This window comes from Camellia sinensis, chromosome 3 (assembly GCF_055761805.1).
Source record: "Camellia sinensis isolate YWXY chromosome 3, ASM5576180v1, whole genome shotgun sequence".
Taxonomy (NCBI): domain Eukaryota; kingdom Viridiplantae; phylum Streptophyta; class Magnoliopsida; order Ericales; family Theaceae; genus Camellia; species Camellia sinensis.
The window spans coordinates 191766701-191838789 of NC_138963.1; the positions used below are offsets into that span (position 1 = coordinate 191766701).

The following is a 72089-nucleotide window of genomic DNA, read 5'->3' on the forward strand; positions in this document are numbered from 1 at the left end:
CTGTCCAGGTTTTTGGTGTTTCGCTCGAGCGAGGTGTTGGTCGCTCGAGCGAGATGTCGTTTTGGTTCTTCGCTCGAGCTGGGGTTTGGGTCGCTCGAGCGAGAGTTGGCGTCCTGTATGGACCTGTAGCTTTGCATTCTTGGCTCGAGCGAGCTTTTCTTCGCTCGATCGAGTTAGTTCATCTTTCGCTCGAGCTATAGTTTCTTCGCTCGAGCGTGTGTCTGTTTACAGACCTGAGGGTTTGAGTTCTTCGCTCGATCGAGCTTTCTTTCGCTCGAGCGAGCTTTTGGGTTGTTGGCTCGAGCAAGGCTTCCTTGGCTCGAGCGTAGTTTCTCTGTGTCTGGTCGCTTGAGCGACCAAGTCTTCGCTCGAGCGAGCCTGTCCAGTATTTATTTACAGCAGCGGGTTTTGATCAGTCCTTTTCATCTTCTTTTTTATTCCAAACCCTAGGTCCGACTTCTCTCTCTCCCTACTCACCTTCTCTCTTAGATTTGATCCATTTAGGGAGTGTTTCTACCCTAGATCCTTCATTAAAAAGATAGAGTGAGGCAAGGGCTTCCATTTAATCTGAGCATTTGGCGATTTGGAGCACTTTGGTATTTGGGCACTCATCTCTTTCTGCACCATTTGAGTTGTTTTCTTTGAGGTAGGGATTTCCTACTCCATTTTATAGGTTTTGTTCTAAGTTTTGGTATTTTAACATGTTGGGGATACTTTGGTAAATTTTGGGAAAAACCCTAGTTGTATTATTGAATTAATTTGTATAAGTAATTCAAGGAATTGGGAAAAGAGGGTTAAATTCATGGAATTGGGGAATTCATTGATTAAATGGCGTAACTGGGTAATTGGTATCATTTGTCTATTGAATTGTTGATATAGTTATTTTCAGTTTAGAAATAACTGTTTTGGGCTATCGGTGGAGGATAGTCGTGATTGTTGTAGACATTGCATGTGGATTAGGAATAACTGAAACTAATCATATTGGTTAAGTCATTAATTTTGACTATGGAATTGATACAGAAAATACGTGTATTGATTGAGCATTGCATTTGCATACATTGTTTTGTGTGGGAGGAGATAGGGGATGTACTCCACGGTTTAGGGGAAGATAGGGGATGGACCTCTAAACCGGATTTTGTTTGGGAGGAGATAGGGGATGGACTCCATTAGCATCACTTTTATGTGTGCTTATTTATATAGAAGTGTTTTATTGATACAACACTAAAATGTGTATCAATCTGGAAGTATGAAGTGTTTGATTTGAGCTTGAGTCTCATTTGTTTGTTGATATTGGAAGGATGTGAATATTATATATGTGATTCACTGTTGTAAGTTTGGCCAGGTTCTGAGCCATGTTGATAAAATTGGAAAGTAAAACGTATCTTAGACAATAGTGTCATGAGACTGTAAAATGAAGTAATTGATTATCTTGGTTAACCATCTGTTGAATGCTATTGCTTTATTCATTGCTTATATGTGGTTTAGTATATTTCTACTGGGCTGTGGCTCACCCTTTATGGGAACATCATTTTCAGGTTCAGGTGATAAACTACCTCCAAGGACTTAGTTTGGGAGGGTTTGGCTTCTGGGTTGAAGAAGACTACTTTTAGTTAATTGTCTTTAATTATTAGTACATGTAAACATTCAAGCCTTGGGCTTTTTCTTGTATTGAGTTACCAAGTGTTGGCTTGGAAAGATGTAAGCCTGTAGGGCATTTTATTCGATGATACATGTAATACTTTATTTGGTAATACTCTGATGAATGAATTAATAAATTGTCTTCTTTAATTAATGCATGTCAATGATATATAATGGGTAAATTTTGAGGGCGTTACAACTTGGTATCAAAGCGTACCGGGTTTGAATACTTTGGGTACGTGGGAAGTGATTAGTATCACATTGGGTTCGTCTCGTTTGATAGAGACTTAGTGTAATGTTATATGCTTATGTGATAACATGTGTATGTGATTATGTGAGTTTGGAATGTAGTTTCTAGGATGTTGATTGGACCCTTGAGTTTCTAGTAGTCTTGTTGGAAAGGCACTTGATCACTGCTGCTTCCAACCGGAACTATAGTAACGCATTGGGACTATCATTATCCGGGAATGAAATTCGTAGGTGCTTATGTGATTATGTGCTTACGTGGAATGAATTATTGTTGTCCATTGCATTAGGACGCGAGTGTTTAGCTTCGGCACATTTATTAATGTGCTAATGTCTTTGTTTCCCTTTATTAGGATGTCAGGACGAGGACGAGGACGCGGTAGGCGTGGTAGGCCAGGTAGGCAGGAGGTGCCTGTGCCAGAAGCGATTCCGGCAGTTCAAGAGGGAATTGGCCAGGCCAATGTGGCCGAGCCAGTAGGCCAGCAGGCTATGGGCGCTCTAGCCCGAGAGATAGCAGGGGCATTCAGGGAGTCAGTAGGCATTCTCAGAGCTGAGAATCAAGCTCAGGCTGTTGTTGCGGATGCAGGACCTTCCTTTCTGAAGAGGGAGTTTTTCCGGTCTAATCCGGATGAATTTGTGGGTGATCCTAAAGAGCCGCTTAAGGCAGATGAATGGCTCGAACAAACAACGAAGACGTTTGAGATGCTTGGCATCGAAGACGAGGGGTTGAGAGTGACCTTGGCATCTTTCCAGTTAAAGGGGAATGCAGGTCAGTGGTGGAAGTTTACTAAGGGGCGTATAGGAGGTACATGGGAGGCTTTTGTGAATGCTTTCCAGGAGAAGTTTTTATCTCCGGCAGTCAGGGAGAAGCTGCGAGACCAGTTCTGTCAGCTTAAGCAGTCGAGTTCTTCTGTGGCCGAGTTTGAGGCTGCATTTACTAGTTTGTCCAGGTTTGCACCTGAGTTGGTGGCGTCTGAGGAACGCCGTTGTATTGAGTTTGAGAAGAAGTTGAGGCGTGGCCTCAAGCTGAGAGTTGGGGGAACTATGATTCGGGATTATGGGCGTATGGTTGATGCTGCAGCCCACATGGAAATCATGATGCAGGAGGAGGAGGAAGGGCAGAAGGGCTCCAAGAGGAGTCAGGATGGTCAGAATGATGGTAGGAGACAGAAGGGTTTTAATCCCCAGTAGTCTCAGGGTAGCTTTTCTAGATCGACTTTTCCTGTACCGAGTGCTAGTTCGGGGAAAGGCAGTCAGGGAGATATTACCTGTTTCAAGTGTGGCCAGCTGGGCCACAAGTCTCCAGTTTGTCCTCAGAGGGGAGGAGTTCAGAGAGCAGCATCTTCTTCGGCTCGATCTCAGAGCCAGAGTCAGGGTAGAGGTCAGCCACTCTCGTGTTATCAGTGTGGTCAGCCAGGGCACATGAAGAGGTATTGCCCACAGTTGGGTGGCACACCTGGTGCATCTGGTTTGAGGCCGATTCAGGGTCAGCAGCCAGCTCAGTCGGGTCAGGCCTCGAAGGCTAATCAGGGGGCTTCATCGTCCCAGACAGTGCAGCAATCTTATGCTCCTAGGGGTGAGCAGGTTGATCAGAGGTCGTCTGGGCGCGTGTACGCTGTTACCGCGCAGGATCTTGTACCGGCTCCATCAGTTGTGAGAGGTACCTTCTTGTTTTGCAACTCGGTTGCTAATGTTTTGATTGATACGAGTGCATCTCATTCCTTTGTGTCTGCTGCATTTGCATCTGTTTTGGAATTGGAGTTAGCACAGTTAGCATCTCCTATATGTGTAGTATCACCTCTTGGGGGTGAATTGATTTTGAAACAAGGTGTTAGGGGTTGTGATATAGAGGTTGATTATCATAGAATCCCATTTTCCTTTGTAGTTATGCCTATGAGGGGTTTCGATGTTATTTTGGGTATGGACTGCTTATCGTCATACCGGGCAGTTATTGATTGCTACCGCCAGAGGGTCACTTGTTGTACCGTGAGCGGAGAGTATTTTCATTTTCTGGGGGACCGGGTTGGTGATGTGTTGCCACCGGGGTATGTTCCGCGAGGAAGGAGTGAGCTTAGTGGGCTACTTGCTAACCTTTTGATTAGTGAGGATAATGAGACTCTGATTGTGTTGCCAAGGGTGGTTTGTGAGTACTCGGATGTCTTTCCCGAGGATCTTGTAGGTTTGCCACCGCATCGGGAGATTGAGTTCTCTATTGACCTAGTGCCCGGCACGGCGCCGATTTCCATGACACCTTATCGTTTTGCCCCAGCCGAGTTAGTTGAGTTGAAGATCCAACTCCAGGAGTTACTAGACAAGGGTTTTATACGCCCTAGTGTTTCGCCGTGGGGAGCACCGGCCCTCTTTGTTAAAAAGAAAGGTGGTGCTTTGAGACTTTGTATAGATTATCGGAAATTGAATCGGGCTACGGTCAAGAATAAGTACCCTATGCCCCGTATAGATGATCTGTTTGACCAGTTGAAGGGTTCCCGTTGTTTCTCTAAGATAGACTTGAGATCGGGTTACCACCAGTTGAGGGTCAGGGAAGAGGATATTCCGAAGACGGCATTCCGTACGCGGTATGGCCATTATGAGTTTTTGGTGATGCCATTCGGGCTCACCAACGCACCGGCAGTCTTTATGGACTTGATGAACTGGATCTTCCGGGAATTCTTGGATCGGTTTGTAGTCGTTTTTGTGGACGACATCCTTATCTATTCGCCTTCTGAGGAGGAGCATGAGTCACACTTGAGGGTGGTGCTTGAGTTACTTAGAGTCCATAAGCTGTATGCCAAGTTTGGGAAGTGTGAGTTCTGGCTGAGGGAAGTCAAATTCTTAGGCCACGTGGTATCCGGGGAAGGAGTGTCTGTTGATACATCTAAGGTGGAGGCAGTGCAAGATTGGGCACAGCCTAAGAGTGTATTTGAGATCCGCAGTTTTCTGGGATTAGCTGGGTATTACCGTCGGTTTGTGAAAGACTTCTCCAGGTTAGCATCACCGTTGCCTAGACTGACTCGGAAGGGAGTCAAATTTGTATGGAGTGAGACTTGTGAAAATTCGTTTCAGGAGTTGAAAGTTAGACTGACTACCGCTCCAGTATTGATTATTCCAGAGAGAGGGTTGGGTTATGCAGTCTATTGTGACGCCTCACGAGAGGGTCTGGGTTGTGTATTAATGCAAGAAGGGAAAGTAGTTGCCTATGGTTCACGTCAGTTGAAGATTCATGAGCAGAATTACCCTACGCATGATCTAGAGTTAGCAGCTGTGATATTTGCCTTGAAGATTTGGAGGCATTATCTTTATGGTGAGAAATTCGAGGTATTCTCGGATCATAAGAGTCTGAAATATTTGTTTACATAAAAAGATTTGAACTTGAGGCAGAGGAGGTGGATGGAGTTCATAGAGGATTATGATTTTGAATTGCATTATCATCCGGGAAAGGCCAATGTGGTGGCCGATGCCCTTAGCAGGAAACCTATTGGTGACATAGCTAGTATAGCCATCCGAGAATGGGAGATGTTGGGTGCACTTGGGGAGTTTGATTTACTTCTGGGCGAATTCGTTGAGGCTGCGGCCTTGTTTTCTGTTGTTGCATAGCCTACACTTGTAACTCGAGTGTTAGAGGCTCAGAGAGGTGACCTTGAGGTAGAATCTCTCCGTGAGAAGATTTCCGGTGGGAAAGTTGAGAAGGGTTTGACGGTGTTTTCCGACCTGAGTGTGAGATACCGAGACCGTCCGTTTGTGCCGGAGTCTTGCCGATAGGAGGTACTCTGAGAGTTTCATCATTCACGCCTTGCGGTGCATCCGGGAGGCACTAAGATGTACCGGGATTTGGGTCGTCAGTTCTGGTGGCGGGGTATGAAGAGAGATGTGGCAGCTTTCGTATCTAAGTGCCTTACTTGTCAACAAGTGAAGGCTGAACATCAGAGGCCAGCGGGTTTGTTGCAACCCTTGCCTATTGCTGAGTGGAAGTGGGAACACGTCACTATGGACTTCGTTGTGGGTCTTCCGAGGACTCAGCGGGGTAGTGATGCTATTTGGGTGGTTGTAGACCGGTTGACTAAGTCGGCGCACTTCATTCCTATGCGCGTGAGAGATTCGGTAGATCATCTTGCCGACTTGTACATTCGGGACATAGTGAGGTTACACGGGGTTCCAGTGACGATTGTCTCGGATAGAGATCCTCGTTTTACTGCCAGGTTGTGGCAGAGTTTGCAGGGTGCCTTAGGCACTAAGTTAACCTTTAGCACGGCTTATCATCCTCAGCCTGACGGACAGTCCGAGCGTACTATTCAGATACTTGAGGATATGCTTCGGGGTTGTGTTCTAGACTTTAGTGGATCGTGGGAGAGGCACTTGCCGTTGGTAGAGTTTGCCTACAACAACAGTTTCCAGTCTAGTATCGGTATGGCACCGTTTGAGGCCTTATATGGCCGACCGTGTAGATCTCCTGTTTGTTGGGCTGAGGTGGGTGATGCACCTCTGTTGGGTCCGGAGTTGGTGAGGGAAACGACGGAGAAAGTTGAGCTTATCCGTAAGAGGCTTGTTACAGCACAGAGTCGTCAGAAATCGTATGCCGACCGTAGGAGGAGGCCTTTGGTGTTTAAGGTGGGTGATCATGTCTTTCTGAAGATATCACCTAGACGAGGTTTGATGAGGTTTGGGAAGAGTGGGAAGTTGTCCCCTCGGTTCATTGGTCCGTTTGAGATCCTTGAGAGGATTGGCGAGGCTGCTTATCGTTTAGCTCTGCCGCCGCAGTTGTCCGGAGTACATGACGTGTTTCATGTGAGTATGCTTCGGAAGTATGAGTCGGATCCATCACATGTGTTGGATTGGACCGATTTAGTGGTTGATGAGGATGTCTCGTATGAGGAGAGACCGGTTCGGGTCTTGGATAGGCGGGATCAAGTTTTGCAAGGCAAGACCATCCCTTTGGTAAAAGTTTTGTGGAAACATCATAGAGTGGAGGAAGCCACTTGGGAACGTGAATTGGAAGTCCGTGAAAAATACCCGGACATGTTTATTACTTTGTAATCTTGGATTTAGATTTTGTAATATGGTTGAACTTAAGAGCTTTATATATGTCTTAAGTTGTGAAACATTGAGTATGTTTTGGTAAATGGGTGCATTTTGAAACTTGCTTCATTATAGAAGTTTAGTGTAACATTGCATATGTTGATTGCATTGTTAAATGTGTTGTATATATCGTGCAACTGAATATGATAAGGAATAATGCATAATATTAATACAAGTTGAAATATATGTTATTTTATATATGTTGTGAGATGCCTCTTGATAAAGAGATGAAGTGACCAGCATTGGGTCAAGCTGTCTATTATTGTTTTATAATATCATTGGGAATTGAGAAAAATCTGTTTTCAAAAAACTTAAGCTTAATTTCGGGGACGAAATTCTTTGAAGGGGGGGAGGTTATAGCGACCCCGGTCTTTTCCCATTTGATTATTGTATCCGGACTTAGGTTCCGTAGATTCTGTCATTGTATAATTGGTGTTGTTGTCCTTTATTTTCTCTTTTGGAATTATAGGATGTGTTGGGCAGGTTTGTTTCAGGTTGGTTGGGTTTAGAAACCAAGTGTTGCTGTCCAGGTTTTTGGTGTTTCGCTCGAGCGAGGCGTTGGTCGCTCGAGCGAGATGTCGTTTTGGTTCTTCGCTCGAGCTGGGGTTTGGGTCGCTCGAGCGAGAGTTGGCGTCCTGTATGGACCTGTAGCTTTGCATTCTTGGCTCGAGCGAGCTTTTCTTCGCTCGATCGAGTTAGTTCATCTTTCGCTCGAGCTATAGTTTCTTCGCTCGAGCGTGTGTCTGTTTACAGACCTGAGGGTTTGAGTTCTTCGCTCGATCGAGCTTTCTTTCGCTCGAGCGAGCTTTTGGGTTGTTGGCTCGAGCAAGGCTTCCTTGGCTCGAGCGTAGTTTCTCTGTGTCTGGTCGCTTGAGCGACCAAGTCTTCGCTCGAGCGAGCCTGTCCAGTATTTATTTACAGCAGCGGGTTTTGATCAGTCCTTTTCATCTTCTTTTTGATTCCAAACCCTAGGTCCGACTTCTCTCTCTCCCTACTCACCTTCTCTCTTAGATTTGATCCATTTAGGGAGTGTTTCTACCCTAGATCCTTCATTAAAAAGATAGAGTGAGGCAAGGGCTTCCATTTAATCTGAGCATTTGGCGATTTGGAGCACTTTGGTATTTGGGCACTCATCTCTTTCTGCACCATTTGAGTTGTTTTCTTTGAGGTAGGGATTTCCTACTCCATTTTATAGGTTTTGTTCTAAGTTTTGGTATTTTAACATGTTGGGGATACTTTGGTAAATTTTGGGAAAAACCCTAGTTGTATTATTGAATTAATTTGTATAAGTAATTCAAGGAATTGGGAAAAGAGGGTTAAATTCATGGAATTGGGGAATTCATTGATTAAATGGCGTAACTGGGTAATTGGTATCATTTGTCTATTGAATTGTTGATATAGTTATTTTCAGTTTAGAAATAACTGTTTTGGGCTATCGGTGGAGGATAGTCGTGATTGTTGTAGACATTGCATGTGGATTAGGAATAACTGAAACTAATCATATTGGTTAAGTCATTAATTTTGACTATGGAATTGATACAGAAAATACGTGTATTGATTGAGCATTGCATTTGCATACATTGTTTTGTGTGTGGGAGGAGATAGGGGATGTACTCCACGGTTTAGGGGAAGATAGGGGATGGACCTCTAAACCGGATTTTGTTTGGGAGGAGATAGGGGATGGACTCCATTAGCATCACTTTTATGTGTGCTTATTTATATAGAAGTGTTTTATTGATACAACACTAAAATGTGTATCAATCTGGAAGTATGAAGTGTTTGATTTGAGCTTGAGTCTCATTTGTTTGTTGATATTGGAAGGATGTGAATATTATATATGTGATTCACTGTTGTAAGTTTGGCCAGGTTCTGAGCCATGTTGATAAAATTGGAAAGTAAAACGTATCTTAGACAATAGTGTCATGAGACTGTAAAATGAAGTAATTGATTATCTTGGTTAACCATCTGTTGAATGCTATTGCTTTATTCATTGCTTATATGTGGTTTAGTATATTTCTACTGGGCTGTGGCTCACCCTTTATGGGAACATCATTTTCAGGTTCAGGTGATAAACTACCTCCAAGGACTTAGTTTGGGAGGGTTTGGCTTCTGGGTTGAAGAAGACTACTTTTAGTTAATTGTCTTTAATTATTAGTACATGTAAACATTCAAGCCTTGGGCTTTTTCTTGTATTGAGTTACCAAGTGTTGGCTTGGAAAGATGTAAGCCTGTAGGGCATTTTATTCGATGATACATGTAATACTTTATTTGGTAATACTCTGATGAATGAATTAATAAATTGTCTTCTTTAATTAATGCATGTCAATGATATATAATGGGTAAATTTTGAGGGCGTTACACACGAGTCCAACGTGGTTGGAGTATGTCACCATTTTGCATCTATTGTACTCTCTGTTGCATCCCATCTATTATCTATTGCATCACATCTATTGCATCCATTGCACCATATCTGTTTTATCGCCTGGTCTAAGGAGACCTTAAATCCTGCATCATCATTCACGCTGTTTTACGCATCGTACTTGCATTTCTTCGCACTATCTTGTGCACTCCCAGTCTAGGAGACCTTAAATCCTCTAAAGGTGCAATTCCTTTGGTGTCTGTCGTGCCCGAACGACTTCCAGTGGTTTGATATAGCCACCTGCCTGTGTTAGCAGTGAGTTCCTAGGAGATCAACTGAGACGGTGGAAACTAGAGTTCGAATGGCTCTTGCCTAGAATGCAAAGGTTCAAGATTTTCGAGACTAAAGTCTGGTTTAAATACCCAGGGGTATATCCTCGGCTTGAAATCTGTATGGCAGCCCCATAGATTGAGATAGCATGTGTATGCGCCTCAATTCTGGATACTGAACCAACCTAGTCTGTCACCCTGTTGGAGAATAAGGAAAGCTGCGACCATAGTCCGGGAGGAAAGTAGTACCTGCAGTTCAACCAAGAAGAAGCGAAAGATCCCCAGCAGCATGAGGTAAGTCATTACCAATTGCCCCTGTAAGGTACCTTTACCTCTTAGCTATTACATTGCATTTTAGCCACTACATTACAGTGCATTGCATGAATCCTCGATTTTCAAACCGGCTTCGCGTAGCGTATAAGTCCAATTTTCAAACCGGCTTCGCGTAGCGTATAAGTCCAATTATCAAACCGGCTTCGCGTAGCGTATAAGTCCAATTTTCAAACCGGCTTCGCGTAGCGTATAAGTCCAATTATCAAAATCTTCTCGCATGTCGCTTTGCATTTTGCCCCCCCCCCGGCCTGCGGCCACATTTCTCTGTTACCTAGTATGTTTTTCTAAGTCTTCGGCCTTGTCAAAAATGGGTCGTCTCTGGACTTTGACATTCACTCCCATCACTTATGACTTCCGAGTTCTGTCAAAGAGGGGCAACTGTAGATACCCCATTTTTGACCGACCTTAAGACTCAGACGTCACCAACTGAGCACTCGGTGATGTTGCATATTGTGCCCATTCAGAAGTTTCAGAGTCTCGGCTGCGAGCCTTGCCTCTGGATTTCCGGGCTCTTTCGTGTCTTGCCTCGGTTTGCGAATCAGGTCCCGTTTTCTCTATTTTCTCTTCCCGAAGGGAGGGAGAGGTCTCGTAGATCATCTCTCAATGGCCGTAGGCTATGGTTCATGGTCGTAGGCCATTTTTCTCATTTGGAGCCCGGTTTCTGGTTTTTCGGAGTCGACGGCCGCGTGCCTCGGTTTGGGACCGCTTAACCACCTCCATTTGCTCCGGTTTTTGGTATACACCCCATCACCATCCATTCCAACAACTTGGAGCTGTTTTTCAGAGCTTAGGAGCACCATTTCTCAAACCAAGACCTGCTGGTCCATTAGTCTTCAAGGGTAAGTTTATTTTTCCTCTTTTTTGTTCCTATCTTGCTCTATATCTAAGCCTTGCTTGCAAGAATTTATGGGCTCCGACCCAAACTGTAAATAGTCATATTTTGAGCTCCTTTTCATGTTTGATTAAGGACCTTTTGCTGTTTGAGAACTCCAGCTACCACTTGCTTCTTTAACTCTCTTTTAGGCCTATTTTTGCATGTTATTTTAGGCCTACTTTTGTTTATTTTCTTGGCTTGTCATAAACTACAAAGTGTCTTTTTTTGAGCCCCTCTTCAAATTTGTTGAAGGGCTCTCTTCGGTTTGAGATCTCCTACTATCACTTGCCTCTTTAACTCTCTTTTAGGCCTATTTTGGGGGGAAATTTGAATTTCATTTTCCCCCCTTTTTTCTCCACTTCTCCCTCTATAAAACTAGACCCTCCAGCTCTATTTTGGAGGGTTACAAAAAATTGTTTGAAGCATTATACACACAACCTCCCTCTCCCTCTCTTCCAAGCTCCAAAACCCTTTGTTCTTGGACCATTTTTACACTACAACCCATAGCACCACTCCTCCTTACTCCATACCAGAAGCTCGGAGGCCATTTCCAGAGGCAAAGAGCACCTTTCCTTGGTTCAAGAGTTGTCAAAGATATAGGCTACAAGGGTGAGTCCCATTTTCCCTCTTTTGTGCTTTATTTTGCTCTATATCTAAGCTTTACTTGCTTACATTTTTGGGCTCCGACCCTAACTGAAAATAGTCAATTTTTGAGGTCTTTTTCATGTTTGATTAAGGGTCCTTCCCTGTTTAAGGGCTCCAGCTACCACTTGCTTCTTTACCCCTCTTGTATGCCTCTTTCTTGCATAGTATTTTAGGCCTATTTGTAAACTGTTTCGAGGCATGTTGTAAACTGTAAAGTGGCTTATTTTGAGCCCTTCTTCAAATTTGTTGAAGGGCTCCTCACTGTTTGAGGCTTCCTTTTGTCACGTGCCTCTTTATCCCTCTTTTGGCCTTTTTTTTTTGCATGTTTTGTTAGCCTCTTGTGCTTGTATTTTTGGGCTCTTGTCCGAACTATAAATAGCCTTATTTTGACCCCCTCTTCATGTTTGGTCAAGGGTCATTTGTTGTTTGAGGCTTCCTTTTTGCTACTTGTGTTGAAGCTCTCTTTTATGCCTTATTTTGCATAGTATTTTAAGCTTGCTTTTGCCCTGTTTTGGGCATGACCATAAACTGTAAAGTAGCTTGTTTTGAGCCCCTCTTCAACTCTGTTGAAGGAATCTTGGCCATTTAGGGCCAGAAGCAGCTACTTGCTTCATTATCTCTCTTTTGGGGCCATTTTTGCATGCTAGATTAGTCCTATTTGTGTTCACTGTTTGGCCTTGCTTAAAACTGTGAATATTCCTCTTTTGGGGCTTTCTTGATTCTGTCTTCATACTTCATGTTCAAATAATTCATGCTTTGTATAGCTATAAGTCATTCCATGTGCCTAGTTTCGAATTTCCGGGTTCATTCCATGCATCGGGTGCCATTTTTCCATGTTTCGGGATCATTTTGCATCACATTTCAGTGATGAAACTTGCCTGTTTGTATGCCATATTTCATACCTTGCCATGCCTTGGTAGAGTGGCATTCGTGCCTTAGGTTCGGTTCTCGGTTTGCGTGCATGCGTGCACGCATCTCGAGAGTCTCATTTTCATCGTATGGCTACTGATGTGAGTGTGGCTGAGGTCCACTCACGTTGGTGTAAGCCCATATTGCATTGTGTATGCCATTTCATTTCATAGCATTGTGTATGCTAGGTTGTATGTTAGCGTATTGTGTATGCCATGTTACCTCGTGCATTGTGTATGCCATTTCATAGCATTGTGCATGCTAGGTTGTATATTAGTTGCATTCATGCATGTCAAGCATACTGCATTGTGTTTGGGATAGGAGTTAGCCCGAGCACGGAAAACGAGGTACGTTTCGTACTCCGAGTGACGGAACGTATCTCAATTCCTGGTCGCCGACACTCCAGATTATCCATGATGGAGTCTAGGCCCTGTTGTGTTTATATGTGCATTCATTTCATATTGAGTCGTGCAATTCGACTCCTCAGCCATTATGCATCGATATACGTGATTGGTGGCACGAGGATCGAGGAATGCATACATTTGTAAAAATACATTGCCATGCCCTTTTCCTGCTCTCTGTTACAGTAAATCAAGAATCAGTAGCCTTTCAAAAGCGTCGCATTGCATTCCGGCATCAATCGCAAACAGAGGCTAATTGGGGCATCGCAGTGGATTTTCGTGCCAAGCAACCCGAGCATGCATCATTCATCATCCGGGGCGGAGTTGAGGCAGTCCCTAGCTTGCATGCTAGTTTACAGCTTTCTTAGTTAAATTTGTAAATTAATTAGGATTTTGTAATTATTTGGACTGTAATATTCATTTGGGACTGTATTATTCTTTCGGACCCTCCGCGCGAGGGCAATATTGTAATAAGTGTGCGTGTGTGTGATGCATGTCTTCCAACCCCACGTCTTTATGATGGTTAGATTAGGGCATGTTTCAATTAGCATACAGTATGATAGCATGTTTACATTCATTCATCTGTATTGCACGCACCGGGCTCGGCGCATCATACTAACTGCATTGTATTTTCAATTCCAAGTTGAATACATGTTAGCTGTAGCATTTCATATGCCATGTTTAGGATAGCCGAGTCTGCTATAGTTGCATTTTTGCATGTGTTGCATTAGGCATATCTGTATAGTTAGGATCATGCATGGATTTCTAATTAGCTTCTGTTTTGGCTTGCAGTACTCGGTAAGTTTTATGCTTTAGCATCCTTGCATGCGTGTGAGTGACTACCATGATTGCATGCTTACCATGAGGCTAATTGCTTATGTGATATAACTGCCTGAATGCCTGTGGGTGAAGGTTGGGTTATTTGGATTGGAGCAATTCATTCAATTGTGAGTTTTAAGCCCACTAGATAGTGGCAAAATCGTGTTTTTCTAAGCCCACCCGAGGGTGGCAAATCCACGTCTTAGCCTACTTGCGGGTAGCTCCATCAAACCATTTTCAAAACAAACAAACATGAAACGTTTTGTTCCGATTTAGGCGATCCAGTCTATACTTGTATGCTGTGCGCATCACATAGTAAATCTAGGCTAATAATCGGAATAAGAACACACAATGTTTTCAAAACTTGATATCATGGTTAGTAGAGGCCGATCTTTGATCGGGCGAGCGAGGGTGCTCACGAAGTGACCTTCCCCAATCGTACCCAAGTTCCCGAGCCGAGGCAACTTTGGTGATGACGGACACGTGGCCTTAGGCAACGAGTCAGGGTTTCCTAAATTTCCCCCAAAATAAAACATTTAGGTGGCGACTCTGTATCTGGCAAAGTAGTCCATGTTTGGCACTTCTTTCAAAATCTGTTTTCTCAAAACGATTTGCCGGATTTGGACTATTTGGTTCAGATTTAGAACCGTGACAATTTGAGAGTCCTGAACTGTAGTGAGCCCAATATGAACGAAACGGGGGACTCGTTCCTTCCCGGGGCATTCGGGGGACGTTTACAAGGGGCTGCAGAAGCAAATATATGAAATATACATAGTCCATCGAGTAGTGAAAACATACATGGGACAGATAATCTTAAACTTTCATAATCATACAGGTGATCAAAACAAAATACATCAATTATGTCACTACATGTACGTTCAATAAAAAACTTGTTCGTAAATCAGAAGGAACAAAAACTTATACATCCACAAAACACAGCCACGAGGCTTGACTTAAACCGGAACCTCCTCAGGAGGCACAAGAGCTAGTTGACAAAACAACTGAGTCACCAGGTCCTCAACTCAAAGCCTGGTCACATGCTTGATCACCAACATACATAATATAAATAGTAAGCGAAAGCCCAGTGAATGACAACAGAGTAAAGGGTTAAATGAATGATGTCCCATAATTGAGTCCGTACATAGAACCAATTCGTATTCATGTTCTCATTCATTACGTATACAGAATTTAGGAATCATGTTTGATCATTCATAGTTCATCCATTAGCGCTAACAGATCATATACAGAACATCATAGATCATACTGGTCAGTTTCTTAGAGGAACCTCAGGCCGGGTACGGATAACTTGCCTGTTCCGTAAAGGAACCTCCGGACTGGGTACGGATAACTTGTCAATTCCATAAAGGAACCTCCAGCCGGGTACAGATAACTTGCCAGTTCCATTAAGGAACCTCCAGTCTGGGTACAGATTGCACACTTGAATTATAGCATAAAGATCACAACATTTGTCAGAGTTAGACAATCATTCATAGTACAGAACATAACATTTCATAAAATAGTTCTTATTTCATATACAGAAAATAATTTAACTTGAACATAGCTTTACTAAGTTATTACTCACAGATAACCGGTGGCTCCAAATAGACAAGCAAAGTAGGCAATTCGCTTAACTTGAGGCGCGTGACCTATATAACATGACAGATACGTACATTGGAACACACGCTCAGATTGTACATAACTTATTTCATTTGTTCTTAGTGTGTTTTTAGACTAAGAATGCCTATGATGGAATGAGGATGCAAAAATGTACTTGAAAACATTTTTCAAAACTTGCTGAAAATAGGGTCCACGCTCGAGCGTGGCTTTTCTCGCTCAAGCGGTTTACAAACTTTTGAAAAAGTACTGGTTGCGTGAAATTCCCGCTCGACAGTCGTTCGATTCTCGCTCAAGCATGAGAGACATGCCTTCGCTCGAGCGCAACTTTTGTTGCTTGAGCATGCTGCAAAACATAAGAACTTCTTGAAGTATGCATTTCACGCTCGAGCGGACTTATGGTCGCTCGAGCGGAAGTGCACACACTCAGAGGGGTCGTTCGAGCGTGGATTCCTTCGCTCTAGCGTAGAAGCAGAATTCTAGAATTTTCAAAATTGCTTCAAGCTTCAAAACTCAAATTCAAAACCATAAATCATGTTATTTTGGGTCAAAACTCAAGAAAACTTGTCTAAACTTGAAGAATATTGAGAATCAAAGATCATTTCATGAAATTTAAGCCCAAAAGGATGTAAATTGTGCAAAATTCAACTTGAAATGGAAGAACATGATGTAAATATGTCAGGCATATATTCATTTGAATTCATAACTTCCAAAAGATGATCACATAAGATATTCCACTCCAAAAACATGGTGAATTCTTAGACTACAACCATAATATGAACATGCATGAGACAAATTCTTAGACAACATGCTCTAAATGTAATGTAATGTACATGCATGTATGTATACTCTATTCTACTACTTCATTAAGCTTAATTCATGCCCCAACTTACTTAATTCTTTTGAATGCATGAGTTAAACTCCCTAATTACCCAATTAAAGGCTTGATTTCTTAGCTTAGGTTCTCAACTCTTTGAATCCTAATGAATTCTTGCTCAATTTCTTCAATTCTCCTTTATTCTCTGGCAATTTCCTTGTTTGAAGGCTCCTCCCTAGTCTTTCTCTCTCTCTCTACACATTTGTGTGTGTGTGTGAGCTCAAAATGGGTTGGAATGAAAGAAAAGAGTGAGTGATAGCATATAAGAAGCTTTATATAGGTTTACCTAATGATAGTTAATTAAGGCTAATCGAGTGGACATTAAGTTAATCTAATTTAATCGTTCCAAATCGAATTTCAATTGGATCTACTATAAAATTCTAAAAATTCTAAATAACACATAGATCAAGTCAATTTTTGAATCGGATGCCGATAAGGCCTTCATTTTGCAAGCTGAAACGAAAATATGAACAGATCTTTCTACGTTAAACATATATAAACACAAATAATGCAACACACATGTAATTAATTCAAAATTTGATCTTAATAACTTATTTGACATATGAAATCATGGATTAACGTTATTCATGAGTCGGGGTTGTTACACAAGTAGTAAAATCATGACCTATTGATTAAGAACATGGAGCCATAACTTGCTGCAACCATTTGTGAGATGAGATTACACTACAACAAATCGCACTTTTGGCGACTAAAAATTATTTAGTCGCCGAAAGAACAATTTTTGGCGACTAAAAATTAATTTTGTCGGCGTTGGTTCAAGATATAGCTACTAAAATATTTTAGTCGATAAATATTACTTATTGGCGACTAAATTTTAATTTAGTCGGCAAAAATTCCCCTTTTAGCAACTAAAAAAGAAATTAGTCGTCGTTAGTTCACATTTTAGGCTACAAAAAATAAATTTAATCGGCAATATTGTTTTTTCCCGACTAAAATTAAAATTAGTCGCGAAATAGGACTTTTGGCGACTAAGTTCTTCATCGCTGTTGACTTATATTTGGCTACAAAAGGATTTAGTCGGCATATTTATTCCTTTGCCGACAAATACAAAAATTAGTCACCGAAGGTTAAATTCTAAACGCATGCCAATTCACTTATTTCTGAGCGCGGCCCTCTCTCTGTTAGACAACACAACTTCATACTTTTGTATCTCACACACACCGTCTTTCACCAAACCTCACAAAAATCATCCCCCTTCCTATAGCCTACCGTACGACCGACATTGCGACAGCCATCGCCATCGGCACAAATCAACACCGTCATAGCCGCACATCGCAGGTTCCCTCTCTCTCTCTCTCTCTCTCTCCCTCTCTGTTTTTCCCTCTTCTGACATTGTTTGGTTAGGGTTTATTCAAATTGTAATGTATGTGCCTATAATTTATTAAAAATTTCAAAGATGATGTTTAATATATGTGTGTTCGTGTGTATATATAATACTTTGTACATGTATTGCAGGCGTCTATGTCTCTCTCTCTCTCTCTCTCCCCCCTTTCTTTATTTCCCCGTTTTCTAAAATTGTTGCTTTAGGGTTTATTCACAACATAAAATGTATGTGGCTATAATTTATTAAAAAATTCAAAGATGGTGTTTAATATATGTGTGTGTGTATCTAATGCTCTGTCTACATATGTAGGTGAATCAATCACTCGAATTATTGTCACTCAATAGCAGGTGGATCATTCAATCTACACTACATAAGGTATCGAGTTTGTATCCTGAAATTTTTTATGAAGTGGGTATATTTTGTTTTAATATTATTGATTATCTCCTTATGCTCTTTATGGGTTTGGTGATGGAAAATAACTATTAACTTATGTAATGCTGCCCCCAGTGTGATCATTGGATATAAAATGCTTGATGTTGCTTTGTTGCATAAAATTGTATAGTATGATTGGTGTTTACCCAATCGCTAAAATATGAATTCGGCTCGATCTTACAATAATTACAAACTTTTTAACGTTTCCTAGAATTATGACATTACTGGATTCTGCAAACATCAGAACTATACAACCAAAAGATTTGATGTAGCTCGATTTCTATGGATACTATTCAAATTATAAAATTCCTAGTATTGTGGGCAACTTAATTGCTTTTTTGGTTGGTATTAATTCTATTGACTTTTGTTTTTCTTTACTTGCATTTTTAGGGGTGGTTTTAAATATTTGTAGTATTTAGTAAAAAATAAAGAAGAAAATAATCGTGTCAACCATTCTCAGTCTTGGGTTTTCTTTGGTAAACTTGCAACAGATTCATAGTCCATCACCTCCATAACCAAACTTCATATTACACTCTTAACAATCACACTCTTATTTTTGCTTGGTTGCCTACTAAAAAAATTGGTATGATAAAGCATTGGGAATGCTATTTCGTTAGTTTCTTTTCCAAATTTGGCTTTGGTGATGTAGAATGGACTTTGACATATGAGTGTAATTTGGAGAACAATTTATTGACTACAGGTTTCGGTTAAATTTTTTTAATACTTTATTTGGCACCTTTTTTGGTGAACAAATAAAAATCTCTGACAACTTCATAGGTTAGTTGATAAAAGAAGGATTCGAACATGTTTTCCTTTAGCTTTTGTTAGGTTTTGAAATGTCTCTTTTAGATTTCTTCTATTTCCCTCCTCAGTAGCCCCCCTATTATTAGTGGTATCAACCTTCTCTACCATCTCACTTGCAGACAAGCTCCCTCTATTATTTTTCGAGAACAATTTAGAACATTCTTTTGGCATGGCAACTCTTGATTAGAAGTGAATTTGCTATTACCAAAATCTCCCATTTCACAAGATTTGAGGATTTCAAAGACAATAGATATAGAATCGGTAGAGGATCTTGTCCCCCTATCTTAGATTATATCAGTTACTGAAACTTGCACATTATCTCTCACTTTTTTTTTCCTTCACCACTTTGCACTTTGTCGGATTTTGTCTCTTCACCTCTCCACGAAGTGGCGGAGGACCTTGTGCCCTTTCTTCGTTTATGTTTGTTAAAGAAACTTGCATACCAGCTTTCCTCTTTTTCTTTTCACCACTTTCTACTTTGTTGAATTTTGTGTTTTAGTCTTCTTCACTCTCCACTATTGCTTGTATAAAAGGGAGGATCAAATGTCTTTTGCTTATGAGACCAAACCCTTGCAAACATCACACTTTTGTGGTTTCATGGAACCTCAACTCTAATCTCATATGTATCACCATAATCTAGATTTATTTTTGAAGACTCAGGATTTTACCTTAACTCTAATCTCATACGAATCACTATAATCTGTACATATATTTTGGAACATTCGAGATTTTTTCTATTTGTTGGCATTTCAATACATACTATAACAAAAGTAAGTTTGCTTCTATTAAAAGTAGGTTGATGAAAGTAGAGAGGAGTTCTAATGATGCTAGTACTATTTTATTTGTTGTCCATTCCTACATTAATCTTTGCTTGATTTGTAGGGTTCAAAAGATGGCCAAGAGTTGGATGATGATAAAAGATAGGTTGAAAAGTAAAGAGTATCAACAAGGTGTTAAGTCATTTATTGACTTTGCTATGCAGAATTTAGGCCCACATAATGACATTCATTGTTCGTGCGTCGATTTCTTGAATGGCACAAAACATAGTCGACAAGTTGTATGGTTGCACTTGATTCAAAGAGGAATCGCATGTTCTTATAGAACTTGGGTGAACCACGGGGAACATGTTCCAATGTGTCATGCTCAGCCAAGTGTGTTAAACGATGATGGTCAAAGAGATGGAGCTGCAAATTTTGACAATAACGATAATTTGGGCGAGTTGCCTATTATGTTGGAAGAGATTTACATGAGTGGCTTCATGGATGATCATATCAACAAAGAACCTAATATCTCAGAGAGAAAGGATTTACTGAAGTTCATTAGATTGTTTGATAATGCTCGACGCAAAGTTTACTCGAAGTGTGAAAAGTTCTCCGTGTTGTCCTTCGTTATTAAGATGCTTCACGTTAAGGTGTGCAATAAATGGAGCAACAAATCTTTCGATATGGTTATGCAAGTTTTCAAAGACATTCTACCAAAGTGTGATGAAACTGTTCCATGGACCCTTTATAAAGCGAAAAAGTTCTTACGTGCATTGGGTTTGGGATACGAGGCCGTTCATGCATGCAAGAAAGATTGTATTCTATTTTGGAAGGACAACGCAAAACTGGAGAATTACCCTACATGTAACGAGTCTAGATACAAGTTGAACAATGTGAGTGGTAAAAAGATTCCTCACAAAATATTGAGTTACTTTCCTTTGACACCAAGGTTGAAGAGATTGTACATGTCAAAAAAAACTGCTGCAGATATGAGATAGCACAAAGACAAGCGTATGGATGATGGAATATTAAGGCATCTAGCCGGTGGTCAGGCATGGAAGGACTTTGATATGCAGCATCCTACATTTTCTATGGAACCCCGGAATGTAAGGTTAGGGCTTGCCACGGATGGTTTCAATCCATTTGGAAATATGAACACATCGTACAGCATGTGGCCCATAATCTTAATGCCTTACAATCTTTCCCCATGAAAGTGTATGAAAGAGTCATTTATGATGATGTCATTGCTTATTCCTGGTCCATCCTAACCTGGAAGAGATATCAATATTTACTTGCAACCATTGGTGGAGGAGTTAATGAATTTTTGGAAGCATGGTGTGCAAACATATGATGCCTCCAATGGTCAAATATTTACAATGCAAGCAGCAGTCATGTGGACCATTAATGACTTCCCCGCATATGGTACCATGTCTGGTTGGACTACAAAAGGTTACTTGGCTTTCCTTAATTGTAACATGGATGCATCGTCTTAGAGTCTGTGAAGTAACATAGGGTATATGGGTCCCCACCGCTACTTGCTTGAGAACCATCCTTGGCAAAGGAGTAAGCTCTTCAACGGTCAAATTAAGAATCATTCCAAACCTGTGGAGTTATCGGGAGAACAAATACTATAGCAAATTGATTCTGGGACATACAGGCCGTATGGAAAGCATCCACACAACCGAAAAAGACAAAGGAATGAAAATCCAACTTCCAATTCGACAAAAAGAAGAATTATGTTCGACCTACCCTATTGGAAAACGTTGAAGCTTCGACATAACCTTGATGTCATGCACATAGAGAAGAATAAATGTGACAATCTGGTTGGGACACTATTGAGCATAGATGGCAAGAACAAGAACACGAATGAAGCACGCTTAGATTTGGAGGACATGCGAATGCGAAAGGAGTTACACTTGAAGAAGTGTTCCAATGGCTCATTCAAGAAGCCTCCAGCAGCGTACACATTGTCCCCGGTAGAGAGAAAAGATTTTTGTGAATCGATTAAGTACCCTGATGGCTATGCAGCAAATATATCCAACTGTGTCATCGCTCATGGTGGAAAATTAGTTGGCCTCAAAACTCATGACTGTCATGTCCTTCTACGATGACTACTTCCAATTGGGATGCGTGGATACCTTTCCAATGAGATTGGGACCACACTTTTTGAGTTGAGAACTTTTTTCAAACAATTATGCTCAGAGACATTGAGGGTGACTGATTTGGAGAAACTGAAAGACTAAATTGTACTTATACTTTGTAAGCTTGAGAGGATTTTCCCTCTTGCATTTTTTGATGTCATGGTCCACTTGGCAATTCATTTGCCTCACGAGGCTATGCTTGGAAGGCCTGTGCAATATCAATGGATGTATCCCATTGAGAGGTAATACCACGAGTCCTCAAACATATTCAATTAAATATAATAGAAAATGTAAATATTGACATTCAAATCATATTGCCATGTGGGATGCTCAAACTTCTGAAAGGATTTGTTACTAATAAAGCTCAGCCAGAAGGTTCCATTACGGAGGCTTACATTTCCAAAGAGTGTACGACGTTTTGTTCAATGTATTTGGACGGAGTTGAAACGGTATTTAATCGGGAAGAAAGGAACTATGACCGGAGTGACAATGGCTCAAGGTTGGCGGTTTTCACGTAAAATGTTTGTTCATTTGGTCTACTCACAAGGGCAATCGATGTGTCTCTAGCCAACCGTAAAATGGCTCATTGGTTTGTCCTACACAACAACTCAAAAGTAGAAAAATATCTAGAGTACGACTCGAATCTTTCGACGTACTATATGTGAGCTATATTCTTTTTTTTCAGTAATCATTTGAAATTACTTATGGATTACATTGTATTAACTAGGGAACATAAGATGTTGTTGCAACAACAACATGGAAGTGCATGCGACATTGCCAAGATACAATGCAAAGAATTTACTAAATGGTTCCAAGATCGCGTAAGCTAAAATACCGTATAGTATAGTTTACACATGAAGTTTAGTTATGTAAAAATAACATGACACTTGTTTTTTATGTAGATGAACCAATTGCGGAACAAAAAGTCACCCGAAGCAACTAATGAGATGTGGTCATTAGCAAATGGTCCTAATGGCTTAGTGAACACATTCGGGATGCATTTGTAATGGTGCCCGATTCCATACTCTTGACCGTGACAATCATCGTAAAAGTCAAAATAGTGGATTGGTAGTGGAAGGGGACCATGAAAGCCGATTGATAAAGTTCTACGGCCACATATGCAAAGTTTGGAAAAAGACATAACACCTCAAAGTTTGGCGAAATTATGAATCAGCTCCCGAACCACCATATGGATGTCACATCCAGCTTTTCTATGACAAATAGAACCTGTGACAACAAACGGAATGTAATTTCACTTGTAGGTTGGGAGTTAGAGCCAAAAACACCTCAAACTTAACCGAAAAATGGCGTTAAGGGAGTGAAACTATGAAACAGCCCCCGAACCAATTTCCCTGAACCATCGTGTGGCTATCACGAACAACTTTCCCATCACAAATAAGACCTGTGACAATAGACGGAATGTAATTTTCACTTGTAGGTTGGGAGTTAGAGTCAAAAACACCTCAAACTTAACCGAAAAAAGGGCGTTAAGGAGGCAAAACTATGAAACAGCACCCAAACCACTGTGTGGTTGTCATGAATAGCTTCCCCGTCACAAATAGGACCTGTGACAATAAACAAGATGTAATTTTCACTTGTAGGTTGGGAGTTAGAGCCAAAACACCTCAAACTTAATTGAAAAATGACGTTAAAGGGCGAAATTGTGAAACAGCCCCCAAACCACCGTATGGATGTCACAACCATCTTTTTTGTGACAAATAGGAGCTGTGATAATAGAAAAAATGTAATTTTCACGTGTAGGTTGGGCGTTACAGCCAAAAACACCTCAAACTTAACTAAAAAAAGGCGTTAAGAGGACGAAACTATGAATCAGCCCCTTAACCACCGTGTGGTTGTCACGAACAGCTTCCCTGTCACAAATAAGACTTGTGACAATAGACGGAGTGTAAATGGCATCCGTAGGTTGGGAGTTAGAGCCAAAAACATCTCAAACTTAACCGAAAAAGGGCGTTAAGGGGGAGGAATTGCGAATCAGCCCCTGAACCACCATATGGATGTCACGGCCAGCTTTACCGTGACAAATAGGACCTAGGACAACAGACGAAATGTAATTTTCACTTGTAGGTTGGGAGTTAGAGCCAAAAGCACCTCAAACTTAATCGAAAAGGGGTGTTAAGGGGGCGAAACTACGAAATAGCCCTCGAATCACCATATAAATGTCACGACCAGCTTCGCCGTGAGAAATTGGACCTATGACAATAGACGGAATGTAATTTGCACGTGTAGGTTGGGCTTTAAAGCCAAAAATGCCTCAAACTTAACCGAAAAAAGGCATTAAGCCCTTGAACCGCCCTATGGATGTTACAGATAGCTTCTTCATGACAAATAGAATCTGTGACAATAGACGGAATGTAATTTTCACTTGTAGGTTGGGAGTTAGAGCCAAAAACACCTCAAACTTAATCGAAAAAGGGGTGTTAAAGGGGCGAAACTGCGAAGTAGCCCCTGAACCACCATATAGATGTCATGGCCAGCTTCACCATGATAAATAGGACCTATGACAATAGACAGAATGTAATTTGCACGTGTAGGTTGGGAGTTAGAGCCAAAAACGCCTCGAAGGTAATCGAAAAAGGGCTTTAAAGTGGCAAAACTGCGAAACAGCCCCTGAACTGCCCTATGGATGTCACGTCCAGCTTCTCCATGACAAATAGGACCTGTGGCAATAGATGGAATGTAATTTGCACTTGTAGGTTGGGATTTAGAGCCCAAAACGCCTCAAACTTAACCAAAAAATGACGTTAAGGGAGCGAAACTGCGAAACAGCCCCAAGACCACCATGTGGCTGTTACAAACAGATTTCGTATCACAAATTGAACTTGTGGCAACAGACGGAATGTAAATAGCATGCACTGTTACATCTTGTAAAGGTACAAGAAGTGCCACATGACAAATTGATCAAAACTATGTTGCTATGTGTTTAACTTTTCTATGGTTTAATTATAGGAGTTCACCTTATAATATGATGATTGGCCTCTCAAAGTCAAACATAACAAATTATATATTGTATGCGTCTAAGGCACCGACTTTTGTAACGTAGATAATCTTAATATTGGAGCAAGATTATTTCTTTCGTTTTCTGTTAGATAAAAATAACAATATGAAGCTTCAAGACATTGGTCATCTATGAAAATAATAGTACGACAATGGAAAGCTGCTTCTCTATGATGTAGTATATGTTTACAGCCACCACAATTTATAACCACAACTACGACATGTAGATAAAAAGGAAACCTCACCAACAGTAGTTTAAGGACTGACAACTTTATGAAATAACATCCACGGATTCTAATAATTGCCTTTGTATATTTATAGGCCAATGAAATTATAGAAAATATTTTTTGTGCAGTTGGTTGGAATAAATATTGCATGATATATACATATGTTTTTATTTCCAAGAAGGCATTTATAGATTGTTCTACCTTAAATGCATGTTACATCCTTTTCCCTATGTTTAGATCAATTAATATTTTGTAACCAATTGCTATTTTTATTTTTATAGATGGCTTTTTGTGTGGACTTGTGGATAATCCATTTTGCTGTATAGAGAAGAAATTACACTTTTGTATACAACTAATACTTTTGTCATCCTCAGCTTTTGTGTAGTTCACTATTACTGAAACAGAAAACTTTTGGAAACCAACTGATAATACCTGTCGTGGTACATACAGCACGTTTTGTCGTGGTACATATATCACCTTTTGTCATGGTACATAGACCACCTTTTGTCGTGGTACAGATTACGATGGTAATTTGTACCATGCCAAATGGCCATTTCGCATGCTAGTACATGTATTTTTTGTATACGGAGGGCTTGATTTTTGTATGATTCTATATTTTTTATGGAATTGTTGTTTTAGTTCGGACAATAGTTGGTTTGTATGGACTTTGACATTTAAAGTTATTCATTTTTTGTATATGGATGCAGATGTGAAATGATGGATAGTATACGTATTGTTTTGTTTATATACGTATTACAGGTTGCATGGAATATAGACAGGTTGTGAAGAAATTATAATTTTGTGATAAAACAGAAGATCATGTTTTTGGCGACTGAATTGTTAGTAGCTAAAAAAAAAATTCAAAAAATAGTTTTGGCTACTAAATGTTTAGTAGCCAAAAAAAAAAAATCAAACATTTGGTGACTAAAATATTTTGTAGCAAAAAATAATCAAAGATATGGCGACTAAAATATGTCATAGCTAAAAAAATAAGCTGAAGAAATAAAAAACTTTTGGCGACTAAACCTTTAGTAGCAAAAAAATGTGAGACTTTAGGCGACCAAATGTTTAGTAGCCAAAACACAAAATGTTTGCTGACTAAAATCTTAGTAGCCAAAAACATAAGACTTTAGGCGACTAAACCTTAGTAGGCAAAAAAAAAAAAAAAATTTGACTTTAGGTGACTAAAATCTTAGTAGCCAAAACATTGTTATTTACTTTAGGCCACTAATATATTTAGTATTTAAGAATCTTTTCCGTGACTAAACACTTAGTCGTTAAAAATAGCTAAACTTTTAGCAACAAAAAAATTAGTCGTCGAAAATATGATATTTAATTTTATTTCAAACCTTTTGGCGACTAAAAACTTAGTCAGCAATGTAGTATATTTGGCGGCTAAAATAATTTTAGTTGCCAATGATCTTTCCCAACAATTCTTCCACGACTAATTCAGCGACCAAATATTTTTGCTGCTAAAAGACCTTGGCGACTAAATATTTTTGCTGCTAAAAGACCTCGATGAAAATTCTTGTAGTGTTACAAACAAGGGAAGCCACAAAGCGAAGGAGAAAATATACATTCACATGGATTTCCTTCTATAATCACAAATGACAAAGCAATGTGTAATATTTTTGCCTAAATCAACAAATAATGAAACAAAAATGCAACAATCTAAGTATTTGCTTTCATATTCTCCAATTTGTTATCCACTATTTATGGCATAAACAAACAGAAATGACAAAACTTATTACCTTCCTTAAGCAGAAAGTTTGAGAAAAAGATAGAGAGGATGAAAGAGTTTGTGAGTTTTGGAATGCCTTCTCTATGGATTTGTTGGGGAGGTACTAATAGAACTTTTAGCACCAAAATGAAAGAAAAACTTTACCACCAAAAACAGAACTCAGGAGCCAAAAACAAATAAAAAATTGAAAGGCCCATGAACAACACCTTGCTTGTCCTGGCGAGAGGTACAGTAGCTCATAATCATCTCAGCGATGCTTAAGCAAGTCTGCTAGAGCAGTCTTTCACCCTTCCAAGCTTGCTTCTATGGCTGAAAAGAGAGAATGGCTATACTGCTAGAGATGCTCTAATAGATTTTTTTTCACTCACATTTTGTAAATTTAGTATAGATTTTTTTTTCTCGATAAATTACAAATACACCAATGAATTTTGTTTAAAATATAGATTGTCTATTGTAGTTTTAAAAATTACATATTTCCCCTTAAAATATTTTTATAGCATAACAAATGACCATTTTATTAATAAATTATTAAGTCAATTAACAATTTTTAATAATGTCAGAAATATATCTTAATTAATAATGCTGGTAATTTTATTATTGCGTAAGAGAGTAATTAGAAATTTAATTTTTCCTGTCAATTCAGTTAAATAAAAAAAAAAATTGACAATGAAGTATTTATAATTTTCAAACCCACAAGACAATCCATATTTTAAACAAACTTTAGGGGTGCAATTGTAATTTATCTTTTTTTTTTTTTTTTTTGGTTTTGATATTGTGCTCTACCTAACATTGTGGTAATGCTATATTGATTTATAGTTTATGGATGTGCATTTTGGTTATAGCAGTATGTTCAGTTGTTTGGGATATTAATTTGAAGCTTGATTTATAACTACATACAATTGAATAAATTGTGGGCAGGGACTTGAACTCATACCTTCGGAGAATTTCACATCGGTGTCAGTAATGCAAGCAGTTGGGTCAGTCACGATCAACAAGTACAGTGAAGCGTGTCCTAGTACTAGATACTATGGAGGAAATGAGTATGAGAATCCACTTTCCTTTCCAGCTACAACACATACACATTTGGTCGTACCATGATGATAATTAATCATTTATTGAATTGATCAATTTTGTATGTACCTGGTGCATCTGACGTGGGTTTTATGATTAAGTTTGATGATTAAAATTGGTTTTATATACTTTAAGGTACATCGACATGGCAGAATGGGGAGGTAAATGCAATTACAGAAAAGATTCATGTTTGTATTATGGAGCAATGATACATCTAATTTTAGGACTCTAATGATGTGGTAGGAAACAAAAAAAATAAAAACTAAATAAAACCAAAGTCAAAACATCACATCACAGTGAGATCCATTTCCATTAGAGCTCATTTATTAGAGCTACCAATCATTTTTCTTATATTCTGAACGGTGGTAGAAAAATGATTGAGACTCTCAATTTTGAGGACCTCATGACCTCCAAAATGATCTACACTACTCATATATTTGTTTTTGTTTTTTTTTTTTTTTGTTTTGTTTCTATCTCTCTCACATGTGATCCAAATCATTTTGGGGTCATGAAAATCCTAAAATTGGGGTCTCAATCATTGTTGTTAAAAGCATCACATGCCTTATTTCTTGCAGTCAACGTGTAGTCATTATCTAGATCACCTGCTAACTTTCAAGTTTACACTGCACTATTAAAACCCCACGAGAGAATCATGGCACTTGATCTTTCTCATGGCGGACATCTTTCACATGGATATCAGGTGATGTATTCTTTTAGTTTAACTTCTGTAACCTAGATTTGGTGGTAATATCCCATTTCTACTGATTAAAGTGAAGAAATTTGTTTATTGCTCAGTTTTGGCTTATGCTTTTATTTATTTGCTAGAAAAAAATAGAAATATCAGGAACAGAGATGTTGAGAATGAAATACAATATAATTGTGAGAATAACTGTTGGCTTATGCTCATCTTCCAAGTTTTTGTTGTGAAAATGTCCGCTGACATTGTTAAAGAGATCCAATTTGTACACCATGATGGCTCTATTTTCATAAAACAACTCTTCAAATGTCATTACTATCAGATTTAGTACTCATATAAACTTAACTCTGGTGTTCACAGATTCGAGTCACGGAAACAATCTATTCGCTTGCAGGGTAAAGCTACGTATATCAACCCTTTCCCAAATCCCGTTTAATCAGGAGTTTCATACACTGGATACGCCCCTTTATAAACTTAACTCTGGTCTAGGAGAAAATTTCCTTTGATTTTCTGGATAAATATGAATAACTTGTAATCTGCATTATTGTCCTTTTTTGGTCTATTTATGGCAATGTAATTTTCTTTTCAGAAAGATAATTGGAGTAGGTGTTTAGAGTTCAAAACCTTGAAATTGAAATGCTTCTTGCGGTTTTTAGTGTTTTAATTGCACATGGGGCATAAGTGTAGTAATTATGTTTTGATATTAAATGTAAAAGTCATAACATCTTATCATGATATACTAATTTGTCATTTTATGCATTTTTTCAGACTGACACCAAAAAGATATCCGTTGTGTCAATATTTTTTGCGACGATGCCATACAGATTTGATGAAAGCACTGGTTATGTTGATTATGACCAAGTAACTTCTTATTCTCTTTGTGGGAAAGTTGTTCTTATGATTGAAGTAGATTTACTTTCTTGTAGGTCACTGTCGTTAAAATTGAAGAATTTATAGGAAAAAGTGAATTTAATTTGTTCTATGTTTCAATAATCTGCTGGAAACCTGGTTCTGCAGTGGCTATGTAATTCGTGAACGTTAATCTAACAAGATTGAAAGAGAGGATTCTAAAACTTCATACTCAACAAGTTTTATATTATGACTTGCGACTTTTTGTTTTACCGTGGTTCTGGTTAAATACTGAGACCTTTTGCTCCAGTTTTGAATAGCCTCGTTTTACTTTTTGGATTTTTTTTCTTTTGTTGTTGCACAATTTTCCCCCTAAAATTATTTCAAATTTGGTTCATAAAACAAGTTCACTTGTATTACTGAAGTTAGAGAAAAATGCCACGCTCTTTAGACCAAAATTAATTGTTACTGGTGTGAGTGCTTATGCACGCCTATATGATTATGCACGTAATCGAAAGGTAGCCCCCTTGCTTTGACTGTCACTGTCAAAATCTAAGAGTCAACAACATATATCTTTCTTTCCTCTTCTTGTTTTTCCTGCTTGATATCTTAAATAGATAGAAATCATGAAATTTTATTCCTGATCAATTTTCCAGGTTTGTGACAGGCAGAAAGTTGTCCTGTTGGTGGACATAGCCCACATTAGTGGGTTGGTTGTTGCTGGTGTTATCCCCTCTCCTTGTGAATTTGCAGATATTGTGACAACTACAACACACAAGTCACTTTGTGGACCACATGGAGCGATGATCTTCTTCAAGAAGGGGGTGAAAGAGATTAATAAACAAGGACAAGAAGTAAGTTTGTAATTTTGAAACTAGTGAATAAAAGGAAAATTTCTCGGCATCTTGATTATTGGTTACTTGGGTGCTACTTTTTCAGTTACTTAGGTTGCTTTTATTATTTCCTTTTTAAGTTCCAAATTAATTCATCAAGTGCAAGGTTTTCTCAATTTTATGTGCCATTTATAGGTGATGTATGATTATGAAGACAAAATCAATCAAGCTGTCTTTCCTGGACTTCAAGGTGGTCCACACAATCACACTATTTCTGGTTTGGCAGTTGCACTGAAGCAAGTTGAAATTATTTCCTGCCTCATTAATCATTTTACTGGATCTTATTCTAACCAGACGATGTTATTTTACTCTATTTACTTTTTGATTATAGGCCATTTCATTAGAGTATAAGGCTTACCAAGTGCAAGTCCTTAGTAATTGCTCAAAATTTGCTGAGGTACTACCATGGGCACCTTTCTAAGCTTACAAACCATTTTATTTTCATTGTAATGTTTCACTGTCACTTTTATCGCTGAGATGTTTTATTGTCTGATCAAGTTTGTTGTGGTAATTTACATGGTACAAAAGTTCGATAATTTTGCATACTTTGTTAGAGAAGGGCTATGATCTTGTTTCTGGCGGAACTGATAACCATTTGGTCTTGGTGAATTTAAGAAACATGGTAAGAGGATAATATCTTTCTCTGATTTGCAACTGCTGCTTCATGATTTTTTTGACTTTCCCTCTTACATTCAACACTAATCAGAGATAACAGTGATGAGGTTGATTTTAGCTAGAAAAAAATGATTAGAGCTGTTTTTTCCCCAAAAAAATTGGACAAGAATGTTAACAGGAAACCTTTTGTGGAATGTTTGTAAGAAAAACTCTTCTAAATGATAGGAAATTTGCAAAGTTTACTTGAAAATTTTACCTTCGAAATATTTTTATGTCGCTGTATAAGCAGTCTGAAAGGGAATTTTGTACATGAATTATCTGCTTCATTGCCACCAATGTGACAGGACCTCCGCATATGTCCATACTTGCATTAGATAATAAAGAGTCATCCCAAACTCCTGTAGCTTCTATATTTTAGAGAAATTCAATTTGATGTTGGTTCATGTGGATTCTGAATAGTTTACCATGATGAAGGTGATCAGTTGTTTCTTTTGGGATTATTATCTGCAAGGTATTGTTGGTTGTGATGACCGGCTTTTTCATGCATTTCTTTCCTTTGTTTTCTTTGGAAATTGTTGATTTCAGATGTTTCCTCTTTAATTCAAATCCTTGTTCATTTCCAAGTTGCCTTTCTTTTCTTCAGAGGGTGCGTGGTCGAGTCCGGAGTGCCCGAGGACAAAACGGGACTTTTGGGTGACTAGGCCAGGGCCGCACGTGCGGGGCCCAAGGTCGCACGTGCGAATGAGGGCCTCACGAGCGGCGGGAGGGGCCGCTCGAGTGGTGGAGGTTGAAACTTAGAACTTTGCATTCTATCTAAAACGCACGAGTGGGGAAAATAGGCCGCACGAGCGGTGGAGATGGGCTGCTCGAGTGGTGAGGTCGGCCGCACGAGCGCTGAAGGCCGCCACACGTGCGGGGATGGGTGCTGCACATGCGGCCAACTAGGCAGTCCAAGCTCTATTTTTTTATAACCTTTTGGTCCGAATATAACATTCATTATACACTATTTTCTCTCACTCTAAACCCTATTTCTCTCCCTCTTCTCTCTAGAAAACTTCCTCAAGCTTCAAAACACTGTGATTTTGCAAATTTTTGGGTCAAGATCTTCATCATCTTCCTCTAAATCTTGAAGATCCAAAGTTAGGGCTCCCCTTGGGTGGTGGAAATCTAAGGTTTCTCTCATCTTTGAGGCTAGGGTTTCATCTCACCTTTCATCAACAAGCTTGAGGTACGGATTTCTTGAGTTATATATACATGTTTTGCTATATGGATGTTGATTTAAAAGGGTTCTTGAAGTTTTGTGTTAAATTTTGTTTTTGGTTCAAAATGTATAGATTTTTGAATGTGGGCTTGTATCTTAATCTATTTTGCTACTTCTTGATAGTCTTTCCTCCATTAGACTCATGAAAGATGATTTTGATGGAATTTTTCTTAGGAAATGAAGAAAGCTTGTTTTAATGAAAACCCTAGAAATTGGGGGTTTTGGGAAAAGTAGAAAATGCCTTTGAAACTCCTTATTATTTTGTGTCAAGTGGATGAATGAAGAAGTGTAAATTTATTTATGTTTTTTTATTAAATAGCAAACCCTTTGATATATGAGCCATGAGAATTATTTTAGCATTGTTACTAAATAATTGAGTATGTATAGCTGAGGAATGGTAAATCATTGTGCACTATGGATTGTGAAAATTATAACTTTAAGGGATTTACGTTTGAAAACGTCACATGTGACCTTGAAGAGGCTAAATTGATTAGAATTGTGCATGATGGGAAATTGTTGTTGTGTTGAAGGCACATGGTTATTTTGCGAGATAATGTTGAGGTTAAGAAATGAGAAAGGTAGTTGTTTTGTTATTGTTGTTAAGACATTTGAAATTGGAGAAGTGTTATGAGTTATGGAAAGATCATGGCATTGCATATTCATTCAATTATTATTATTCTTATTATTTTTTATTTTTTTTATTTTTTTTATTTTTTTTTTTTTGCATTATGAACTTTGATTGAAGATATTTATTTCATTAAAGAAAATGATGTTGTGATAAGAACTATGGAAATATGGTATGGGGTAAATACATGGTAAATCCGGATATGGGATGTGGTTGAACTTGATAAGTTGGCCTGAGTGTCTTTGGTGAAAGACCAGAAAGCCGCACAGATAGGTGTCGAGCCTTCCGGTTAATACCGGTAAAAATGACGATTTGGTAGTACTTGTAGAGTCTACTTGCAGACACCAGCCTAGGGATTACCAGTGTCATATTTACCGCCCCTGTTGATTTAAAATTGGAAGTTTTGAAATTTGTTGAGTTTGCAAAGTTTTTATTGAAAATTGGAAATCTTCAAGTAGAGCATGAAATAAAATTTCCTAATAAGAGCATGGCATGGCATTAGCATTTGCATCTTGTTGAGAATTTGCATAACTATATATACTTTGTGAGAATTCTCTACTGGGCTTTATGCTTACCCCTATGAGATTTTGGTGCAGGTAAAGATGTGGTGATCCCGCCAAATTGAGGGTGTGGATATGTTATTGTGAAGAGTAGATCACTCTTTATTTTGTTGTGAAATTTTTGTAAAGCCAAGGGCTAATGTGTTTGGGTCCGAGAGATCATTTTGTGTAACCGGGCTATTGCCTTGGAATTTGTAAGCCCTTGAAGGCCTTATTCGTCTTGATTTAACGATTTTACATGCTGTAGATTCATGTACTAGTTTGTCAATGAATGTATAATCGCATGTGAGATGACTTTTGTAAAGGTACATGGTTAATATCTTATTTTGGAAGTGGGTTGATGTAATAGTTATGTGGGATTATTTTGGGGCGTTACAACTTGGTATCAGAGCTACCGGGTTTGAATACTTGGGGCTCGTGGAAAGTGGTTGCTATACCACAATGGGTTCATTTCGCATGATTAGGAAATGTTTTATTTAATTGTGATTATGTGACAGCATGTTTATGTGACTATGTGGGTATGGGATTAGACTTTTGGGATGTTATTTGCGCCTAGTAGATTCCTTGAGGTTTTATTAGAATGGTACTTGATCAATACTCATTCTACTAAGAATTCTAAGTTTCTCATGGGACGAATCTCATCACTAAAGGATAATTCGTATGTGTTTATGTGACTACGTGCTTATATGGAGTGAATTAAATTGTTTGTGTGGTAGGATATGTGTAATTGCTTTAGTTCAACGTGTGGGGCAAGTTGCGAGCACATTTGGAATTATGTGCTAAGTTTGTTTATCTTGTTTCTCAATTAGGATGTCAGGACGGGTTCAAAGTCGTGGTGGTAGAGGAAGAAGGCATGGTAGGGGACACCGGGGTGTACATGAGGTACCGGTCCACGAGGTCCCGGTACAAGAAGAGGGTCTAGGCCAAGCTGACATGGCCGAACAAGTGGGGCAAGCGGAGGTGTCGGGGTAAGCCGGCCAAGCTACAATGGGGGCTCTAGCCCGGGAGATGGCAGGGGCATTGAGGGAGTCCATGAATATCCTTAGGGAGAAAACCCAAGCTAGGGAGAACGCCGTAGAGACGAGGGCGAGCTTCCTCACGAGGGAGTTTCTGCGGGCCAAACCGTATAAGTTCTATGGTGGCCCCGAGCCGAAGATGGCAGACGAATGGCTAGAGCAAACAGTGAAAACTTTTAAAATGCTTCATATAGAGGATAGTGAGTTGAGGGTGACTCTTGCGAGTTACTACCTCAAAGGGGATGCAGGGCAATGGTGGAAGTACGCCAAGGGTCAAATAGCACCAACAAGGGAGGCATTTATGGTAGCCTTCCAAGACAAGTACCTACCTCCCACTGCTAAGGAGAGGTTGAGGCAGGAGTTCAAGGACCTTAAGCAACTAAACATGTCAGTGACCAAGTTCGAAGCGGCCTTTTCTAGTTTGTCCCGGTTTGCACCAGAATTAGTAGCAACGGAGGAACGCCGTTGCATTGAGTTCGAGCAGAGGTTGAGGACGAAGATTTTGTTCAAGGTTGTCGAGAACATGATCCGAAATTATGATCGCCTTGTGGAAGCAGCCGCACATATGGAAATTATTGTGGAGGCCGAGGAGGAGACACTTCGGAATTCGAGGTCTAGGGGCCAAGGGTCACAGGGGGACTTCAGGCCCAACAAGAAGAGTAAGAGCACCTTTTCATCCCAGTCTCAGCCGCAATAGTCTAGATCCATTTTCCCTTTTCCTAGTGCGGGTTCGGGAAAGAGTTCACCGAGTGGGTTTTCTTGCTTCAAGTGTGGCCAGCTGGGTCACAAGGCCTTTGCTTGTCCACAAAAGGAAGGAGGACAGTAGATGTTGCCATCACCACCACCTAACTGATTTCAAAGTCAGTCTCAGAGTAGGGATCAGGGGCCTACTTACTTTCAGTGTGGTCAGTCAGGGCATATGAAAAGAGCTTGCCCTCAGTTGGGAGGTGCGTCTGGCGCTTCAGGGTCTAGGCAGACACAAAGCCACTAGCAGGTTCACTCAGCTCAAGCTTCACGAGTTCATCAAGGAGCCTCTTTGGCTCAGTCAATACAGTAGGCCTATGCTCCGAGGGATGAGCAGGTCGAGCAGAGGCCACAGGGGCACGTGTATGCAGTTACTACACCAAAGTAGTTGCTAGGATCCTCGGTAATGAGAGGTATTTTTATTGTGTGTTATTCTTTGGCCAGCTGTTGATAGATACAGGTGCATCTCATTCATTCGTATCTGTTGCATTCCCATCTGCATTGGGGCTAGAGGTGACTTAGTTAGCGTCTCCACTCAGAGTAGAGTCTCCAGTTGGGGGTATAGTTGACCTAGATCGGGGTTGTCATGGTTGTGAGATAGAGGTTGTCGAGCGTCGACTCCCATTTGGTTTTGTGCTACTAAACATGTTGAGTTTTGATGTCATCCTAGGCATGGATTGGTTGTCTTCGTATCGGGTAGTGATTGATTGTTTTCGTCGGAGGGTCACCGTGTGCACCTCGGGTGGTGATTGTTTTTATTTTCTGGGAGATCGGGTCGATAAGGTCTTGTCGCCGGTATTTGATCCTCGTAGTAGGAAAGAGCTTAGTGGTCTTCTTGCTACTCTTATGGATAATGAGAATGGCGGAACTCGAGTTGAGTTGCCAAGGGTAGTGTGTGAATACCCGGATGTGTTTCCCGAGGACCTTACTAGTTTGCCACCCCACCGGGAGTGAGTTCACCATCAACTTAGTGCTTGGAATGGCACCAATTTATGTGGCACCGTATAGATTTGCACCCACAAAATTTCATGAGTTGAAGATCCAACTCCAAGAGCTTCTAGACAAGGGCTTCATTCGCCCTAGTACGTCACCTTGGGAAGCGCCGGCCCTCTTTGCAAAGAAGAAGGATGGGTCGTTGCGATTGTGTATCGACTACCGTAAATTAAACCGAGTTACCGTTAAGAACAAACACCATTTGCCCAGAATAGATGACTTATTCGATCAACTTAGAGGGTCTTGTTGCTTCTCGAAGATAGACTTGAGGTCGGGGTACCATCAGTTGAGGGTCCGGGAAGAGGACATCCAGAAAACGGCCTTTCGTACGCGTTATAACCACTATGAATTCCTTGTAATGCCATTCGGGTTGACTAATGCGCCGACTTCCTTTATGGATTTGATGAACTGAATTTTTAGGGAGTACTTGGATCATTTTGTGGTCGTCTTTGTGGATGACATCCTAATTTATTCGACTTCTGAGGAGGAACACGAGAATCACTTGAGGGTAGTGCTCGATTTGCTTAGAAAACACCAGTTGTATGCTAAATTTGAGAAGTGCGAGTTTTGGCTCACCAAGGTGAAGTTTTTGGGCCATGTTGTGTCAAGACAAGGAATAACTGTAGATTCTTCGAAGATAGATTCTGTACAAGATTGGAAGCAACCTAAGAATGTTTTTAAGATCCGGAGTTTCTTGGGATTGGCGAGGTACTATCGGCGTTTTGTGAGGGACTTCTCTAGACTAGCCGCACCCTTGACTAGGTTGACTAGAAAGGGGGTTAAGTTTGTGTGGAGTGAGGCTTGTGAAAAGTCTTTCCAAGAACTCAAAATTAGATTGACCACGGCACCGGTGTTGATCATTCCAGAGAGAGGCTTGGGTTACATCGTTTATTGTGATGCATCTCGAGATGGGCTTGGTTGTGTATTGATGCAATAGGTAAAAGTCGTAGCCTATGGGTCACAGCAATTGAAAACCCATGAGAAGAATTACCTTACCCACGACTTAGAGTTAGCCACAGTGGTTTTTGCCTTGAAAATTTGGAGGCATTACTTGTATGGTGAGAAATTTGAGGTTTTCTCTGATCATAAGAGCTTGAAGTATTTGTTCTCTCAGAAAGATTTGAATTTACGTCAACGGAGATGGATGGAATTTTTAGAAGACTATGATTTTGAGCTATACTATCATTTGGGGAAGGCCAATGTAGTGGCCAACGCCTTAAGCCAAAAAACCGTGAGTAGTTTGGCGAGTGTGGCCATTCGGTAGTGGGGTATGTTGGGTGAAGTCAGCAAGTTTGAATTGCAATTGAATGAGTTCGAAGGGGGTGCAACATTGTTTACCTTGAGTGCTCAACCTATCTTTATTAGTAGAGTTGTAGAGGCACAACAAGGAGACCGTCAAGTAGAGTTAATTTGTGATAGAATCTCCAATGGAAAAGAAGAGAAGGGTTTGAACATCCACTCGGATCAGAGTGTGTGTTACCTAGATCATCTGTTTGCGCCTGAATCTTGTAGGGAGGAAGTGCTTCGGGAGTTCCACCATTCACACCTTGCGGTACATCCAGGAGGCACTAAAATGTATCGAGACCTTAGCCGTCATTTTTGGTGGAGGGGTATGAAGCGGGATGTCGCATCCTTTGTGTCCAAGTTGCTTACTTGTTAACAAGTGAAGGCCGAACACCAGAGACCAGCGGGTTTGTTACAAAATTTACCAATAACCGAGTGGAAGTGGGAGCACGTGACCATGGACTTCGTAGTTGGGCTTCTTAGAACACAACGGGGCAATGATTCCATTTGGGTAATTGTTGACAGATTGACTAAGTCCTCACACTTCATTCCTGTGCATACTAGCGACTCGGTTGAGCACTTGGCAAAGTTGTATGTTAGAGAAATAGTTCGCTTCACGGGGTTCCCATAACCATTGTGTCAGATAAGGATCCTCGTTTTACCGCCCGGTTGTGGCAAAGCCTTCAAGAGGCATTGGGAACCAAATTAACTTTTAGCACCACTTATCACCCTCAAACCGATGGGCAGTCGGAACGCACCATTCAAATTTTGAAGGATATGCTTAGAGCTTGTGTCCTAGATTTCAAGAGGTCTTGGGAGAGGCACTTAACGTTGATTGAATTTGCCTACAACAATAGTTATCAGGCTAGTATCGAGATGGCACCGTTTGAGGCCTTGTATGGCCGACCTTGTAGGTCACCAGTTTGTTGGGCCGAGGTAGGGGATGCACCGTTGTTGGGTCCGGAGATTGTTAGCGAGACAACCAAGAAAGTTGCTCTCATTCGAAAGAGGTTGGCTACGGCCCAAAGCCGACAGAAAAGTTACGCATATAAGAGGAGACAACCTTTGTCCTTTGAAGTGGGTGATCACGTTTTCCTTAAGATCTCACCTAGATGAGGTTTAATGAGGTTTGGCAAGAGTGGTAAGTTGCCTCCGAGGTTCATTGGGCCTTTCGAGATATTGGAGAGAATCGGGGAAGTGGCATACCGGTTAGCTTTACCGCCACAAATTTCGAGGGTTCACAACGTGTTTCATGTGTCTATGCTTAGGAAGTACGAACTCGACCCTTCTCACGTATTAGATTGGGTTGATTTGGAGGTAGATGAGGATGCCTCCTACGATGAGCGATCGGTTCAAATTTTAGATACCCGAGAGCGAGTGTTACAAGGCAAGACTATACCGTTAGTAAAGGTGTTGTGAAGACGCCATGGGATTGAGGAAGCGACTTGGGAGAGAGAGGTAGAAATCCGCTCCAAGTATCTGGATTGATTTGAGCATGCTTAGTTGTTTATTTTAAAATGGTAATATTCCCTTGTGTCGAAGGGAAAAGATGTCAAATTGTTGATCGTTTATTGTTACATATGTTATTAATTTGAACGTGAGGTTATGAAGATATGATATTTTGTTATAGATGTTTCATTCCATTCTAACTTGAGTAATTGTGTTCTGATGAAATGATGATGAGAAAAGTGTTAAATTTTAGTTGGGCATAAATGTTGCGGTTTGATAATGTTGTTGAAATAATCATAGTTGCCTGAACACTCTTGTTTAGCGAGTTTATTCAAATTTCGGAGATGAAATTTCCTATGGTGGGGAGATTGTGATGACCGGCTTTGTCATGCATTTCTTTCCTTTGTTTTCTTTGGAAATTGTTGATTTCAGATGTTTCCTCTTTAATTCACATCCTTGTTCATTTCTAGGTTGCCTTTCTTTTGTTCGCAGGGTACGTGGCCGAGTCCGGAGTGCCCGGGGACGTAACGGGACTTTTGGGTGACTGGGCCAGGGCCGCACGTGCGGGGCCCAAGGCCGCACGTGCGAAGGAGGGCCGCACGAGCGGCGGGAGGGGCCGCTCGAGCGGCGGAGGTTGAAACCCAGAACTTTGCATTCTGTCTAAAACGCAAGAGCGGGGAAAATGGGCCGCACGAGTGATGGAGGTGGGCCGCTCGAGCGGTGGGGTCGGCCACACGAGCGGTGAAAGCCGCCACATGTGCGGGGATGGGCGCCGCACGTGCGGCCAACTAGGCAGTCTGAGCTCTGTTTTTTTATAACCTTTTGGTCCGAATATAACATTCATTATACACTCTTCTCTCTCACTCTAAACCCTATTTCTCTCCCCTTTCTCTCTAGAAAACTTCCTCAAGGTTCAAAACACTTTGATTTTGCAAATTTTTTGGTCAAGATCTTTATAATCTTCCACAAATCTTGAAGACCCAAAGTTAGGGCTTCACTTAGGTGGTGGAGATCCAAGGTTTCTCTCATCTTTGAGGCTAGGGTTTCATCTCACCTTTCATCAACAAGCTTGAGGTAGGGATTTCTTGAGTTATATATACAAGTTTGGCTATATGGATGTTGATTTAAAAGGGTTCTTGAAGTAGGGGTGAGTAGCGGATATACCAATCCGCCAAAACCGACCGAACCGAACTGATCCGCCGCATTTTGGACGGATGCGTGATGACGAGCGGACGGTTGCGGATTGATTTTCTCAAATTCGCCAATTTGGCGAACGAATGGCGGATTTGAGATTTTTTGGCCGCAACCGAACCGCCAAACCGCCAAATCGCGAGCACCACTAGTAATTTATAAGACTTTGTATTTTCAATTTGTTTAAATATTATGTTTGTGTTTTCAATTGAAAAATAGTTTAAATATTCTGTTGAAAAAAGTTTTCAACTTAAATATATTTTTTGAATTGAAAAAAATAAACGTATTATTCATATATATTTTTTAGTTTTTAAATGTAACTCTAAAAATAATAAATAGAAAATATGATATATGCTGGTTGGTTTTTGTTTTCAAAAACATGTAGATGTAACAATACAGAGACATTCAATCTCTACTACTACTCTGTTCATGGTTTTGGTGGTTTGAATTGTTATTATATTTTAAGAATCACAAATTGTAATACTTTATGGGGATGAATCATGCTGTGATTGTAATATGTGGATGAGGCATGCAGTGATCGTGATATTCTAAAGTTTCAAACTTTTTTTCTTTGGATAAGGCATACAGTGATTGTAATACTTTTTTAAGTCATTGACTGTAATACTTTTTTTTTTCTTTTTTTTGTTTGAGGAAGTACACAAGTTGAATTATGTTGAAAATTTATAAAATTTTAAACCGCCAAACCGATTCGCATCCATCCGCCAAACCGCCAATCCGCTCAATCCACATCCGCCGGATTGGCGGACGGATACGGATTGATTTTCTTCAATCCGCCAATCTGGCGGACGGATGGCGGATTGGAGGTTTCGTGGCCCCAACCGACCCGCGCCCACCCCTATCTTGAAGTTTTGTGTTAAATTTTGTTTTTGGTTCAAAATGTAGAGATTTTTTAATGTGGGCTTGTATCTCAATCTATTTTTCTACTTCTTGAGTGTCTTTCCTTTTGATGGAATTTTTCTTAGGAAATGAAGAAAGCTTGTTTTAATGAAAACCCTAGAAATTGGGGATTTGGGGAAAAGTAGAAAATGCCTTTGAAACTCATTATTATTTTGTGTCAAGAAAATGAATGAAGAAGTGTAAATTTATTTATGTGTTTTTATTAAATAGCAAACCCTTTGATATATGAGCAATGAGAATTATTTTAGCATTGTTACTAAACAATTGAGTACGTATAGTTGAGGAATGGTAAATCATTGTGCATTATGGATTGTGAAAATTATAACTTTGAGGGATTTACGTTTGAAAACATCACATATGACCCTTGAAGAGGCTAAATTGATTAGAATTGTGCATGATGGGAAATTGTTGTTGTGCTGAAGGCACATGGTTATTTTGTGAAATAATGTTGAGGTTAAGAAATGAGAAAGGTAATTGTTTTGTTATTGTTGTTAAGACATTTGAAATTGGAGAAGTGTTATGAGTTATGGAAAGATCATGGCATTGCATATTCATTCAATTATTATTATTATTATTATTTTTTTTTTTTTTTTTGCATTGTGAACTTTGATTGAAGATATTTATTTCATGAAAGAAAATGATGTTGTGGTAAGAACTATGGAAATATGGTATGGGGTAAATACGTGGTAAGTCCGGATAAGGGGTGCAGTTGAACTTGGTAAGTTGGCCTCAGTGTCCTTGGTGAAATACCAAAAAGCTGCACAGATAGGTGTCGAGCCTTCCGGTTAATATCAGTAAAAATGACGATTTGGTAGTACTTGTAGAGTCTACTTGCAGACACCAGCCTAGGGATTACCAGTGTCGTATTTACCGCCCCTGTTGATTTAAAATTGAAAGTTTTGAAATGTGTTGAGTTTGCAAAGTTTTTATTGAAAATTAGAAATCTTCAAGTAGAGCATGAAATAAAATTTCCTAATAAGAGCATGGCATGGCATTAGCATTTGCATCTTGTTGAGAATTTGCATAACTGTATATACTTTGTGAGAATTCTCTACTGAGCTTTATGCTCAACCCTATGGGATTTTGGTGTAGGTAAAGATGTGGTGATCCCGCCAAATTGAGGGTGTGGATATGTTATTGTGAAGAGTAGATCACTCTTTATTTTGTTGTGAAATTTTTGTAAAGCCAAGGGCTAATGTGTTTGGGTCCGAGAGATCATTTTGTGTAACCGGGCTATTGCCTTTGAATTTGTAAGCCCTTAAGGGCCTTATTTGTCTTGATTTAATGATTTTACATGCTATAGATTCATGTACTAGTTTGTCAATGAATGTATAATCGCATGTGAGATGACTTTTGTAAAACATTTTGAATTATGTAAAGGTACATGGTTAATATCTTATTTTGGAAGTGGGTTGATGTAATAGATATGTGGGATGGGATTATTTTGGGGCGTTACATTGGCTCTAGAGCTGAGAAGGTATTGGAATCAGTGCACATTGCAAAACACTGTTCCTGGGGATGTGTCTGCCATGGTGCCTGGTGGTATTCTTATGGGTAAAGCCCTTTTCCTTCGATCATTTTCCATGTACTATTTATTGTTAATTAACTCATGGTCTCACATCTAGAGGATTTGCTGAGGAGGATTTTGTTAAAGTAGCTGAGTTCTTTGATTCTGCTGTGAAATTGGCCTTGAAGATAAAGGCTGATACCAAAGGTTCTTGATTCCATTAATTGTCTTCATTGGTATCTTTAGAAGTGATTATTTATGTAAAATCAGAAATTTGTAAACGGAAACAGTTTCATACTTACCTGCACACATGCCCAATTCTAAAACCAGAAACAAAGTTGAAGGAGTTTGTGTCAACTATGAAGTCAGATGCCTACATTGCAAAGCTTTGTCATGAGGTTGAGGAGTATGCCAAACAATTTCCAACAATTGGTTTTGAGAAAGAGACATGCCAAACAATTTCCAACAATTGGTTTTGAGAAAGATACTATGAAATATAACAACTGACGGAGGATCTTTATAGTGCCAGGTATGTCATACCCAGTGGCCTATTTGAGCAGATGTTTTAGATTGTTGTAGTTTTTTGGTTATCTTGATGCTAGAAATCATACTAAGAACCAAACTCGGACATTAACACTTGTGTCACTTTTTTGAGTCTTGTTTGGGTTCTTTCATACTTATATAACCTCAATAAAAGTATATTGCTTTTCATCTTTAGAAGCGGCACTATGTAATCAGTTATGTTTTTTTCCTTCCACAAGTGAATGAAATGAAATATAATATATATATATATATATTTATATTTTTCCTTCCACAATTATCTCCACAAATCTGAGATCTAAATACAACATCTTTTATCTTGGTTTTGGTCATTGCCATTTAGCATTATTCTCCTTTAGATTTCTATGCTGAACCACTAGGATTGTTGTTTATTCTATAATCGTGGAATGTGCATTAATAGAAGCATCCAAAATTTATTTTTATTTTTTTCCAAGCAAATAGTATATTCTGGGAAGCTATTTTTCAACATTTTTTCAGTTTATTTTATACTAATCATGCTCAAACTCAACTTGAAGTTCGATAATAAGAAACAAATTCAGCTCAATAATCAAACTCCTGATCTACTTGTTAATTTTATTATATATATAAATTATGTAATATATCTTGTTTTATATTATTTAGCCTCCGTTTGGGAAGTGGGTTGGCTTTTTGGCTTTTTTGGCCATTTTAGCCTGGGCTTAAAAGTTTGGTTCGGGAAGGACTTTTTGGCTTTTTGACTTTTTTGAATTTTTTTGTGAGAGAAGAATGTAATGATTATGGATTGGATGTGATATTTTGTTTGTTATGACTAAAATAGCCTATTTTATTTTTTGTGACTAAAATAATCAAAAAAAACCTGCAAACTCACTTGCCAAACACAGGCTTAAATACATTAATAAATGAGCTGATGATATTTAAATTTAAAACACGAGGAGAAGAGAGTGATGATTAATTGTGATAAAAATTCGGAAGTGTGTGTCAGGCGGAATGTTGGGTTTGTCCAGTTGACTAGATTGGTCTTTCCTGTGACACGTGACTGAATTTCATTAGGTACCTTAGTGATAGATCCGGCATTTGAATTGAGTTAAATTTCACCACCAATCAATTATCTCGAAATCCAGATCCGCGGGTGATGTGATAGTCCCACGGAACATCCTTTTTCTTTGATTGAAAAAAAAAAAAAAAAAAAAACAACCACAATTGGAAGTGTGAGATAATCGGCGAGGAATAACTGATTGACTGATAAAGCGATACAGTTTCGATTTGTAGCTCGAAATTCGGAAGCTCGAATTTGGCTCGACATCAAAACTTTGTTTTTTTTTTTTTTTGATTTTTTTGAAGAAGAAGAGAAGAAGGAGCAACCCAGATCAACCAAAAAAAATATGATGGTGTTCAACCAATTTTTTTTTAGTAACCCAGACAAACATCTGGTGTTCCAAATACAAATTGCTTGAACAAAGATACGTGGGTGTTCCAGATGTTGTTCCAGAGCAACCCAGACAAACATATCTTCGTAACCCAGATGATGGTGTTCAAGCAATGTGATGATGGTGTTCCAGATGTTTTTTTTTAAGTATTTGGACATCTGGCAAGCTCAAGATGTTTATGATGTTCCAGAGCAACCCAGATGATGGTGTTCAAGCAATTTGTTCTTGATGATGTTCCAGAGCAACCCAGATTAAACATCATCACAAAAATTTGTTCAGAAAAAATTCGTTCCATAATCAACACAAATTTGTTCAGAAAAAATTCGGCATCAAAAAAAAAAAAAGGAGATGATGTTTAATCTGGGTTTCAGCATCAACACAAGAAAAAAAAAATTCCGGAGCAACTAAAAAAAAAATATATATATATATATATAGAGAGAGAGAGAGAGAGAGAAAACAACATCATCATCATCTTCAATCCAGATCAACATCTTCATCAACAAATTTTTTTTTTTTTTCCTTCATCAACAATCCAGATTTTGAACATCATCATCATCTTCAACAGCAACCGACCGCCCCCTTCTCTCTTCCTCATCAACAATCCAGATCTGGAACATCATCTTGAACATCATCAACAAGCCAGATCTTCCTCATCTTCATCATTTTGTTTGCGAGCTCGCCGGTGTCGTCCGAATCGTGCAAATTCAGATCATTTGATTTGCAAAGGAAGAGAGGGGGAATGAGGAATGGCCTCTATTTTTGGTCTCTCTCTCTCCTTTGAAATGAAATGTCTTAAAAGAGAGATGAACTAAGGTGTACAAAGATACGTGGGTGTATGTAGAAGGTCAGGCCATTTTCAAGCTACGATATTCGAACTACCAATCTTTATTGAAAGCGATAACACATTTTTTTCTGAATAAAGATTGAAACCTCTTTTTTCTCACCCTTTTGACCCCTTTTATTTTTTGATTAGTCACCTTTTTTTTTTTTCTTCTCTTCCAATCACCACCTGCAACGTGTGTGTGAAGTGGTGGGAGTTAAACTTTGAGGGGTATAAATCACTGCTGATCTTTTCCCTCCAGACTTTTTTAACCTGAAGAGATAACAACTGAAGATAATGTTTCCTTCTTCACCCATTGTCTTCAACACGAACAGATCAACAACAACAACAACAAACATGTACCAGGTAATCTTCTACACACATGTATAGATATATGTATCTCTACTGTATATATCATCTTCTTCTCAATGGCGTCTCTACCTTCTGTGTTAGTTGCCAACACTCTCAAGCTCGAACCAGACCTCCGAAACTGCCCTCTTCTCTTCCCATCGAAAAGGTAAATCTTTCTCTGTTTCAATTTCACTTCTTTTTTTTTCTCTCTCTAGAGAAAGCTTTCTCTGATACGATTATTTACTTGTTCTCTCATCAGCGAAGTTCTAGTACCAATACCCAATTGGGTAAAGCTTTGGACCCAACAAGTTTGGATTTTCAAGAAGCGCTTTCGCTGATAAGAGAAGGGACGAGTGTCGAATCGTCGATCTATGTTCCGCTCTTGCAAGAATGCATAGAGAGGAATTCAGTTTCAGAAGCTCAAGTCATTCATGGCCACATTGTAAAGACTGGTACACATGAAGATTTGTTTCTCATGACTTTTCTTGTTAATGTTTATGCCAAGTGTGGGGCTATGGAAATGCACGCAAGGTGTTTGATAATTTGCCCAAAAGGAATGTAGTTACTTGGACTTCTCTGATGACTGGCTATGTTCGCAATTCCCAACCGGAGCTCGCCTTCCGGGTTTTCATTGAAATGTTGGAAGTTGGTGCTTCTCCTTCGAATTATACACTTGGAGTTGTTTTAAATGCTTGTTGTTTGATGTATGCAATTGGGTTGGGGAAGCAAATCCATAGTTACATCGTAAAGTATGATATTGAAAACAACACAAGTGTTGGGAATGCACTTTGTAGTTTATACTCCAACTGTGGCAGCTTGAATTCTGCGGTTAAAGCATTTTTGAGAATTAAGGAAAAGAATGTGATTTCTTGGACCACGGTTATATCTTCCTGCAGTGATAATGGTGATTCTGGAATGGGTTTGAGTTTGTTCGGTGAAATGCTTTCTGAGGGTGTAGAGCCGAATGAGTTCACATTGACTAGAGTCTTGAGTTTGTGTTGTGTAATGCAGTCTTTGAGTGTAGGATCGCAGGTTCACTCGTTGACCATTAAACTTCGGTACGAATTGAACCTACCCGTAACAAATTCTATTATGTATTTCTATTTGAAATGTGGACATGTTCGAGAGGCGAAGAAGTTGTTTGATGGAATGAAGGAAGTCAGCTTGGTTACATGGAATGCGATGATTGCAGGGCATGCCCAAATGATGGATCTTGCAAAGGATGGTATTCAGCACACCATAGCGGAGTTGAGGCACTTAACATTTTTCTAAGATTGCATCGGTCAGGCCTAAAGCCCGATCTATTCACCTTCTCAAGTTCATTGATCGTATGTAGTAGTTTGGTGGCTTTGCAACAAGGCGAACAAGTTCATTCTCAGACTATTAAGACTGGGTTTTTGTCTGATGTGGTTGTGGGAACCGCCCTAGTGAACATGTATAATAAATGTGGAAGCATCGAGAGAGCAAGTAAAGCTTTTGCAGAGATGTCTACAAGAACTTTGATATCTTGGACTTCGATGATTACAGGGTTTGCTCAACATGGTTGCTCACAACAGGCATTGCAACTCTTTGAGGATATGAGATTAGTAGGGGTTAAACCGAACAAGATCACCTTTGTGGGTGTTCTTTCAGCTTGTAGCCACACTGGAATGGTTGACGAGGCATTGGCTTATTTTGAGATGATGAAAAACGAGTATAAAATCAAGCCCGTGATGGACCATTTTGCGTGCCTGATCGATATGTTTGTGAGGCTAGGTCACTTTGATGAAGCTTTTGAGATTATCAAGAAGATGGATTTCGAGCCCAACGAATTCATATGGTCCACTATGGTTGCAGGCTGTAGAAGTCACACGAATCTGGAATTGGGATTTTATGCTGCTGAACAGCTACTCAAACTCAATCCGAAAAATTCTGAGACTTACGTCTTGCTGTTGAACATGTACGTCTCAGCAGGGAGATGGCAAGATGTTTCCAGGGTGAGAAAATTGATGAAAGATGAGAAAATTGGGAAACTGAAGGATTGGAAAGACCACGTTTATTCATTTAAGCCTGATTTCCAGTTTCGTCCTCAATGCGAAGAGGCAGATCAATTATTGGCTGATTTGATTGAGAAAGCAAAAAATTGTGGGTATGAATCACAAGGAGATCTAGGGGTAACAGATGAGCAAGATGAGGAAACAACTTTCTCTACTGTTCACCACAGTGAAAAATTGGCTGTTAGATTTTGATTGTTGAACACTTCCAATGCAGTACCAATACATGTTATCAAGAGTATTAGCATGTGTCAAGATTGTCATAGTTTTATTAAATTCGTGTCAATACTGACTGCGAGGGAAATCATCGTCAGAGATAGTAAACGGCTGCACAAATTTGTCAGCAGGCGTTGTTCATGTGGGGATTTTTGGCAGTCTCCTTTAGGTATTTGTTGAACCTAATTGGTGAGCAGGCTGGTCCTGTTTTGATTAACCTTACAACTTAGCTTGTCATGAAAACCTGTTAATTCCATTGTTGTAAAATAACGTATTGAACTTTGAATCGTTTTGCTAAAATAATCAATTATCAACCGTATCGAATCATGAATAGTAAAATTCACTTATTTTTGTGTAATATATAATTTTATGTATGTATATAAACACGTAGTGTTTAAAATAAAATGAATATCATATAATTAAATTGTATAGAGGTATGTACATATAAAATTACATATATCAACATAATTAATTGATTTTTTTTAATGAAAAAATTTGGATAAACAATGATGTTTCATACATTATGCAAACATAATTAATTGTGGCAAATCATAATTAATTGCAATTGAATCATATGATTTACTCAATTTAAAATTTGATAGTACAAATCAAACTAGTTTAGTTGAAACCTGTATCGAGCTTGGGTTTGAAAATTATTTTTTTAGTAAATTTTTTGTTTTTAGTGATTTTTATTTTGTTTTTAGAATTTTTCAAAAATGTGTTCACTTTTAGGTCTTACTGAAAAAACAATATCAACATGAGTGGTGTTGCTAGACGCTCACCACTAAGAAAACTCGCATGAATTTTGACTATAAAATTATGAGACCTAATATATTATTAGGACAATTACAAAAAAAAAAAAAAATGAGTTTTACTTTTGTAATAAAATATACATTGAGTTTCTAATTTTATCAATTTAAATTTCAATTTTTGATTTATTTTTAATTTAAATTATTTGTCTATTTTGTTACTTAAAATCGATGAAAAAAAATAGTATTTTAGTCATTAAACTCAATAAAAATGGATATTTTAGACATTAAACTCAATGTATGTATACATAAAATGTCTAAAATATCCATTTTTATTTAGTTTAATGATTGAAATACTCATTTTTAGTTCATTTTACTTTACGAAAATAGGCAAATGGTTCAAATTGAAAACAAATCAAAGTTTAAGAATAAATCGATAAAATTAAAAATTCAAGATTTATTTTGTTATAAGAGTCAAAAAAAATTCTCTTTTTTTTTCGTTTTTTGTAATTTTCCCTCTATTATTCTATCATGACAATAAAAAATAGGGAATTTTTTTTAAGGTCTCTAATATTAAGATTTTATAGCATAAAGGACACTCAATATTTTCATAATGTCTAAGGTCCCTCAACATTCATCCAGAGAAAATTCGATCCAGAAAATTTCTCTGGACAAATCACAGAGAAAATTTTAAATTTCTCTGGGCACATCATAGAGAAAATTTCAAATTTCTCTGTGATTCCAAATTTCTTTGGACGAATCACAGAGAAAATTCTAAATTTCTCTGGACACATCACAGATAAATTTTACACATCACCCACACCAAATTTCTCTAGACAAAAATTCTCTCATTGACATTTCATCAAACACCTTCTTTGCTAAATCTATATCCCCAGTATTAATTGTCCTTTATATAATATGCTAGTCATTCTGATGCACTAATTGATCAGAGAGTTTTTATGGGTAACGATCACCTGTTTTAAATTCTAATTTGGTAGAGAGTCATTCCAGGAACTTCACAATGCTTTCTCTTTTATTTCCTTTTTGCTTTATTCTCATTAGGCCTGCAAACGAACCGAGCCGAGCTTTGCTGAGCTCAAGCTCGGCTCGTTTACTTATCAAGCTCGTTTATTGAACTCAAGCTCGGCTCGGCTCGGCTCGATAAATTTTTTTAATATTATTTATATTATTTAAATATAAATATTTAAGTAAAAAATATTATTTATATTATTTAATATATAAATAATGTATTTATGTTATTATTTAAATAAAGATAAACGAGCCGAACTTATGTGAGTTCAAGCTTGGCTCATTTACTAAATGAACCGAACCGAGCCTTTAACAAGCCGAGCCGAGCTTGTTCATAAATAGTTCGATTCATGAGAGAGAGAGAGAGAGAGAGAGAGAGAGAGAGAGAGAGAGAGAGAGCTTAGAGTGTGTGCGTGTAAGAGAGAGAAATGAGATTTGATTTGTGACCCTCAAATTTCTGTGTGACAAATGAGTGTAGAGTTGAGGGACCTTAGATATCATAAAATAATATTGTAAATTTTTTCCGTTATTAAAAATAGGAGAGAGACATTAGACTAATTTTTCCTAAAAAATAAGGTAAACATTTATGAAGGGATGGAAATCTTTTTAGATGCAAGTCTTCAGTGTGCTTGCTTGGAGCATCAAGACTTGCACTTAAGAAAAAAATTCACGCATTCACAATTTTATTTTATTTTTTTGATTTTTGATTTTTGATTTTTTATGTTGAAATGTTAGTTTCCCTAACTAAAGACTAATCTATGAGAATTGTCACCAAAATCCCTATAAAAAATTATCATATCCTAGAATGATTTGACTTAGAAGGTGTATCATTAATTTTTAAATAAAATTGTTACTACAATAATATAACTATTATTGTTTTTTAAAAGTTATAATTATATTTGGTTCTAGAAAATTGAGTCTATTTTTCATAAAATTAAGTTTTTTATTCTTAGTTTTTTTTTTTTTTTTTGAATGAATGAATGAATGAATTTTTTTTATATTTTATGCAATTTTTTTATTTTTTAGATATACCCAATCTAAATATGCTTAAAAAGTATAATATTTGTATAAAAAAAATTAAATTCACCAAATACAAAAAAATAATTAAAAAATACAAAAATTTAATAGTTTCATATTTTGTTGTATTCAATAAATTTTGTATAGATTTTTGTACATTTTTTATAAAAAAAAAAAAAAAAAAAAAAAAAAAAAAAAAAAAAAATTGGAGTATATTAAGATTAAGTGGGTCTAAAAAAAATTTTTAAAAAAAAATATTAAAATATTTTTAAAAAATTATTAAAAATAATGAAATATAAATTCAAAAAATTGTTTTTAGAAAAATAACTTTTAACAAATTGGTAAATAAAAAATGCTGACGTGGAGAGTGAGGCAGGAACATAACCTTTTCTTTGGGTAGATTTTGTGTGCTCCTTTGCGTCACCAAGGATCCTCTAGAGTATTTTTTTCCTAAAGTTTCCTAAAGTGGTGTATTGTGTGGTTGAGATTTAATGTTGAAAAATTGATGTGACTTGTCATTAAATCTCAACCACACAATGCACCACTCTAGGAAACTTTAGGAAAAAAAAACTCTAGAGGATCCTTGCTCCCTTTGCGTTCATACCTCACTCTCTGTTTTTGGACACATGACCAGAAACTTTCTTTGAATAAAAAGAAAAACCCCATTTAGTCCATGTCACTCTATGAGCTTCATAGAGGGCTTCTACTAATAGTAGTGCTCCATTTGTTGTACATAAAACTAATATAGAAGGGATGACAAAATTATCTGACTTAATTATATTTGTTTTACTCAGATTTTAATACAAAAAAAAAAATTTGGGAGAATATTGATAATATAGGGTAAAGTGTAGGAGTAGGTTTGCCAAAATTGTCAAGATTATGATAAATTACAAAATCATATTGTTAAAATAGTTAAGTTTAAAGTCAAAAATTTACACATAAAACCCGAAAAAATTGACACGTTGCCATTAGATCAGAACAGTGTTTGGTTACAACATATATAGGTGAATTGTGTTACAACCAATATATTTATAAATAATAGTTTCAGAAATCTAAAATTTTAACATGTAACATATGATTTGAATAATTAAGGTTTTTGGCTTAGTAGTTGTATAGTATAACTTTATAGTGTGAGATCTCCTATTCAATTTCTATAAAAAGAAGTTTAAGACATTTTCTGGTGATATTTATTTCTCTACTATTATGAGAATGGTATGTAGCTAGCCGTTGTTCCATTGGATTCAATTGGGTTTGAGGGGAAAAAAACACCATTCAATACAGGATAAATGATAATATACTAGTCTTAAAAGAGCGTAAACTTATGCATGTCTATAACATCTTTATAAGATTTTTAAAAATATTTCTTGTTAATATTTAAATTACTACTTAATTAATTATATTATTAATTATTGTATATACTCTTTAAAAAAAAATCTTGTTTACTCTATTTGGTTTAGAGTTTTCAAAAATAATTTTTTAAGTTTTTAATTCGTATTTTTGTATTTTTAGTATTTTTAAAAATATTTTAGTCATTTTTTTTAGACATTTTGAATCCACTTAATCTTAATATACTTAAAACGTATAAAATTTGTACAAAAATCTTTACGAAATTCATTGAATACTACAAAATATGAAAATGTACTAAATATTTATTTATTTTTTTGTATTTTTTTATTTGATAATTGAAAAAAAAATCACAAATATTATACTTTTTAAGTGTATCTAGATTAATTGTATTTAAAAAAATTTAAAAAAAAAAATCTTAGAACATTAAAAAATTTACTAAAAAAATACATAAAAGGATAACTAAACAATGTCAATTTTCTAACAAATGTGACTCATACAAGTGCGCGCAACAGTGAGAGATCATCGGAGTACGAGGTTAAACCCACAAATTGGTGCCGTGTGCATACCTAATCATCCCCTCAAAAATTACAACCAATGGGAGTACTTCTGAATGACTTCACTAGGGTTACTTGGCATATAATTAAAAATGAGATTGTTGTGAAATTTTCGTATAAACCATCCGATCAAGGCTATTTTGCTGATCAACTCAATTCCACTTAGATCAACTGCGATGCAAGTTTAACCAAAAACACTTGAATGTATCTGCAGCTGCTATTATGCGAGACTCTCAAGAGGAAGGCTTCTGGACGGTTTGGTTTCATTTTTCTCAGCCTCCTCTGCTTTACTAGTGGAAGCTCACGCAATCCGCCTGGCATGTTCTTTAGCCGAAGCACACAATACCTCTTGGTTGATGTTGAGAGTGATAATCAGTCACTTATCAAGCTTTGTGTGTCTGAAGATGTGCCCCCTTGGGAGTGTATGGCAGTGGTGCTTGACATTCAAAGCCTCTCAAAGCTGCAACAATGGAAGTTTGGATGGACCAGTCAAGCAAACAACGGGGCCGCGCATTGGCTTGCTATACTAGCAAAAAGCTTCCAGCTAATTGGGTGGTGGCCCAGTGGTGACGGCATTGCCTTCCCACAGCCATGAGTCAAGTTCGACTCTTGAGGGGTGCGAAAATCCTTGGATTTCCAGGGGCTCTCTGCGGAGACCTCGCGCTGTATTCCAATCAAAACTTGTCCATGGCTGGGGCAGTTGATGAGCTCCACTGGTGCCTTGGTGGTAGGTCCCTTCTTATGGGTTGGGTTAAATCAGGCTGGGCAACCGGCCACCCCGAAGCCTAGGCCTACGGAGGTCATGATGCCCCCACAGAACTTCCTTTTTTCCGGTTCAAAAAAAATAAAAAAATTGGGTGGATTACTCCACCGTTAGCCCTTGTTTTTGTTTTTGTTTTGTCTTGTGATGTAACCTGTCAGGTGTTTTGATCTATAAAATATTTCATCTATTCAAAAAAAAAAAAAATCTCCTCGAAAATTTTAAATTACTACTATTTTTAATTAATTATATTATTGATTCTTTCTTTGAAAAAAAATCTTACTATTTTTAATTAATTATATTAAGGGGAAATTAGGGAGGAATTTTGTGTAAGAGTTTAAGGACATCAACAATTTATTTGCTAGTTAAATTCCTAAAATTTGAAATTCCACGAAGATAAGGACAAATTTTAACATAAATATCAAGAATGCCCTTTTAACAAGACGAGTTGTATTTTGGAATGTGTTTCAAAACTTTAAAATTTAATTATTTTTTATCTAAAACTTTGCATTTTGTAAAATTTATATTTTTGGGATCATTTCGTTGAGATTTATCAAACATGATCCATGATGAATATGAAATTTTGAAAAGAAAAAAAATCACTGGGTTTTTTTACTAGAAGTCAAATAAATTTCATTGACTTCTCAATTGTCCAATTTTTGAAATTTCTCTAAGAAAAATTAAGCGATTCACAAATTTCTCTAAGCAATTCTAAAATTTATCTAAGAGAAAATAAATAATTTTGAAATTTCTCTGAGAGAAAATAAGTAATTCAAAATTTTCAAAAATTTCTCTAAGAGAAAATAAGCAATTCAGAATTTTTTTTGAGAGAGAATAAACAATTTTAAAATTTCTCTAAACAATTTTGTTAGTGAAATTGTGGAAGGTAGAAATCTTCCCCACAAGAAAAGCGAAATGAAGTGCCCCTTCTTTTACTCTGCAAAGAAAAACCAATGTTGGAACATTTTCATAATATATTTATATATACTTAAATATATAATATAGTTATATGAATAATTAAAGAGATGTAACTTTTGAGTTTATACCAAAGGATATAACCATTGAGTTTAAACAAAAAGGTGTGTCTATTGGATTTAAACCATGGGATGCAACCATTGGGTTTAAACCAAAAGACATGACTCTTGGATTTAAATGGTGTCACTTTTGAATTTAAAGGACACAACATTTGGTCTAAGGGACACAAATCCATACCTATATAAAGGCAGGATGGGTTGGCATCTGAAAAAAGAAATAATCCATATGAAATCCATGGAATTTCTCTCTACCATTCATATTGTTATTTTCCTCTATACTTGGTGGATTAGAAAAATCCAAAAGTATTCGGGATCTGATTTCGTTCGTGCATAACGCAGTTAGACATCAGTCTTTAGACTAGGCTTCATTATATCCTAGAGGCGGATTCGCGGGTAACCCAGTGCACACCATATTCGAGAGAATTGGTGGGGTGAATATCGTTTTAAGGAAAGCGATGTTATAATGCCCCTTGAAGCAATATTAATTGTTTTATCTCTTTCCATCTCATTTACCAAATTTGCACCAACAATCTGAAGACAATATTCCTAAGAGATGGAAGCACATTAATGTGTATTTGGAATTATGTACAACAAGTAAGGTTGAATTCAATTTTATTTATGGTATAAAGTGGATTAAAAAATGAGGTATGCATTTTCTATATATGTACAATTTTATATGATAGTGATAATGAAAATCAGATTGCCAGGTATGAGTTATTTTTTATTCTGTCTTTGAAATTAGAATTATATGAATAATTGAATGCCTATATCTATTGTTTCTTGGCAAGAAAGTGTGTATCTATAATTGACACGTAATCTTCATGGAAAAATATACTTCATATGCCATGAAAGAAACTGTTACGAACAAGTTATGCATTTTTAATTATAATTGTTATTTTAAATTTTGCTTTCTCTATTGCATGATAAATATAATTTTTGTTAGTGTGTGTTTACAATCAATGAGGTGTAATTCAAAAAATAAGATCTTTGTGACTTTCTATATTCGGTGACCAGAACTTGGGTCAACTAAAATTTCTGCCACATTTTGCATGTTATTTGTGAAACATATGATTTTATTATTTTATTTACATATTATCAATTTACATGAAACTTTTAAGTTTTGTAAGATATTGTTAATATGATTTGTTTTAAAATTTTATTAAACTGTTTATATAGTTAGTCTATGTTGGGGAATTTTCAAAATGAGTTTTCAAATTTATAGTTTATTTTTTGGTGTTTGCAAAACCTTCCATGTTTTTCTTTGAAAAGCATAAAGTAAGCTTAGGGCTTTGTCCCACATCAGAAAGAGAGGAAAACATGGAGCACTTAATAAAGTGCTACATGGAATGGTATTATGGAATGAATGGTAGTATACATGCACTCACATCACAAAGATGGTGCTCCGCACCATCCGCAAATGTGCGTGGTGTGGGCTGTGTGGCATTTGATGGTGCACTTTTCACTTTTCACTTAGCACGGACGCATCGGTGCAAGCCGCCATGAGGACATTTTCCTATTCGCATCGAACAAGTTGAAGCAATGACGTGGATCCAATGTGGCATGGGTGACGTGGAATACAATCAACTCCACGTGGCAGTGATGTGGCGTCCGTTGGCGTTGAGTCAACCAATCGATCAAACAGTTGTATGTCCGATCTAGAGCGATTTGATCATAGCCGTTGATTGGAGATGAGCACGATCGTACGGATCAGATGGCACCCGATCGTGATCAGGTGTGATTAGTCAAGGCATTTATTCGGTGTGAAAATGATCTGCATCGTGGATCGTCGATCCAACGGTCAGATCTAATCAGATATAATCTAGGGCCATAACCATTCAATCAGGTGCATCAAGGCCTATAAATAGGTTGCGAAATCAACAATTTCATTCCATCTACAAAATTTAGCTGCATTCTTGCAATTATCTCTCTCTGTCTCTCCCTCTTGATTTTGAGTTTTCGATCAAGAGTTTCTTTAAGCAATTTCTGCTTTTCTTACTGGTAATCAAGTTCTGCAGATTTGATTATCAGTGTCTTGGTTTTCTTGATTATATCAAGAGTATTCTGATCTATTGTCGTCACTACAGACGCCGATAGACTTGATCTTTAAATCATGCTTCATTGTATCCTAGAGGCAAATTTGCTGTAACCCCCTGCACACTTTTTGGTGGATGCAAATATTGTCTTTGGGAAAGAGGCTAAGTAACGCGACTTGAAGCATCATATTTCTGTTCTATATAGACAAGTTCATTGCCAAGTTTTGAAGACCCAAAGACTACCAATTGAAGAATTCAAGACGAATTGTTCCACCAGTCTATATGTTTGTGTATATATTTGGAAGTTGATATGTATGATCTTTTCATACAATGACTCTGAAGTTGGAAAAGGAAAGGCACAAATATTTGAAAAATATTTTATGGAAGTTTTCAAGAATGTGTTTTTAAAATTTGTGATTTCTTGAAACTTGAGAAAATATAGAGTATGTGTTATATACTTGGTAAATTTTTTGAATAAATAAATTAGAATTTCTAATTTATGTAACTTGTATTTGAATGAAAATTTTATATTGATTGGTCAATTTATGATTCAAAACAAATACAAGCACAAATCATGAAACTTCATATATAAGAAAATATTAGTTCTAAATATCTTTAATATTGATTGCTTAAGTCTCACAATTTGATTTTTCAAAATTATTGAAAATGGTTAATTGTATGTTAAAATGGGTATCTAGTTATTTGAAATGATAGAATGGCGCCTGTTTGAACACTTAGCATTAAAACTATGGCTTAGAGTAAATAAAAATTACTTTTGGTAGGGGTTTATCTCTTAGAATTGAAGAGATGGTTCTTAGTCTCTTGTAACAAAAGAGATGAAGTGACATGGTATTTTTGTCATGAATTTTTCTTGAATTTTTCAAGATGCAAACTCATTATTAATATGAGTTGATAGTTATGATAGTGACTGTTAGTCCGGACATGTTGATCACGTCATAAACTGTTGTAATACATAGCTATGAAAGAATTTTGTCCACGTGACTGTAAATTATCTTAAGAAATACTGGCAAGGGATTTGATGTGAGATCATCAGAGGGGATGGGTCTTAAGCCCAAGTAATATATCACTCCTGGTGGAAACTCGACTCAATGCTTGATATCAAGTCTTGAGTTCAATAAGCCCAAATACACCATATGTCGTGATTACAAACACTTAAATTTTTATTTTTATGACCATCCCAAAGTATAAAGTGCTTGGGACCTGTAATGCAAAAGAGGAGGTTGAGCTACTTAGCTCTTAATAAGTTTACAACGGTGAGTTAGGGTACTTTAGTTACAAGGGTACTCTCAGTAAACTTACCTATATGAGTGTAGGAGGTGGTTCCGCTTCCTATGAGTCTAAGGGCTTGACTTTAGAGCGCTCATGAAACAGGATATAAACACAAGGTCAATCTACATGTCGGCTTTTTGAATTACCTAAAGAGAAGAAAATTTATGTGTGAGACGTATCTAGTTAATCGTATAAGATCGCTAGTTCAAAGACAAGTCTACTATGCCATCTTGATTAACTTTGATGTGTTTTCACTAAGTAAATGATTCAAATCGAAAGATATTTTCATTTATGCATAAATTTTTGTAATCTATCCAAGTTGTTATTTTCATATATTTTGAAAATTGTGGGGGAATGTTGGAACATTTTCATAATATATTTATATATACTTAAATATATAATATAGTTATATGAATGATTAAAGAGATGTAACTTTTGGGTTTATACCAAAGAGTGTAACCATTGAGTTTAAACAAAAATGCGTGTCTTTTGGATTTAAACTAAAAGACATGACTCTTGGATTTAAAGGGTGTCACTTTTGAATATAAAGAACATGACCTTTGGTCTAAGGGACACAAGCCCATGCCTATATAAAGGTGGAATGGGTTGGCATTTGAAAAAAGAAACAATCCATATGAAATCCATGGAATTTCTCTCTACCATTCATATTGTTATTTTCCTCTATACTTAGTGGATTAAAAAAATCCAAAAGTATTCGGGATCTAATTTCATTTGTGCATAAAGCAATCAAACATCAATCTTTAGACTAGGCTTCATTGTCTCCTGGAGGCGGATTTGCGGGTAACCCAGTGCATACTATATTCGAGAGAATTGGTAGGGGAAAATATTGTCTTAAGGAAAGCGACGTTGTAACTCACCTTGAAGTAATACTAATTATTTTATCTCTTTCCATCTCATTTACCAAATTTGCACCAACAACCAATTCGTCAGTGATCACTCCCGACCAGAGATGGTCAGGAGGACCCTCTGATGATCAAGTTAGGATGCTGATTGGCCAAGTAGTATTTTGTTAAAGAGGGAGTTTTAGTTACCTTTTTTGTCTATCCACTTACTTTTTCTTATTTCTCCTTTTATAGTGTTACTGCCTTGGGCCTCGGTCGTTGGATTAACATCTTAATCTAAGGGCTTTGCCTGTTACCAGACTTTGGTCGGGCAAGTGGATAGTTTGTCTTCATCATTTACTGTCAGATCATCCCGCTGTGAACGACTTAGATTATGTCTGGTAGTAGTGGCCAACTTGCCCAATGATCCGCCTGTCCAATTATCTTAATCAAACGGTTGTGTTGCTGGGATAAGCTGAGCCTATGCCTTTATCTCTGACAATTGTTATCTTTACTATTGACTAAGGACGGATCTAAGGGTATTCTCATATTCTGTAGATTTCTTTCTAAAATGAGATTTTACTCATGCTTTGGTCACATGACATTGCCCCCTTATCTGATGGGCCTTTTGGTCATCTGGGTTTTTTTTTTTCCCTTGGGCCAGTCTACTGGCTTAGATTTGGGCCAATGTTTTACCCCTTCACAGAAATTTAAAGTCAATAATAGTGACATTTAATTGATTTTAGAGAAATTTCTTTAACTTGGGTCAGTGAAATTTTATTATTTTATTTTTTTAAAATTTCATATTCATCATGTATCTTTTTTGATAAATCTTGATGAGGGAATTATAAAAATATAAATTTTTATAAAAAAAAAATATGTAAATAAAAAGTTATTGAATTTTAAAATTTTTAAATCATTCCAAAGATAGCATAACAAACTATTAGTACTGGGGGACTTTGGTCCAAAAATGACGTTGAAAGTCTTAGAATACTTGAACTAAAAATCTTTTTTCTTATGTCCTTTAACTGCTAAACGTTATAATAGGGGAATTTAGCTAAATCTTCCTTATATTATTGATTCCTTCTTTGAAAAAAAAATCTTATTCATCTTGTTTGGTTCAATTTTTAGAATTCAATTTTTAAAAAATTTAGTTTTTTATTTTTCGTGTTTTTTTGTTTTTAGTATTTGAAGCACATTTTTTTTTTAAACTTTTTAGGTGCACTTAGGCCATGTTTGTTTGGATGGACTGGATTAGGTTGGATTAGCATTCCCATGACTAATAGTCCTAGGATTACGAATCCTTTGGATTATGTATCCTATCTTATGTTTGGATTGAGTTAGGATTATAAGGAGGACTAATAGTCCAGACTTTGGTTTAGTCTTTCAATTTATATCTCATCCCCTTCTGTGGGATTGAATAGTCCATCATAAATAGGATATCATATCCAGATGGATTGTTAGTCCGCACTTCAATTGTTTAACCAAATATCGAATTAATAATTTTATTGGACTATTAGTCCAATCCTAAGCTCATGTCCACCCAAACAAACATAGCCTTAATGTAGATGTGCTTAAAAAGTAAAATATTTCTTTAAATTTTTTTTTAAAACATCAATAAATACACAAGAATAAGGAAATGCATTGAATTTTCATATTTTTTTTATATTTTTGGAATTTAATGATTTTTTTTTCACAAATATTATACTATTTAATTGTATTCATATTAAATATATCTAAAAAGTAAAAAAAATTCTTAAAGTATTAAAAAAAATTCACTAAATTTTTTTTTAAAAAAAACCTTAGGCTTCACTTGGTTGAGTTTTAGAATCATGATTTGAGCGTGGAATTTTGTTTTGAGTTATGAGTTTTGAAAAGAATTTTGAGTTTTGAATTGTATTTGAAAATTGTTTTAGGTTTATTTTTTTTAAATATTTAAAAGTTTTATTAATTTTATTTTTTAGGGTAAATATTTATTTAGTTTTCTAAGGGGCATTGTATTTACTACATTTGTGCTCTATTTTTTGTAAATATTTTAAATATTAAAAAAATTTAAATTTTTAATTATTTTATTTTAAATATATAACTTTCATTTTAAATATTTTCTTATTTTTAATCTTTACATATTTTTTAACAAAATTTTAAGTTTTTGATTTTTATTTATTTTTAAATTTAAATTTTTTTGAATCGTTCATATATATCTAAATCATAATAAATTATTTGGCCAGTACTTAAAAAAATAACAAATTTTTTTTTTTCAAAAAAGTAAGAAAATAAAAAAATATATTTCTTCAAAAATTTTTAAAAAATCTGATTTTTTTTTTCCAAAAAAATTAAAAATTAAAAAATAGCATTAAAGAACAAAAGAAAAAAAAATGAATTTTTTTGCTTTAAAAATAAATTTTAAAAAGAGTTTTGAATTAAATATTTAATTATAAATTTTGAAAAGAATTTTAAAATTTATTGATTGAAATTATAATTCTAAAATTAAACCAAACGTTACTTTAATTTTTAAAAAATTAAATCAAACAAGATGATTAATTTTCTAACAAATGTGACTCATACAAGTACGTGCAATAATGAGATCATCAAGCTACAAGGTCACGCCCACAAATTGGGTGTGTGCATAATATTTAAAACAACCTAATCTTATTCAACCCCCAAAAAAACACACAACCACCCTTAAAAAGTGGTACATTAAATAAAACTACTTAGTCATCTCCTTCAAAAGAAAAATTATTGATTAGCCTTACACTAATCATAATTTATTATCTACTTAGTCATCTCCTTTACAAGAAAAATTATTAATTAGTTTCATACTAATCATAATTTATTATATTCCCTCATGTTCTCCAATCACCTTGTGAGTGTTGATTTCCGACCACACAATCAAATAAGGAACTTAACTAGAGAGCAAGTGGAAAAATAGATTAAGCCAACCACCTACCAACAAGAAAATGAGAATACCACGGTGACTCGTCCACCAGGGAGCACTCCAACTATCAAGTCAGTTAACTTATCTCTCAAAAATATCGTACAAATACTCAAAGCACAAGTTAAAGCGTATCTTAAACCCACGGGGGTGCTTTACTTTTATAACCAGCACTGCCCTAGTCCCTTAGAAGTCTCACTTCATAAGACTCAAGTGCAATACTTATCTCGGACTCTCAACTAGATAGGGATAAACTCTTCATAAGCCTTATTCTTATCCAGACTAAGCACTCTTGCTTATCCAGAACTCTTGTCCCTTATCCAAATATCTTGAATTCTGGTATTATCACATCATATCTCGACAATACTGTAATCACCTCGGCAAACATGACCTGTCCACATGGCACTTCAGCCGACATGTTAGGGCACCTCAGCCATGTGGCGTCATCGCAAAATACTTCCCCACAACTGCCTCCCTAGGTTTTATCTCCTCGGCAACCTGAGGTGATGGAACCTATACATGTATTTCTCTAACCGAGATCATGACTCGTTGACGCCAAGAAACAATGACTCAAGTGCCCACCTCATCAAGAATCAAGAACTAAGAACCAAGTTCTTTCTACATCTTAACTGAGATCGCACTACTAGCCGAAGTCATTACTCCACTAATGCAAGAATTCCAAGAATCTTAATTGCGCATGAGCTGTCACGCACCATTATCCCAACCGTTTCTTCCATGTGTCATCATCTTATTGGTCCGTTCCTGTCACGCGTTATCAAGTCACATCAATTCTGCTACGCCGCTTGACATAAGCGCAGGCACTTCACCCTAGGCGATCATGTTTTGCCATATTTTCTCATTTTGACAAAACCCTTCCATCTCTCCTCTGTCTCTTCACTTTACCATTTTAACCTCTCTCTTGCCTCAGATTCTCTCTCTCTAAAACTCTCAAACCTCTATTGTTATGAATCCAAGCTTCTGTAACTGCTCTATTTGTCTCTTCTGGCGTAGCATTCACTATTTCATTGCAATCAAGATCAACATTTGACTCCGGCGAATGCGAATCCAGTGTCCCCTTCTCGGCCTTACTCTATAAGTCCTTGATTCTACTTTTGCTTTTTTTTGAGTACTTTACTGTTCGTGAATAAATTTGTTTCTAAACCATTGTGCACACTGTAATTGTTCATGTTTATCCTTGGAATTGTCTATTATTCCTCATGTCGCTTGGCTCTAATTCTATTTCTTCGTGTTCTTGACCCTATCTTTTCATGTTTTATCTTTGTTTCAAGATTAGTTACATGTTTTGTTCACACTTTCACATTCTTAGCTATTGGCTCACTTGTATTTTGAATTTCATCAATGTGCTGAATTTGTTCTTTCTGCCTTGATTCGATTCTAAATCTTGCTTTTCCTGTTCTTTTTGCCTGTTTTCTAGATTATTGCCCTTGATTCTTGTCCATCTTCATAGATTTAGGTTTGGGATTTGCTAGAAACCACACTTAGCAAAATTGAAACAAACTTTGCCCTCAAACTCTCATCTAAACACCAAAACTGGTACCCCAGCACTTCTTAGTGTTTCGCCAAGGTCCTTTAGCTCATATAGTCCACATTTCCAACGATAAACCTTACCAAATTCCCCCTAGCTAAGGTCATGGGTATGTTTAAATGGTGGGTAGACTTGCCCACTAAGTTGGAATGCTTTCGCATGGTGTTCTACATTCCAGCCGACATTTATCTCAAGTTGGTTGGAAAGGAGGGCTCTATCATGTTTGGAGAGAGTTAGATGCCTTTTCCAGTTGTGTCCATTATCAAGGGTGGAGTTAGATTTCCCCTTGACATCCTTTTCCGAGAAGTCTTACACTTCTACAAACTTAATCCTATGTAACTAGCCATCAATACGTTTAGGTTATTAACGGCATAGCCGAACTGTCTCGCTGAGAAAATACTAGGATCACCCTTGCCAACATCTAATTCTATTACACAATGTGTGGCCTCAAGTCTGCCAGTGACTACACTTATTATCTCAAACCCAGATCCACTGCCTACAAACTGATAGCTGACTTCCTAGACTCCAACAAAGGCGCCGGAGATGACTACCTGATTGTCTCTGGCAATTGGGAGTTCGCGCCTAATGATGATCTTTATCTCTTCCCTCTGTGTCAAGGAGTTTTTAGAGAGGATAAGGATAAGAACCTGGTCATTCCAAAGTCCCATTTCTTTTCAACACTTAGCAATTTATGTCTCTTATCTTCTTTGATGTTTTCATATGATTTTTGTAGCTCTTCCTCAGCCGAGCAAATCATTCCGGTAGTCCTATGTCCTCAGCCAAGATCTCAAACGGCTGCTGGACTTGCCCATCGAAAGACGCAAAGCCCCCATTCTCTGGAACTACGTGCCAAAGTATCGTTCCTCGACGGCCCTAGATAGAGCAGAACACCACCATCTGCCTTATCCTAATAAGCCACTGCCTCGCCACGCCCAGATCAGACTTCAACATCTGATCCCATTAATGAGCCATCCACATCGGCTTTAGCTCAACATCTTCCACCATCATAAAGCCAACATTGTTGCTGACCTCCCAATGCTCTTACCAGCCGAATGTATAGCAGAAGACGCCGAGATTCGAAGGTGTCAGCCTACGATCCCACTAATCCTCCAATAACCCTTCCGACTTTTAAACTTGGCACCAAATTTACCGTCGCTGCCACCGTCGAAGAGATGGGTTGCAAATCGATAATCGTCGAGGACTTATTAGTTGGCTTGCCCGACGTTGTATTGCTGCAGTCCACGCCATCTTTTCAATCCCAGCCAAAACCAAAACCAAAACCCAAATGGGTGAAAAAGACTAAGGCTAAGGTCACAATCACTGAGATCCCTTTTGATTCTAAAAAAGATCCAGAGGACTTAGTCCCAATATCAAAACTAGCCGACACCGAGAAGAGGTCGGCCGAGGCTGAATCATCCAACGCCCCAATGCCAAAAAGGCCGAGGTTTGAGGGTCTAGGAGGTGGGACCAGTTTCCACCCCAAGGAAACGAGGGCCTCCACAGTCATAGTTGGTGGCCGGCCTCTCAAAACAGGCGATAGCGCCGTAGAGAGCCTCGAAGTCGACTATAACAACCTTGACCCATGATTAACGCTAATCCGTACTTAATTATGCCTAATAGTAATCTAGGAGGGATTTGGAATTAATTTGCATGTGTATTGCATTATTTTTTTTGTGTCTCTATCTGTTCGGCGTAGAAAGATCTGTTCATGTTTTAGTTTCGATTTGCGAATTGAAAGCCTTATCGGTGTCCGAATCAGAAATTGACTCGATTTATATGCCAATTAGGATTTATAGGATTTTATGGTAGGTCTAATTAAAATTCAGTTCGAAACGATTAAATTAGATTAAATTAAAGTGCACCAATTAAGCTCAATTAATCTTATTTGTATCCAAGCCTATTTAAGGCACCATTTTGAGCCCACTCGCTCATTTTTCTTGATTCCATCACATTTTGGGCTTGCCCAAAAGAGACAAACGGGTGAGAGAGTGAGATAAGGGAGAATTGGTGTAGAGCTTGAAGATTGAATTCACAAGGAGGGAATTGCTAGGAAAACTTGGAAGATCACTCAAGGCCATCTCTAACATAAGGAATTGAGATCCCTAGGTAAGAATGTTAATCTCTAGCCTTGAAGTTTGGTTGATTAGAGCATGAAATTAATGGTGTTAGGTGGATTCACATGGGAATTAAGCTACAAGAGTGGAATTAAGAGTGAATTCATGCATGCATGTGCATTTCTTCACATTTTGAGCATGATTTCAAAGGTTTCTTTCATGCATGTGTTAACCTCACTTACATTTTGGTCATTCATCATGTTTTCCATTAAATTACCAAGTTTGATTATGCTTTAGAGTTTTTGAATTCAAGGAAGTTCTTGCATGTTGTATTAATGGCATATTCATAAAGTTTGTGTTGGAATTTTTGCACAATTGGCATATTTTGGGCCATGATCTCTTGAAATAATGCTTTAAACATGTTGCTTCATGAGTTACTAAGTATTTTCCAAAATCTTGGGACCAAAAAATTGAGTTTGATGCATTTGCGGTTGAGTTTGAGCTTGGTGATCAAATCTGAAATTTCCAGAAATTTGATCCACGCTCGAGCGGGGAACTTCACGCTCGAGCGTGCACTCTGAGTACATGCACTTCTGCTTGAGCGTCGAGTGTTACGCTCGAGCGTGAAATGCATATACCTAGAAGTTTGTGTGTTTTGCAGTCTGCTCGAGTGAGGGAATTCACGCTCGAGCGAGGTTCTGAGTCTCACGCTCGAGCGTAGGTCGAGCGCCTGTTGAGCGTGAAAATCATGCATCTAGTAATTTTTCAAGAGTTTACAGTCCGCTCGAGTGTAGAAAGTCACGCTCGAGTAGAGCTTCATTGTCTGCATGTCCGCTCGAGCAGGGAAAGCCACGCTTGAGCGTGGACCTTATTTTCAGCATGTTTCAAGAAATGTTTTCCAATGCATTCTTGCATCCTCATTCCATCCTAGGCATTCCTAGGCCATGTTTAAGATTCCATAATGAGGATTAAAGGTTAGAAACACACTAAGAGCCAACGAAGTAAGTTATGTACAATTAGAACATGTGTTTCAAGCGTGTGTCTGTTATGTGTTATGTAGGTCACATGCCGCGTACCAGTTGACCAATCTGCTCCGTCTATCTGTCCCAAGGCCAACTGTGAGTAATAACATAGTAAAGCTATGTTCAACTTTATTTATTTTCTGTGTGATGAATTAAGATCTGTTTTCTGAAATGATATATTCTGTACAATGAATGGCTGTCCAATTTTTGATATGTATTCGTGACATCCTTAGGATCATGTAATATCTGTTGGCTGTTACCCGGTATCGGAGGTTCCATTAATGAACTTAATCTGTCTGCACTCTGTTACCCGTACCGGAGGCTCCATAATGGGGCTTAGCGTGTTTATTCTCTATTACCCGGATCCAGAGGTTCCTTTATGGAACTGGTTATTCGTAACCTTCATGTGCCTGCATCTGTTCTGTATCTGCTATGTTAATGCTAATGGATGTATCACGTATACTTAAGCATACCCCATGATTTCCGTACATGATTTGGACAAATTATGAATTTGATATGAAACTGAATTATGATTTCTGAATCTGTACGGACTCATTCATTGAAACCCCTTTACTCTGTTATTGTTCACTAAGCTTTCGCTCATAGTTTATGTTATGTAGGTGAGCCGGCACGTGATCAGGGCCAGAGTTGACGGCCTTCATTTCTATTTTTGTCAGCCAACCGTTGCGTCTCCCGAGGAGGTTCCGATTCAAGTCTAGTTACATGGCTATTTTTGTACTTATGCTAGTCTATGTCTGTTTTGCAAAGTCGGGTCCTGGGAGTTACACTTTTGTAAATGTTTTGTAAATATTGATGTCCTTCGATCGACATGCTTATGTATATGCAAGTTTTGAAACCTTCTGTCCCATGTTTGTTATCACAGCTCATTGGACCTTGTCTATTTTGTACAATTGCTTCCGTAACCCCTTATCATGTGCTTATCTGTTAAGAGGCCTTTGGTAATCCACATATTACTGGCCGGTTACGATGCTAAACCTACAGGGGCGAGTTTGGGTCGTGAGATCAGTGCTGCATTATCAACGGCCGTTCTTCTTCCAGCCGACATGAACCAGCTAGCTGAGTTCAATCACTATGAGAACTTCGCTATGATGATGTGACATTTAGTCTTGGTAAGTCTCTGAATCTTTTCACATTTCCATTCAACTTTCACTTCAATTATTTGTACTTAGTGAAATTTTTCTAACTTGTTTTTTCTTTTACAGACCATCCAACATGCTCACTTCCATGCAGTCAAGACCGAGTTGATGAAGAAGGACCTGACCAAAAGACACAAGAAGTTGCAGGTCTCCTTACTTCACTTAATGTGGCCGAGACTCACACTCAGAGTCTGATGAACAAAGCCAAGGTGGCCAAAACTGCTCTGAATAAGGCCAATGTCAAAGTCAAAGCTACTGAGGCTATTGCCGAAGCTGCCAAGGCTATTGAAGTCAGGGAAACCAATGCTGAGGCCAAGCTTGCAGAGGCCCTCACAACAAAGGAAGCCGAGATCAAGGCCGCCAACAAGAAGGTAAATGTGGAGGGATAAGCCGATATTTGGGACCAGCATAAACAACAAGTCAATCTGCCCTGTAACAAAGGCTATTATCTTAGCTGGATGGCGGCATTAAAGGAGTTATTTATGCCCAACGATTCACCTCTTTGAGACATCATCCAACTCAACGTGCCTTTTCCCCTTTACCTAACCAATCCGACGACGAGGCTAAAGAGAAAAAGGCTGACGCTAAAGATAAAGCTAAGGTTGAGGTCGCTCAAGAGGCAAGCCCCTAACACTGAATGATCAAGTCCTGGACTTGACTGAGGAAGAGGGGAATGAGGTCTCTAAAAGTACCTCGCTAAGGAAAGTTGACACCACTAATGACAAGGTCGCTGCTGCAGAGAGAAGCTTGGATCAGACTCTCCAAGAGATTGATGCCAAGGTCGCAGCAGAAGCCGAAGCCAAGAAGGGAGAAGACATCTAGTACTTAGGAATTTTTCTTTTCTTTGATTGTTCTTTTTTTTTTTCCAAGTGTAATCTTGTCTTTTAAACAACTTTTGTTTTGTCTGGCCGACGTGCCCTTCTTGTGTACTTGAACAAAGCTTTCTCTTTAATGCAAGTCTTCCTTTTTTCTTTTACGTGTTTGAATGTTTCTTTATGTATGCTCATTCTCTTGCCTTGTATGTTTTCACACTTCAAATCTTTCGAAGTTCTTCTAAGTAAACTTTCTTCAATTAATTACTTTGGATTAGACTACGCTGGTATCAATTATCTCAAATATTATCTCTGACATTTATCTCAGATAACTTTAACTTGTAAAAATTTTCTCAAAAATTTTCGCAAGTGTTATATTTGCTCATGCTTCATGCCCCATAATGTGAACGTAAGTATCACTTGTGTTCACATTAAGGTTACGTCATCTGGTTCTTTAATTTTTGACATCCATGACCAAATTCATCGCGTTTGGCTCACCCAAACTAAACACTTGAGGCTTAACCTCAGTGTACCGAGAGTACTATTTACCTCGGCTTTTCACTCAAATCGACCAAAATATGGTCACTTTCGCCTTGTTTCGTACTGAAACATCGCCAACTTAGTTCAACTCTACCACCATGGCAAGTCTAAGTTAATCTCCTTGTTCACCACGGGAACATCGCTTTGTTTCACATTAAAACATCGCTTTATACTTATTTCCACTCTACCATCACGGCAAGTCTAAGTTAATCACCTTGTTCACCAGGGAAACATCACCTTGTTTCACATTGAAACATCGACTTATACTCAGTTCAACTCTACCATCATGACAAGTCTAAGTTAATCACCTTGTTCATTAGGGGAATATCGCCTTGTTTCATATTGAAACATCGCCTTGTACTTTTTCAGTCTTATCTTACAATTACAAATTTCAACAACATTTTGTAGAAAGAACAAAATCGATACTAGTATTTTATTAATACTTTGACTAAAAATCCTTTACATAGAAGACAAAAATCAATGGTAGAAAAACTTTAGAACGGTAAAAGAATCGCTCCTCTTTCCATCCCAGAACCTTTTTCAAGGGTTCTTCACTCTTGTCGACAGGTTCTTTGCCAGCATCATCCAAGACCTCCCTGCCTTCACCTTTAATTTCTATTGTTTCCGCTTTCTCTCACATTGCAAGTATACTTTATTGCTGCCATGGAGCAATTTTTCGCCTGCACTTGGTCTCCCCTTACTTCTCCAATCCCCTGTTCAGTTGGGAACCGCAATAATTGGTGCAGCATTGAGGGAACAACCCTTGTTGCATACAACCAAGGTCTTCCTAAAATGGTGTTGTATGGGGAGGGGGTATCTATTATGGTAAACTCTACAGTTACCTTCTTCGTTCTTGTCTACACCTCTAGACTTGTGGTTTCCAACGGCCATGTCGATATCCCATTGAATTCGACCATAGAATTGACAAATTGCCCTAGATCATCCTTAAAGAGGCCGAGATCCTTGTAACATTTGACATATATGATGTCACAAGAGCTGCCTTGATCAATTAAGATGCGCTTCATTTGGCAGTCCACAACCTTCAATGTTACTACCAGCGCATTATTGTGTGGATGCTGAACCATGTCTGGGTCTTCATCAGTGAATGAAATCATCGGTTCCCGATGTCCTTCCAAGATGCCTTACCCCCTGTGTCTCACCTCGAATCTCGTTCTTGTTGACTTTCGAGTGAATCACATTGATTACTCGTGGTCCCTCTGCCTGCTGTAATGGTGTTGGTGGTGGTGCTATTGGCGCCATAACAGCTTCGACTGCTCTTCTCTTGTTTTTGTTTCGTCGATTAGGTCTCTCAAGTGTCCCTGTCCGACCAAATCCTCCAAGTACGACTTCAGAGCCTGGAATCCCTGGGTTGTGTGTCCAGTTTCCTTGTGGTAGGCACAATGCTTCTTGGGGTTCCTACTTATATATTGTCCTGGAACCTTCTGTGGTGCCCTGTAGTATGACTTATTCCTGATTCTCTCCAAGATCTTATAGATAGGGATCTTGAAGACTGTGTTTATTGCCTACATGGATCTCAACCCTGACTCGAACCTGTCAGTACCGGTGTTACCTCGGCCTCACTTTGGTGAGCCGTTTCTCTTTTCTGGTTTTGACACATTCACTTTCTTCGCCTTTCTATCTTCCTCTACCCTGGCATACTTTTCGATTCATGCCATTAACTCCTCCATGTTCTTCGGGAGGGTCTTCACAAGCGATTGCCGGAGTGGGCAATCGTCATGCAAGCCGTTCTTGAAAGATACGACTGCGAGTTCCTGGTTACAAGCCGGAATCCGATTGTAAATCTCATAATACCTCTTGGCGTAGGCCCTAAGGCCTTCGTCATTGCTAATCTTCAAAGCCAATAGGGAATCTACACTTAGTGGTTGCAACTTGTTCCTAACAAACCTGGCCACGAATATCTCAGCCAAGCCTTTCCAACTTTTCATGTACCCCTTCAGGAGTTTATGGAAACAATCCGATGCTATTTCCCTGAATGACAAAGGGAATACTTTGCATAACAACTGCTCATTCTCACTTCACAAAGCCATAAAATTCAAATATAATCCAACATGAAAGTTCGGATCGGACTTACCGTCATAAATTTGAAACCTCGGCATGTTAAGTCTCTTTGGCACTTCGAATGCATCTAACTCCACCGAGAATGGCATCTTCAGTTGGGCATTGGATATGATCTCAGCGTCGCTCCTCTTCCTTTGAAGGTAGTCTCTCAAGTCCTCTTTCGTTCGTTTTGGAGCTCGGCTGTCAGTTGACTTCAACCTCCTCGGCGCACTACTCCCTATATTAGGGTGCGTTCCAAAAGAACCTCTCCACGTCCACAGTATTATCAAAACAAAGGCCCTACCCTTGTATCTATCGAGATCCCCTAATGTAGGTCCCTTTGGTTCGCGGAGTCTTTTAGGACTCTGTAGACGCGCCCTTGGGCCTCATGCTACAGTTTGGACTCAAATAATGTCACAGTTCTTAATCTGATCTCACAATGTGCAATGTGAGATTGATAAATCACCAAAGAGTCCAAATCTGGCAAATCGTTTTGGAAAACTGATTTTTTAGAAAGAAGTGCCAAACATGGACTGCTTTGCCAGATACAGAGTCACCACCTAAATATTTTATCTTGGGGGAATTTAGGAAACCCTGACTCGTGCCTAAGGCCACGTGTCCATCATCACCAAAGTTGTCTCGGCTCGGGAACTTGGGTACGATTGGAGAAGGTCATCTATGAGCACCCTCGCTCGCCCGATCAAAGATCGACCTGTACTAAACATGATATCTTGTTTTTGAAAACACATGCGTTCTTATTCCAGTTAATTAGTTAGAATTACTATGTGATACGCACAGCAAAACAAGTATAGACTAGATTGCCTAATTTGGAACAAAGCATTGCATATCCGTTTGTTTTGGAAAATGGTTTGAAGTTTGCTACTCGTAAGTAGGCTAAATCAAGGATTTCAATGAATTGTTCCAATTCAAGCAATCCAACCTTCACCCATAGGCATTCAGGCAGTTATATCAACTAAGCAGTTAACCTCATGGCAAGCATGCTTTCATGGCAATCAATAACACACATGCAGTATGCTAAAGCGTAAACATTCACAGTGTACTCCGAGCCAAAATAAAGAACTAGTTAGAAATCAATGCATGATCCTAGTTCATGTTGAGATGGCTAATGCAACACATGCAAAATGCGACTAGAAATAGGCTCGGCTATTCTAAGATGGCATATGAAATGTGACTTGATAACATGTTGTTGAACATGTATTCAAGTAATGTATTGAAAGTACAATACGGTTAGTATGATGCGCCGAGCCTGGTGCATGCAATACAAATGAATGATGCAAACATGCATAGCATAAGGATGGTAACTGAAACATGCCCTAAAACTAACCATTGAAAGCGGTTAAGTAAAAGGGAGAAAGACGTGGGATTTGGAAGACATGCACACACACACGCACACTTATTACAAAATTCGCCCTCTCGATGGAGGGTCCGAATAAATAATACAAACCAACTAACTAACTAACTAACAAGCTAATTAATTATTACATAATCGAATGAATAACTAGCTACAACTAATTATTACAATGCTTCATTAATTAACAAATTAACTAATTCACAAATTAAAGCTAACTAACAAGTAAGCATTAAAATGAGATTGCTAGGCCGCCTCAGCTCTGCCTTGAAGAAGGAAGGATGCATGCTCGGTTGCCGTC

The 72089-nt window shown here is 38.0% G+C and overlaps 1 protein-coding gene and 2 pseudogenes across 2 annotated transcripts; all 3 read left to right on the forward strand.

The window, feature by feature from the left end:
* The first annotated feature begins 19590 nt into the window (after nucleotides 1–19590).
* LOC145822120 (uncharacterized) lies at nucleotides 19591–20457 on the forward strand. The gene has a single exon (XM_082918718.1). It carries the CDS (start codon nucleotides 19591–19593, stop codon nucleotides 20455–20457), a length of 867 nt encoding a protein of 288 aa, XP_082774844.1.
* A 7834-nt stretch (nucleotides 20458–28291) lies between these two features.
* Nucleotides 28292–42763, forward strand: LOC145821231 (serine hydroxymethyltransferase, mitochondrial-like; annotated as a pseudogene).
* A 2652-nt stretch (nucleotides 42764–45415) lies between these two features.
* On the forward strand, nucleotides 45416–47989 carry LOC114311916 (putative pentatricopeptide repeat-containing protein At1g56570; annotated as a pseudogene). Its single transcript, XR_014365041.1, has 2 exons — nucleotides 45416–45560; nucleotides 45654–47989. The product of XR_014365041.1 is annotated as a putative pentatricopeptide repeat-containing protein At1g56570 (transcript).
* The last annotated feature ends 24100 nt before the right edge of the window (nucleotides 47990–72089 follow it).

What these genes read in the sequence shown, in the direction of transcription:
- LOC145822120 (XM_082918718.1), top strand. Translation starts at nt 19,591, where the DNA reads ATGGCCAAGAGTTGGATGATGATAAAAGATAGGTTGAAAAGTAAAGAG.